General features: G+C 38.2%; 2 protein-coding genes, 1 non-coding gene and 1 pseudogene across 4 annotated transcripts; all 4 read right to left on the reverse strand.

Annotated features, from left to right (window-relative positions):
* Positions 1 to 5,553: 5,553 nt before the first annotated feature.
* LOC139033618 (U6 spliceosomal RNA) lies at positions 5,554 to 5,660 on the reverse strand. The gene has a single exon (XR_011486140.1). It is a non-coding gene; the product is annotated as a U6 spliceosomal RNA (small nuclear RNA).
* A 6,344-nt stretch (positions 5,661 to 12,004) lies between these two features.
* LOC139033606 (olfactory receptor 6C2-like) lies at positions 12,005 to 19,425 on the reverse strand. The gene is made up of 2 exons (XM_070463024.1): positions 18,498 to 19,425; positions 12,005 to 12,039 (listed from the first exon to the last, which is right to left on the reverse strand). Exons 1-2 carry the CDS (start codon positions 19,423 to 19,425, stop codon positions 12,005 to 12,007), a joined length of 963 nt encoding a protein of 320 aa, XP_070319125.1.
* A 16,367-nt stretch (positions 19,426 to 35,792) lies between these two features.
* Positions 35,793 to 37,869, reverse strand: LOC110124515 (olfactory receptor 6C2-like). 2 transcript variants are annotated; one of them, XM_070463017.1, is made up of 2 exons: positions 36,972 to 37,869; positions 35,793 to 35,859 (listed from the first exon to the last, which is right to left on the reverse strand). In XM_070463017.1, exons 1-2 carry the CDS (start codon positions 37,867 to 37,869, stop codon positions 35,825 to 35,827), a joined length of 933 nt encoding a protein of 310 aa, XP_070319118.1. In that variant the 3' UTR covers positions 35,793 to 35,824. The 2 variants fall into 2 exon arrangements, with proteins under 2 accessions (XP_070319118.1, XP_020728761.2); XM_020873102.2 differs by lacking the exon at positions 35,793 to 35,859 and having other exon boundaries at positions 36,931 to 37,869.
* A 29,381-nt stretch (positions 37,870 to 67,250) lies between these two features.
* LOC110151973 (olfactory receptor 6C2-like) lies at positions 67,251 to 68,184 on the reverse strand (annotated as a pseudogene).
* Positions 68,185 to 72,089: the final 3,905 nt, after the last annotated feature.

Raw genomic sequence — 72,089 nt, forward strand, 5'->3', positions numbered from 1 at the left:
ATAAACTCAATTAATTATTAAATAACATATTATTAAATTAATAGCCAATATTAATAAAACAAGGTGTAGCTTTATACTTATTGGGGAGTTATGCCCTTGGATTATAACATTTAGGAGACTTGCACTGGTACAAAAAAATAAGAAAGTAAGACAATTTGATATTAGTAATTTTAAGGTCTCTCTATCATATAAGTTGTAACAAATTAAAAAGAAGATGTCATAGTTTCATGTGTCAACTTGACAGAACTGATGAACACCCATATAGCTAGTAAAATATTTCAGAGTGTGTCTGTAAGGGTGTTTTTGGGAAGGATTAACATTTGAATCTGTAGACTGGCTAAAGAAGATGGCCCTCAACAAAGCAAGTGGGCATCCTCCAATCTACTGAACAAAAGACTGACTAGAACAAAAAGGCAGAGGAAAGGTGAATATGATCTCCACTTGAAACTAGGCAACATCTTATCTTGCTTTGGCACTGACAGTTCTGGTTCATGGGGCTTCAATCTTGGACTAGGATTTCCAAGATTGGCACCCTGGTTTTGTTTATTTGTATTTTTTGCCTTGCTGTGTGTCATGGAGGGATTGAAACTTCACCCCCTGCAGTGACAGTGCAAAATCTTAACCATTGGACAACTAGGCATGTCCAGGCTCCCTGGTTTTAAAGACTTCAAATTTGTTTCCCTTGTGGCTTAGTTGGCAACGAATCCACCTGCAATGCAGGAGACCTGGGTTTAATCCCTGTGTTGGAAAGATCCCCTGGAGAAGGGAAAGACTACCCACTCTAGTATTCTTGCCTGGAGAATTCCATGGACTATGGACTATATAGTCCATGGTGTCACAAGAGTTAGACATGACTGAGTGATATTCATATTCACTTTTTCAAACTTGAACTAGAACTTAAACCATGAATTTCCCTGGTTCTCCAGTTTGCAGATGGCAGATTGTTGGATTTCTCAGACTTCATGATCATGTGTTTCAATTACTATGATAAATCTCACCTTATATCTATCAATTCAGTTCAGTTGCTCAGTTGTGTCCAATTCTTTGCAAACCAATGTACTGCAGCACACCAGGATTTCCTGTCCATTGACTGTTCCAGCTTGCTCAAACTCAAGTCCATTGAGTCGGTGATGCCATCAACCATCTCATCCTCTGTCATCCCTTCTCCTCCCACCTTCAATCATTCCCAGTATCAGGGTCTTTTAAGTGAGTCAGTTCTTCACATCTGGTATTGGAGTTTCAGCTTCAACATCAGTCTTTCCAATGAATATTCAGGACTGATTTTCTTTAGGATGGACTGTTGGTTGATCTCCTTGCAGTCCAAGGGACTCTCAAGAGTCTTCTCCAACACCACAGTTCAAAAACATCAATTTTTTGGCATTCAGCTTTCTTTATAGTCCAACTCTCACATCCATACATGACTACTGGAAAAAACCATAGCTTTGACTAGATGGACCTTTGTTGGCAAAGTAATGTCTCTGCTTTTTAATATGCTGTTTAGGTTGGTCATAACTTTCCTTCCAAAGAGCAAGTGTCTTTTAATTTCATGGCTGCAGTCACCATCTGCAGTGATTTTGCAGCCCCCCAAAATAAAGTCTCTCACTGTTTCCATTGTTCCCCCATCTATTTGCCATGAAGTGATGGGGCCAGATGCCATGATCTTATTTTTTGAATGTTGAGTTTTAAGCCAACTTTTTCACTCTCCTCTTTCACTTTCATAAAGAGGTTCTTTAGTTCTTCTTCACTTTCTGCCATAAGGGTGGTATCATCTGCAATAACCTTTTATCTGAGGTTATTGATATTTCTCCTGGCAGTCTTGATTCTAGCTTGTGCTTCCTCCAGTCCAGCGTTTCTCATGATGTACTCTGAATATAAGTTAAATAAGCAGGGTGACAATATACAGCCTTGATGTACTCCTTTTCCTATTTGGAACAGTCTTTTGTTCCATGTCCAGTTCTAACTGTTGCTTCTTGACCTGCATACAGATTTCTCAGGAGGCAGGTCAGGTGGTCTGGTATTCCCATCTCTTTCAGAGTTTTCCACAGTTTGTTGTGATACACAGAGTCAAAGGCTTTTAGCATAGTCAATAAAGCAGAAGTAGATGTTTTTCTGGAACTCTCTTGCTTTTTCAATGACCCAACAGATGTTGGCAATTTGATCTCTGGTTCTTCTGCCTTTTCTAAATCCAGCTTGAGCATCTGGAAGTTCACAGTTCATGTACTGTTGAAGCCTGGCTTGGAGAATTTTGAGCATTACTTTGCTAGTGTGTGAGATGAGTGCAACTGTGTGGTAGTTTGAACATTCTTTGGCATTGCCTTTCTTTAGGATTGGAATGAAAACTGACCTTTTCCAGTCCTGTGGCCACTGATGAGTTTTCCAAATTTGCTGGCATATTGAGCGCAGCACTTTCACAGCATCATCTTTAGGATTTGAAAGAGCTCAACTGGAATTCCATCACCTCCACTATCTTTGTTTGTAGTGATGCTTCCTAAGGTCCACTTGACTTTGCATTCCAGGATGTCTGGCTCTAGGTGAGTGATCACACCATCGTGGTTATCTGGGTCATGAAGATATTTTTTGTATAGCTCTTCTGTGTATTCTTGCCACCTCTTCTTAATATCTTCTGCTTCTGTTAGGTCCATACCATTTCTGTCCTTTATTGTGCCCATCTTTGCATGAAATGTTTCCTTGGTATCTCTAATTTTCTTGAAGAGATCTCTAATCTTTCCCATTCTATTGTTTTCCTCTATTTCTTTGCACTGATCACTGAGGAAGGCTTTTTTAAAAAAATCTCTTCTTGCTATTCTTTGAAACTCTGCATTCAAATAGGTATATCTTTCCTTTTCTCCTTTGCCTTTTGCTTCTCTTCTTTTCTCAGCTATTTGTAAGGCCTCCTCAGACAACCATTTTTCCTTTTTGCATTTCTTTTTCTTGGGGATGGTCTTGATCACTGCCTCCTGTACAATGTCACAAACCTCCGTCCATAGTTCTTCAGGCACTCTGTCTATCAGATCTAATCCCTTGAATCTATTTGTCACTTCCACTGTATAATTGTAAGGGATTTGATTTAGGTCACACCTGAATGGTCTAGTTGTCACCCCCACTTTCTTCAATTTAAGTGAATTTGGCAATAAGGAGTTCATGACCTGGGCTATAGTCGGCTCCCGGTCTTGTTTTTGCTGACTGTATACAGCTTCTCCATCTTTGGCTGCAAAGAGTATAATCATCTGATTTCGGTGTTGACCATCTGGTGATTTCCATGTGTAGAGTCTTCTCTTGTGTTGTTGGAAGAGGGTGTTTGCTATGACCAGTGCATTCTCTTGGGAAAACTCTATTAGCCTTTGCCCTGCTTCATTTTGTACTCCAAGCCCAAATTTGCCTGTTACTCCAGGTGTTTCTTGCCTTCCTACTTTTGCATTCCAGTCCCCTATAATGAAAAGGACATCTTTTTTGGGTGTTCATTCTAGGAGGTCTGTAGGTCTTCATAGAACCATTCAACTTCAACTTCCTAAGCATTGGTTGGGGCATAGACTTGGATTACTGTGATACTGAATGGTTTGCCTTGGAAATGAACCGAGATCATCTATACTTATATCTAATTTATATCTCCTATTGTTATAGTTATGTACAGTTTACTGTTTATACAGATTACATATATCCTATTGATTCATTTTCTCCAGAAAACTCTGATTAATACAAATATTGTTACCAAGAAAGATTCCAGGGGAACAAAATTTTAAGGATGAGTTTGGTGAATTGATTCTGGGGTTTCTGGAATGGCTATCCAAGCTGATTAGATTTAAAGATGCTAATAATTTTATTTCCCATAATAAAGAGAGCCCTGATAATCTATGGCATGCATAGAGACATGTAATATATTACATGTAGAGACATGTAATATATCTATATCAGCTATTCTATAATAAATCTCATCCTGAATTATACCTATATCTAATTTGTGTCTCCTATTTGTTATGGCTATGTACAGTTTACTCTTCAGAAATAATTGAAAACTTCAAGGGAGCATTCCACCCAAAGATGGCACAATAAAGGATAAAAATGGTAGAGACCTAGTAGATGCTGAAGAGATCAAGAAGAGATGGAAAGAATACATGGAAGAACTGTATAAAAAAGATCTTAATGAACTGGATTATGATGTGGTTAGTCACCCAGAGCCAGACATTCTGGAGTGCGAAGTCAAGTGGGCCTTAAGAAGCAGAGTTGTTAATAAAGTTAGTGGATACAGTGAAATTCCAGCAGAACTATTCAAATCCCTAAAGGAGGATGCCATCAAGGTTTTGTCTATCTATCTCTGTTTCATTGACTATGCTAAAGCCTTTGACTGTGTGGATCATGACAAACTGTGGAAAGCTCTTAGAGAGATGGGAATACCAGACCATCTTACCTGTCTCCTGAGAAACCTGTATGCGGGTCAAGAAGCAACAGTTAGAACCCTGTATGGAACAACTGATTGGTTCAAGATTGAGAAAGGAGTACGACAGGGCTGTCTGCTGTCACCCTGTTTGTTTAACCTATATGCTGAGCACATCATGAGAAATGCCAGGCTGGATGAGTTACAAGCTGGAATCAAGATAGGCAGGAGAAACATCAACAACCTCAGATATGCAGATGATACCACTCTAATGGCAGAAAGTGAAGAGGAACTGAAGAGCCTCTTGATAAGGGTGAAGGAGGAGAGTGAAAGAGTTGGCTTAAAACTAAATATTAAAAAAACTAAGATCATGGCATTCGGCCCTATTAGTGCATCACAAACGGAAGGGGAAAAGATGGAAGTAGTGACAGACTTCCTCTTCTTGGGCTCCAAAATCACTGAGAATGGTGACTGCAGCCTTGAAATCAGAAGATGATTGCTTCTTGGCGGGAAAGCGATGACAAACCTAGACTGTGTTGAAAAGCAGAGACATTACTCTGCTGACAAAGGTCTGTATAGTCAAGGCTATGGTCTTCCCAGTGGTCATGTATGGTTGTGAGAGCTGGACTGTAAAGAAGGACAGAATGCCAAAGAATTGATGCCTTTGAACTGTGGTGCTGGAGAAGACTCCTGAAAGTCCCTTGGACAGCAAGGAGATCAAACCAGTCAATCTTAAGGGAGATAACCCTGAATATTCACTGGAAGGACTGATGCTGAAGCTGAAGCTCCAGGATTTTGGTCATCTGATGTGAACAGATGACTCATTGGGAAAAGTTCTGATGCTGGGAAAGATTGGGGGCAGAAGGAGAAGAGGGCATCAGAGGATGAGATGGCTGGACAGCATCACCGATGCAATGAACATGAACTTGGGCAAACTCCAGGAGATGGTGAGGGACAGGGAGGCCTGGTGTGCTGCAGTCCATGGGGTCGCAAAGAGTCAGACACGACTGGGTGACTGAACAACAGCAACTCTTTTCTTTTTTTTTTTAGTTGTTAGAGCTGAGATTTATTTTTTAAATATGCATATACACACAACATATGATAAATATACATATAATTGCCATAAGCTTTAGATTTTTATTACATTTTGTGATATGGTCAATGGGAGTTTACAAAAAAGAAAAAATATGGAACGCTTCATGAATTTGCGTGTCATCCTTGCGCAGGGGCCATGCTAATCTTCTCTGTATCGTTCCAATTTTAGTGTATGTGCTGCCGAAGTGAGCACAACAGCAACTCTTAATAAACCACCAAAAAGAAACAAGAAACTAAGTGACTCTGTATTCGATATTTTTGAACATGCTTTGAAAACAAAGGGGTATAATGACCCTTTGGTCATTTGGTGGTTGTTCCTAAGGTCACTAATAAAAGTAGTCAGGGAAAGGATGAATTAGGGGATTCAAATTCCCAGCTCAGGTACTGCATGTATGACCTAAAATGCTTCATTTTTCTCTGAAGGAGATCCTCATCTCCTATAGATTAAAGGCTGAAATTGCTGAAGGTTAACTGCAGAATCTGATCCAGCAAAAGTTGTCTCTCTACCCTCAGTGGCAGTGGCATCTCCAGCCCCAGAGGTAGTGGCCTCTCTACTCACTTTCATCTGAGGTCATAAAAGAAGTCTCAACAAATTTAATAAATTGACATCACATAAAGTATCTTCTCTGACTACAGTGAGATGAAGCTAGATATCAATAACAAAAGGAAAATGAAAAATTTACAAATATATGAATATTTTAAACAACACAAAATAGACAACCAATAAGCCACAGAAGAAATCACAAAGGAAATTAGAAAATACTTAGGGGGGAGGAGCCAAGACGGCGGAGGAATAGGACGGGGAGACCACTTTCTCCCCTAAAATTCACCGAAAGAACATTTGAACGCTGAGCAAATTTCACAAAACAACTTCTGATCGCTAGCAGAGGACATCGGGCGCCCAGAAAAGCAGCCCATTGTCTTTGAAGGGAGGTAGGACGAAATATAAAAGATAAAAAGGGAGTCAAAAGAGCTACGGACGGAGACCCATCCCGGGAAGGGAGTCTTAACAGAGGAAGTTTCCAATCACCAGGAAACCCTCGCACTTGCGGGACTGGGGGAAGTTTTCGGCAATCTAACTGGGAGGAAAAATTAAACAAGGCTCACAGATTACGTGCCTAAAAGCAACTCCCAGCAGAAAAGTACCCCAGATGCCCGTACCCGCCAGCAACAAGCGGGGACGGAATGGAGAGGAGCGGGGGCATTGCTTAGGGTAAGGACCGGCCCGAAGACCCTGAGAGCAATCGGAGGGAGCTTTTTTAAACTGTGGGATAGCAAGGGACAAAATTAACCGGCCCAAACACACTGCCGGCGGTTCGCAAAACAAAGGGACTGAGAAACTCCAGAGAAGAGCCGGCCCATCCCGCTGGAGGTAGGAGGCAGGGGGGAGGGGAAAAGGGCAAACTCAGCCCCTGAGAAGCCACCCCCTCCCACACTGCAAACAGGCCCCCGGTTCCTATCTAAAGACTTCCTGAGACCCGACTGGCGGCGCGCGCTGGGGCCGCGGAGGGAAAAAGCGCGCCGTACCCGGGGAGAGAGGGCGCCCAAGCCTCTGGCTGCCTGGGCCGCTCGCCGCGGAGGGAAAAGGCGCGCCGCACCCGGGGAGAGTGCGCCCAAGCCTCTGGCTGCCTGGGCCGCTCGCCGCGGAGGGAAAAGGCGCGCCACATCCGGGGAGAGTGTGCCCAAGCCTCTGGCTGCCTGGGCCGCTCGCCGCGGAGGGAAAAGGCGCGCTGCATCCGGGGAGAGTGCGCCCAAGCCTCTGGCTGCCTGAACCGCTCAGGCGGGGAAGGCACAAAACGCAGGCGCAACCGAATCCGCGCTTTTGTGGAGTACCCGAAAACTGGAACCGCACTCAACGCAGGGCCCGCTCCATATAGAGCAGCCGGGAGCCTGAGCAGTGTAGACGGGGAAAGCACAGACACCCGTGAGCGGGGCAAACCCAGTGTGGCCGGAACACGGTGAGCGCTATCCACACAGAGCGGTGTCTGTCTGCAGCGCCCCGCCCTCCCCGTAGCAGGACTGAACTGAACTAGAGAACCTAAATAAGAGATCACCTCCGCCCGCCTGTGTCAGGGCGGAAATTAGACACCGAAGAGACGGCAAATAGAAGCCAAATAAACAAAGGGAACCGCTTCAGAAAGGACCGGTGCAACAGATTAAAATCCCTGAAGGTAACACCGACTACACCGGAAGGGGCCTATAGATATTGAGAAGTGTAAGCTGGAAAGAGGAGCTATCTGAAATTGAACTGAACCTACACTGGCCGCAACTCCAGAGAAATTCCTAGATATATATGTATATATATTTTTTTAATTAAAAAAAATTTTTTTTCTTTCCTTTTTAAAATTTTTTATTTTTTCTCTTTTATTTTCTTTTAAAATTCCCTATTACTCCCCCATTACTCCTCAACTTTCATTTTCATATATTTTTACGATTTTTTTAATTAGGGAAAAAATTTTTTTTTCTTTTTTTTTCTTTTTCTTGTTTTTCTCTCCTATTTCCTTTTAAAGTCCTCTAATACTCCTCTATTATTCCTTAATTTTCATTTTCATTTCACTATAACCTTGCCAAAAAAAAAAAGAGAGAAACCCTATTTTTAAACTGAACTTCATATACATTTCTAAATTTTTTTTGTGTTTTTGTTTTTAAATATTGTATTTCAAAGAGTCTAACCTCTACACTAGATTTTTAATCTTTGTTTTTCAGTATGTGATATAAATTTTGGACATTTAAGAATCCAATATTCAGTTCCCATTTCTATTCAGGAGTGTGGTGATACTCTCCCACTTTTGACTCTCTGTTTTCTACCTCAGAACACCTCTATTTCCTCCTTTCCCCTTCTCTTCCCAATCTAACTCTGTGAATCTTTGTGGGTGTCTGGGCTACTTAGAACACTTTGGGAACAGATAACTTCGTAGATCTGTCTCTCTCCTCTTGAGTCCCCTTTTTCTCCTCCTGCTCACTTCTACCTCCTTCCTCCCTCTCCTATTCTTCATGTAACTCTGTGAACCTCTCTGGTTGTCCCTCATGGTGGAGAATCTTTTCACCATTAACCTAGAAGTTTTATTATCAGTGCTGTATAGTTGGAGAAGTCTTGAGACTATTGGAAGAATAAAACTGAAATCCAGAGGCAGGAGACTTAAGCCCAAAACCTGAGAAAACCAGAAAACTCCTGACTACACAGAACATTAAGGAATAAGAGACCATCCAAAAGCCTCCATACCTACACCAAAACCAACCACCACCCAAGAGCCAATAAGCTCCAGTACAAGACATACCACGCAAATTCTTTAGCAACGCAGGAACATAGACCTGAGTGTCAACATACAGGCTGTCCAAAGTCACACCTAACACATAGACCCATTGCAAAACTCATTACTGGACACTCCATTGCACTCCAGAGAGAAGAAATCCAATTCCACACACCAGAATGCTGACACAAGCTTCCCTAACCAGGAAACCTTGACAAACCAATCATCCAACCCCACCCACTGGGTGAAACCTCCACAATAAAAAGGAACCACAGACCACAAGAATACAGAAAGCCCACTCCAGACACAGCAATCTAAACAAGATGAAAAGGCAGAGAAATACCCAACAGGTAAAGGAACATGAAAAAAGTCCACCAAGTCAAACAAAAGAGGAGGAAATAGGGAATCTATCTGAAAAAGAATTTAGAATAATGATAATAAAAATGATCCAAAATCTTGAAAACAAAATGGAGTTACAAATAAATAGCCTGCAGACAAAGATTGAGAAGATGCAAGAAATGTTTAACAAGGACCTAGAAGAAATAAAAAAAGTCAATTAAAAATGAATAATGCAATAAATGAGATCAAAAACACTCTGGAGGGAACCATGAGTAGAATAACAGAGACAGAAGATAGGATAAGTGAGTTAGAAGATAAAATGGTGGAAATAAATGAAGCAGAGAGGAAAAAAGAAAAAAAGAATTAAAAGAAATGAGGACAACCTCAGGGACCTCTGGGACAATGTGAAATGCCCCAACATTTGAATCATAGGGTTCCCAGAAGAAGAAGACAAAAAGAAAGGCCATGAGAAGTTACTCGAGGAGATAATAGCTGAAAACTTCCCTAAAATGGGGAAGGAAATAGCCACTCAAGTCCACGAAACCCAGAGAGTCCAAAACAGGATAAACCCAAGGCGAAACACCCCAAGACACATATGAATCAAATTAACAAAGATCAAACACAAAGAACAAATATTAAAAGCAGCAAGGCAGAAACAACAAATAACACACAAAGGGATTCCCATAAGGATAACAGCTGATCTATCAATAGAAACCCTTCAGGCCAGAAGGGAATGGCAGGACATACTTCAAGTAATGAAAGAGAATAACCCACAACCTAGATTACTCTACCCAGCAAGGATCTCATTCAAATATGAAGGAGAAATCAAAAGCTTTACAGACAAGCAAAAGCTGAGAGAATTCAGCACCACCAAACCAGCTCTTCAACAAATGCTAAAGGATCTTCTCTAGAGAGGAAACACAGAAAGGTGGTGTAAACGTGAACCCCAAACAACAAAATAAATGGCAACGGGACCATACCTATCAATAATTACCTTAAATGTAAATGGGTTGAATGCCCCAACCAAAAGACAAAGGCTGGCTGAATGGATACAAGAGCAAGACCCTATATATGCTGTCTACAAGAGACCCACCTCAAAACAAGGGACACATACAGACTAAAAGTGAAGGGCTGGAAAAAAATATTCCATGCAAACAGAGACCAAAAGAAAGCAGGAGTCGCAATACTCATATCAGATAAAATAGACTTTCAAATAAAGGCTGTGAAAAGAGACAAAGATGGACACGACATAGTGATCAAAGGATCAATCCAAGAAGAAGATATAACAATTATAAATATATATGCACCCAACATAGGAGCACCGCAATATGTAAGGCAAACACTAACGAGTATGAAAGAGGAAATTAATAGTAACACAATAATAGTAGGAGACTTTAATACCCCACTCACAACTATGGATAGATCAACTAAACAGAAAATGAACAAGGAAACACAAACTTTGAAGGACACAATGGACCAGCTAGACTTAATTGACATCTATAGGACGTTTCACCCCAAAACAATCAACTTCACCTTTTTCTCAAGTGCACACGGAACCTTCTCCAGGATAGATCACATCCTGGGCCATAAATCTAGTCTTGGTAATTTCAAAAAAAATGAAATCATTCCAGTCATCTTTTCTGACCACAGTGCAGTAAGATTAGATCTCAATTACAGGAAAAAAATTATTAAAAATTCAAACATATGGAGGCTAAACAACACGCTTCTGAATAACCAACAAATCATAGAAGAAATCAAAAGAGAAATCAAAATATGCATATAAATGAATGAAAATGAAAACACAACAACCCAAAAACTATGGGACACTGTAAAAGCAATGCTAAGGGGAAGATTCATAGCATTACAGGCCTACCTCAAGAAACAAGAAAAAAGTCAAATAAATAACCAACTCTACACCTAAAGCAACTAGAGAAGGAAGAAATGAAGAACCCCAGGGTTAGTAGAAGGAAGGAAATCTTAAAAATTAGGGCAGAAATAAATGCAAAAGAAACTAAAGAGGCCATAGCAAAAATCAACAAAGCTAAAAGCTGGTTTTTTGAAAAAATAAACAAAATTGACAAACCATTAGCAAGACTCATTAAGAAACAAAGGGAGAAGAATCAAATTAACAAAATTAGAAACGAAAATGGAGAGATCACAACAGACAACACTGAAATACAAAGGATCATAAGAGACTACTACCAGCAGCTCTATGCCAATAAAATGGACAACTTGGAAGAAATGGACAAGTTCTTAGAGAAGTATAACTTTCCAAAATTGAACCAGGAAGAAATAGAAGATCTTGACAAACCCATCACAAGCAAGGAAATTGAAACTGTCATCAGAAATTTTCCAGCAAACAAAAGCCCAGGACCAGATGGCTTCACAGCTGAATTCTACCAAAAATTTACAGAAGAGCTAACACCTATCTTACTCAAACTCTTCCAGAAAATTGCAGAAGAAGGTAAACTTCCAAACTCATTCTATGAGGCCACCATCACCCTAATTCCAAAACCAGATAAAGATGCCACAAAAAAAGAAAACTACAGGCCAATATCACTGATGAACATAGATGCAAAAATCCTTAACAAAATTCTAGCAAACAGAATCCAACAACATATTAAAAAAAATCATACATCATGACCAAGTGGGCTTTATCCCAGGAATGCAAGGATTCTTTAATATCCGCAAATCAATCAATGTAATACACCACATTAACAAATTGAAAGATAAAAACCATATGGTTATCTCAATAGATGCAGAAAAAGCCTTTGACAAAATTCAACATCCATTTATGATTAAAACTCTCCAGAAAGCAGGAATAGAAGGAATATACCTCAACATAATAAAAGCTATATATGACAAACCCACAGCAAGCATCACCCTCAATGGTGAAAAATTGAAAGCATTTCCCCTGAAATCAGGAACAAGACAAGGGTGCCCACTCTCACCGACTACTATTCAACATAGTTTTGGAAGTGTTGGCCACAGCAATCAGGGCAGAAAAAGAAGTAAAAGGAATCCAGGTAGGAAAAGAAGAAGTGAAACTCTCTCTGTTTGCAGATGACATGATCCTCTACATAGAAAACCCTAAAGACTCTACCAGAAAATTACTAGAGCTAATCAACGAATACAGTAAAGTTGCAGGATATAAAATTAACACACAGAAATCTCTTGCATTCCTATACACTAACAATGAGAAAACAGAAAGAGAAATTAAGGAAACAATACCATTCACCATTGCAACAAAAAGAATAAAATACTTAGGAGTATATCTACCTAAAGAAACAAAAGACCTATACATAGAAAACTATAAAACACTGATGAAAGAAATCAAAGAGGACACAAACAGATGGAGAAATATACCGTGTTCATGGATTGGAAGAATCAATATTGTCAAAATGGTTATACTACCCAAAGCAATTTATAGATTCAATGCAATCCCTATCAAGCTACCAACGGTATTTTTCACAGAACTAGAACAAATAATTTCACAATTTGTATGGAATTCAAAAACCCTCGAAAAGCCAAAGTAACCTTGAGAAAGAAGAATGGAACTGGAGGAATCAACCTACCTGACTTCAGACTATACTACAAAGCCACAGTCATCAAGACAGTATGGTACTGGCACAAAGACAGAAATATAGATCAATGGATCAGAATAGAAAGCCCAGAGATAAATCCATGTACCTATGGACACCTTATCTTCGACAAAGGAGGCAAGGATATACAATGGAAAAAAGACAACCTCTTTAACAAGTGGTGCTGGGAAAACTGGTCAACCACCTGTAAAAGAATGAAACTAGAACACTTTCTAACACCATACACAAAAATAAACTCAAAATGGATTAAAGATCTATATGTAAGACCAGAAACTATAAAACTCCTAGAGGAGAACATAGGCAAAACACTCTCTGACATAAATCACAGCAGGATCCTCTATGACCCACATCCCAGAATTTTAGAAACAAAAGCAAAAATAAACAAATGGGACCTAATGAAACTTAAAAGCTTTTGCACAACAAAGGAAACTATAAGCAAGGTGAAAAGACAGCCCTCAGATTGGGAGAAAATAATAGCAAACGAAGCAACAGACAAAGGATTAATCTCAAAAATATACAAACAACTCCTCCAGCTCAACTCCAGAAAAATAAATGACCCAATCAAAAAATGGGTCAGAGAATTAAACAGACATTTCTCCAAGGAAGACATACAGATGGCAAAAAAACACATGAAAAGATGCTCAACATCAGTCATTATCAGAGAAATGCAAATCAAAACCACAATGAGGTACCACTACATGCCAGTCAGGATGGCTGCTATCCAAAAGTCTACAAGCAATAAATGCTGGAGAAGGTGTGGAGAAAAGGGAACCCTCTTACACTGTTGGTGGGAATGCAAATTAGTATAGCCACTATGGAAAACAGTGTGGAGATTTCTTAAAAATCTGGAAATAGAACTGGCATATGACCCAGCAGTCCCACTTCTGGGCATACACACTGAGGAAACCAGATCTGAAAGAGACACGTGCACCCCAATGTTCATTGCAGGATTGTTATAATAGCCAGGACATGGAAGCAACCTAGATGTCCATCAGCAGACGAATGGATGAGGAAGCTGTGGTACATATACACCATGGAATATTACTCAGTCATTAAAAAGAATTCATTTGAATCAGTTCTAATGAGATGGATGAAACTGGAGCCCATTATACAGAGACTGGAGCCCATTATACAGAGCGAAGTAAGCCAGAAAGATAAAGACCAACACAGTATACTAACACATATATATGGAATTTAGAAAGATGGTAACGATAACCCTATATGCAAAACAGAAAAAGAGACTCAGATGTATAGAACAGACTTGTGGACTCTGGGAGAAGGCAAGGGTGGGATGTTTCAAGAGAACAGCATCAAAACATGTATATTATCTAGGGTGAAACAGATCACCAGCCCAGGTTGGGTGCATGAGACAAGTGCTCGGGCCTGGTGCACTGGGAAGACCCAGAGGGATCGGGTGGAGAGGGAGGTGGGAGGGGGGACCAGGATGGGGAATACATGTAAATCCATGGCTAATTCATTTCAATGTTTGACAAAAACCACTGCAATGATGTAAAGTAATTAGCCTCCAACTAATAAAAATAAATGAAAAAAAAAAAAAAAAGAAAATACTTAGGTATTTAGGTAATACTTTAGGTAAACCAAAACATAACTTCCAAAACTGGCCCAAGAGGCAAGAAAGGCAGTGTTTAAAGGAAATTTAGGTAGGTAAATACCCATCAATAAAAAAGAAAGATCTGATCAGGAGCCTAACCTTAACAAACTGAGGCGCTAGACAAAGGAAAAACTAAACCTAAAGCATGGAGAACTAAGATAATATAGAAGTATAAGAAAATAATAAAGATTATAACAGAGAGAAATGAAATATAGAATAAAGTGTGGAGAAATGAGTTTATTCAACCTGTGCTTGGGTCCAAGTGGAGTGGAAAATGAAATAAACAAGCAATTACAAAAACTTAAGAACCAGTTAAAAGACTGTATGGCAAGTTAGCACAAGGAAATACCATAAAGTTCTGCAATCATTGGAATCAGTCACCCACCACTGATTTTTCAACCTTCTCCCTTTCTAAGTCTTGAATTAGAATTATAGTTTGTGCTTGGGGAAAACATAACCTTGAAATGAATGTATATATTTCTTCAATCAATTTTTAGTTCATTCCAATTTGACATAAAACTTAAGAGCGTCACTTAAGTTATGAGACCTTCCTAGAAAAACCCCACCCATGTGCTCTGTCTACATTTTGTCTGTAGAAAAAAATTAGTCAAAGAACAAATTGAATCAGAGCAGTGGATAGATGCAGAATGAGACAAAAGCAGTCAGCAAGATGAAACAGTGATGCTTTACCCGCTAAACCAAGCCAAGACCGTTAGTTCTCCCTGACGGACTGTAGGTAACAGTCTTGAACCATGCTCTTTGACCTGGTGTTCAGATCCTGAAACCCCCACCACGTGGAATTTAACTGTGTGCTGCTCACAAGCGCACTGACCTCACACGACTCCTTAGAACCAGAAGGTTGACAGTGCTAACTCCCCATTACCTCACCGCCATCCAATCAGAAGAAAGTCCGCAAGCTGATCATGCCTTGCTCTTTGAACCTTTACTGTAAAACTCCTCACTACCCTCTTCAGGCGGGGACACACACTTTTGAGGACAGTACTCCCCTTTACCTGAAAAAGCAATGAGCTATTTCTTTCTACTTCATCCAAAATTCTGTCTCTAAATTTTTTTTTAAAGCCATCTTTGCACTAATGTTTTTTTAATTTATTTTTTTATTGAAGGATAATTGCTTTATAGAATTTTGTTGTTTCTGTCAAACCTCAATGTGAGTCAGCCATAGGTATACATATATCCCCTCACTCCAGTGTACAGAGGATAAGTTTTGGTGTTAAGAAAGTGGTGATATACAACTGTCTTCACTCTTTCCTCTCTCAATTTGTATTGCTTTATTTCTATTATGAAGCATTCTTTTGTGTTTTAAACTTTCATAGCTTCAAAAGTGTGAAGTGTACATGTTCATACTGTAGTCACATTGCTAAATAATACATTTGTGTGTGAGTGTGTGCATGGGTGTGTTTGTGTGTGTATGCACTCAGTCATGTTCAGTTCTTTGTGACCCCAAGGACTGTAGCCTGCCAGGCTCCTCTGTCCATGGAATTTTTCAGGCAAGAATATTGGAGCAGGTTGCCATTTCCTATTCCAGGGGATCTACCTGATCCAGGGATTGAACATTCGTTTCTTGTGTCTCCTGCATTGGCAGGCAGATTCTTTACAACTGTGCTACCTGGGAAGCCCAAATAATACATTTTACATTTTTCAATTGAAACACCCTACTATATTTTTATAGTTATGTTGTCATTGTTAGAAAATGATTTATCACTATTGCTGAAGACTATTTTATGCATTAGTGTCTTAACTGATGTTTTTAAAAAATTTATACATGTATACTTTTAAAGAGTTTCCTTGAAATTACACTTCTATTATACTGGAGAGGCTGTGCCACATAGTGGAATAGACATATACAATGGAGGTGAATGCTACTGGGTGCAAATAATATTCTCCAGCAATTACTAGCAATACATAGTTTTGCTAGATCTATTCAAACATATTTTGTAGAAAAACACATGTAAATAAAAATAATAAAGATGGTTGCCAGTGGAGGAATGGGAATGAGAAATGGACATACAAGAGAAAAATAAAAAAAAAACAAAATAAAGGAATGGGAATATCTAAAGATAATTATTATACAGCAAGAACCAAGAGAAATGACTTTCAACTGTCTACACAGAAGAAAGAAATGGGACTCATTAAACTTCAATTTTGCCATTCCTGAAAAATTTACCTAGGAGACATGGTTTGAGAATTAGCAAACATATCTTATGTGAGAAAGTTTATTACTCTTATTGTATGATTAGCATTGCTTTCAGTGAACAATGTGAAAAGATTTTAACATTAAAAGATATGTGGGACACTGTTATGAATAAATTTTTTTTGATTTCACAAAATTACACTCATTCTCTCTATATGATTCTTATTCAAAGTTAGAATTTTTATAGAGGTTCTCTTTCTGAAAGTTTAGTCCTTCATGTTTTACATAGGATTTATTCAACTAATATTTCTTTAAAAAACAATACTGATCATACTTGTCTTCACAGGGATTCGTATGCACACTAAACAGATAACAGTAATACTTGAGACCAAATAGATGGGACACTCATGAATTTAGGGGAAGCACAGTGTCTGTGGAAACTAGATAGCAGAGATGCTTGCTGTCTCTGTATCTGCACCTCTGCAGTGTGTGTCCTGGCTGCTTCCATGCACAAGTGACTCTGCCTTTCTCCCTTGAAGGTTGGTTGGTCCTGTGACTTGCTTGACTAATAGAATGTGTGCTGTAGAAGAGATATGTGTCTGGGACTCCAGAGGCCTTGCCTGCTTCTACTCTCTCCCTTGGAGCCTCAAGATCTTACCATGTGAACAATTGTCAGCTGGAGGATAAAGCATCATCTGGAAGAGGGTTCATTTATCTTAGTAAGGCGTCATTCAGCTTGTAAAGTTGTGAGCGAGGCCCCACTTGACAACAAGACCTACTCATCTTTAGTGACATTCATATAAAGAAACCCAGCCAAGATCAGCTAATATCTGCTCAAACAGACAGAAACGTCCCACTGACTCAGAAGCTCAGGCTTTAAACCACTGATTTGGGGATGGTTTGTCATTGCATAATAACAGTGGCAGCACATGGCAGGTGCCCTATGAGGGGCTCCACACAGAAAACTAGGGAGGGACACAGGAAAGGAAGTCTCTGTAAGAGGTGATGCCTCGAGCATAGGTCTAAAAATGAAAGTCACAAACATTCCAGTCTGGACCACTGAAGTTTTTGGTGAGAAATGCAAAAGATAGTAAAGTATAAAATAAACAATTGTAGAACATCTTTCTTTGAGAAATATTAGTGAAGGCTACATCTTATGTTTTTTCAATGTTAAAGATAATCTTTGCCTTTATATTGAGTTCCTTGTCTGTAATACAAGGTTTCCTTGTACTTACAGATTTAATTTTCTTAATGTCTAAAGATTTTAATTTGCTGAGATTTGCTGGCTCCTGTTGGCTTAATTATCTATATTTAGGACTTGTATTGTATTATGTGTTTCAGCACTAGTCTTGTTTTATTATCAAATGGATGGTTTTATGATTTTAATTTTTCAGTAGATTTTAATAAAATCACTGACACCTCACTGGTGAATTAATGTAGAAGCTTCTTCACTTGAGAGAGAATCCAGTGAATCTAAACTCTAAATCTTTGGACTTTAAACTTTCTTTTATAAGGTAGATGTGGATCTCATGTTTTCCTCTCTAGCAATAAAACCCTTTCCTTTTTGCTCAAACTAATCTGTCTTCAGCAGTTAATTCCTGCTTGAGAAGAGCAAATGTAATCATTTATATATATTATATACATATATATATATACTTTTTGTATGTTTACATTTAAAGCAAGACAATGGATACTATGACTCCATTAATATTCCCATCAGTTCAAGAATTCAATTTTTTTTCCACACACGATTTAATAGTTATTTTTTTGATCGTAGCCAGACTACAGTTTAGGTAAGTCCCTTCTCCTAGAAGTATAATTTCATATTTTTTTGATATGAGATGTCATCTTGCAGAAATAGAAGTTGAAATGGTGCACCTTGTTTATTACAACTGGCATTGAAAAGATGGTTTTGGATTTGAGATTAAATAATAACAGTGGTATAAGAAAGTTAATATAAACAGGCAATAGACCAGGGTACATTAATTAAGTGATGAAGATTATGACATTAAGGACAAATGCTCTTTTTAAATTCATATTTTATGCTTAACTTCAACCTTCTTTTACTTCCTTGAAATCAATGACATTCTTTTGATTAAGTCAGTAAAAGCTTCTTTCACTTGCTTGTTCCTCAGGCTATATATAAATGGGTTTAACATGGGGGCAACTGAAGTAGTGAGCACTAACACACCCTTATTAATTGTCACTTCATCCTTTGCTGAAGGTTTGACATAGATGAAGATACAACTGCCATAGCTGATAGAAACCACAATCATGTGAGAAGAACAGGTAGAAAAGGCCTTCATCTTTTGCTGGGCAGAATGGAACTTTATAATGGTCTTGATGATGTATATATATGACAGAATTACACACAGAAATGTCCCAATATCAGTCAGCACAGCAAGGGCAACAACCATCTGTTCTATGAACCATGTGTCTGAACAAGAGATCTTTAGGATAGGGGAAGCATCACAGAGAAAATGGTCAATGACATTATAGTCACAGAATTCCAAATTTAAGCCCAGGCAAAGTGGTGGAAATATGACCAGCCAACCTGCTATCCAACAGCAAATAACAAGTCTTCCACAGACTCTACTGTTCATGATGGTTGCATAATGTAAAGGTTTGCAGATGGCCACATAGCGGTCATAGGACATGATGGCCAGGAGAAAAAATTCTGTTGCTGCAAAAAGGAAGATAAAAAATAGTTGACTGACACAGGCATTATAGGAAATAGTCTTGTCCCCAGTTGATAAGCTGTATAAGAATCTGGGAATGCAGACTGTGGTGAATAAGGTTTCTAAAAAGGAGAAGTGTTTGAGGAAAAAGTACATGGCAGTTTTAAGGCGAGAGTCTACTAAAGTGAGTGTAATGATGGTCAGATTCCCAGTTACACTCAATAAGTAGGAGACAAGCAGAAGTATAAAAATCAGAACCTGCATTGGAGGGTCATCTGTCAGTCCCAGGAGTATGAATGTAGGTAATGATGTATGGTTTCTCATTGCTGACTTCTACTTCTTCTCAAGCTCTTCACAAAGTCAAGTGACATTGGATGGAGAAAACTTGTATGAAATTAAGAGGCCATGGACAATGGGTAAAAAATAAAATCCAACCAATGAATATTCATTTTATTCTTTGACTTGACAATGACTGATCGTAACTCTGGGATTCTCAGGTCTTTTAATGTGCATTATGTTTATAAGTGTCTTCAATATCATGGTTTTCTGAAATAACTTTGTTCTACTGTCCATATTTTTAGATCTCCTTGCATGCTCTTGAATCTCTATTTTTCAATTCACCTAAACTCTGTCTTCGACTGTCTGAAATGCATTTAGTTAATAGAAATAGAAAGGATCATCTATGTGACATGATATTTTGTTTATTATAATATTATTTTTCTCCTATTAATTCTTTACTACTCCCAAGTTTGAATGAACTCACAAGCTGCTTCAAATTTGGTTCCTGTTAAATGCAAATAAATGGCAGGGCTTGACATTTTATACAGAGTCTACATGCCACATGTGCAGTGTGAATGTTTGTTGTTACTGCAATGACCAAAGAAGTTATTTCATTTTATACATTTTACTTTTGGTGTCAGAATTGTCATCCAAATAACACTGATACTTTCCCATTTTGCTATTTATCTTGAAGTTTCTATATAAATACACAATTTTCCCTCCATTTTAACTCTGATAGAAACAGTGTTTGAAATTCTGTTCATGTTCCCATAGACTATAAACTAGGAGACACTGGAACATATCCAGGAACATAAAACAAGAATGAGCACTGTCATCTTATTGGTAGTCTCACTGTTGCTAGTGATGAATAGTTAAGTATTGATTTTGTGCTGAAGGCTACTGTTTTGATTAATTTTTACTATAAAATATTTAAATCCTAAAAAAAAAAAAAAAAGAAATCAGTGTTTAATGAGTACTACATAAACAACTAGTCATATACATGTACAGTCAACAAAAACAAGACTGGGAGCTGACTGTGGCTCAGATCATGAACTCCTTATTGCCAAATTCAGACTTAAATTGAAGAAAGTGGGGAAAACCATTAGACCATTCAGGTATGACCTAAATCAAATCCCTTATGACTATACAGTGGAAGTGAGAAATAGATTTAAGGGACTAGATCTGATAGAGTGTCTGATGAACTATGGGTGGAGGTTCATGCTATTGTACAGGAGACAGAAATCAAAACCACCCCCAAGAAAGAAATGCAAAAAAGCAAAATAGCTGTCTGAGGAGGCCTTACAAAGAGCTGTGATAAGAAGAGAAGCAAAAGGCATAGGAGAAAAGGAAAGATATAGCCATTTGAATGCAGAGTTCCAAAGAAAAGAAAGGAGAGATAAGAAAGCCTTCCTCAGTGATCAGTGCAAAGAAATAGAGGAAAACAATAGAATGGGAAAGACTAGAGATCTCTTCAAGAAAATTAGAGATACCAAGGGAAAATTTCATGCAAAGATGGGCTCAATAAAGGACAGAAATAGTAGGGACCTAACAGAAGCAGAAGATATTAAGAAGAGGTGGCAAGAATACACAGAAGAACTATACAAAAAAGATCTTCACAACCCAGATAATCACGATGTGTGTGATCACTCACCTAGAGCCAGACATCCTGGAATGTGAAGTCAAGTGGGCCTTAGGAAGCATCACTACAAACAAAGCTAGTGGAGGTGATGGAATTCCAGTTGAGCTATTTCAGTCCTAAAAGATGATGCTGTGAAAGTGCTGCACTCAATATGCCAGCAAATTTGGAAAACTCAGCAGTGGCCAAAGAACTGGAAAAGGTCAGTTTTCATCCCAATCCCAAAGAAAGGCAATGCCAAAGAATATTCAAACTTCTGAACAACTTCACTCATCTCACATGCTAGTAAAGTAATGCTAAAAATTCTCCAAGATAGGTTTCAGCAATATGTGAACTGTGAACTTCCAGATGTTCAAGCTGGATTTAGAAAAGGCAAAGGAACCAGAGGTCAAATTGCCAACATCTGCTGGATTGTCAAAAAAGCAAGAGAGTTCCAGAAAAACATCTATTTCTGCTTTATTGACTATGCCAAAGCCTTTGACTGTGTGGATCACAATAAACTCTGGAAAATTCTGAAGGAGATGGGAATACCAGACCACCTGACCTGCCTCTTGAGAAACCTATATGCAGGTCAGGAAGCAACAGTTAGAACTGGACATGGAACAACAGACTGGTTCCAAATAGGAAAAGGAGTACATCAAGCTGTATATTGTCACCCTGCTTATTTAACTTATATGCAGAATACATCATGAGAAACACTGGGCTGGAAGAAGCACAAGCTGGAATCAAGACTGCCGGGAGAAATATCAATAACCTCAGATATGCAGATGACACCACCCTTATGGCAGAAAGTGAAGAAGAACTAAAAAGTCTCTTGATAAAAGTGAAAGGAAGATGGCGGAGGAATAGGATGGGGAGACCACTTTCTCCCCTACAAATTCATCGAAAGAACATTTGAACGCTGAGCAAACTTCACAAAACAACTTCTGATCGCTAGCAGAGGACATCAGGCGCCCAGAAAAGCAGCCCATCGTCTTCGAAAGGAGAGAGAGAAGAAATCCAGTTCTATGCACCAGAACACCCATGCAAGCTTACCTAACCAGGAAACCTTGACAAACCAATCATCCAACCCCACCCACTGTGAGAAACCTCCACAATAAAAAGGAACCACAGACCACAAGAATACAGAAAGCCTACTCCAGACACAGCAATCTAAACAAGATGAAAAGGCAGAGAAATACCCAGCAGATAAAACAATATGAAAAATGCCCACCGAGTCAGACAAAAGAGGAGGAGATAGGGAATCTACCTGAAAAAGAATTTAGAATAATGATAATAAAAATGATCCAAAATCTTGAAAACAAAATAGAGCTACAGATAAATAGCCTGGAGACAAAGATTGAGAAGATGCAAGAAATGTTTAATAAGGACCTAGAAGAAATAAAAAGTCAATTAAAAATGAATAATGCAATAAATGAGATAAGAAACACTCTGGAGGGAACCAACAGTAGAATAACGGAGACAGAAGATAGGATAAGTGAGGCAGAAGATAGAATGGTGGAAATAAATGAAGCAGGGAGGAAAAAAGAAAAAAGAATTAAAAGAAATGAGGACAACCTCAGGGACCTCTGGGACAATGTGAAACGCCCCAACATTCGAATCATGGGGTTCCCAGAAGAAGAAGACAAAAAGAAAGGCCATGAGAAGTTACTCGAGGAGATAATAGCTGAAAACTTCCCTAAAATGGGGAAGGAAATAGCCACCCAAGTCCACGAAACCCAGAGAGTCCAAAACAGGATAAACCCAAGGCAAAACACCCCAAGACACATATTAATCAAATTAACAAAGATCAAACACAAAGAACAAATATTAAAAGCAGCAAGGCAGAAACAACAAATAACACACAAAGGGATTCCCATAAGGATAACAGCTGATCTATCAATAGAAACCCTACAGGCCAGAAGGGAATGGCAGGACATACTTCAAGTAATGAAAGAGAATAACCCACAACCTAGATTACTCTACCCAGCAAGGATCTCATTCAAATATGAAGGAGAAATCAAAAGCTTTACAGACAAGCAAAAGCTGAGAGAATTCAGCACCACCAAACCAGCTCTTCAACAAATGCTAAAGGATCTTCTCTAGACAGGAAACACAGAAAGGTTGTATAAACGTGAACCCCAAACAACAAAGTAAATGGCAACGGGACCACACCTATCAATAATTACCTTAAATGTAAATGGGTTGAATGCCCCAACCAAAAGACAAAGGCTGGCTGAATGGATACAAAAGCAAGACCCCTATATATGCTGTCTACAAGAGACCCACCTCAAAACAAGGGACACATACAGAGTGAAAATAAAGGGCTAGAAAAAAACATTTCATGCAAACAGAGACAAAAGAAAACAGGAGTCACAATATTCATATCAGGTAAAACAGACTTTAAAATAAAGGCTGTGAAAAGAGATAAAGAAGGACACTACATAATGATCAAAGGATCAATCCAAGAAGAAGATAAAACAATTATAAATATATATGCACCCAACATAGGAGCACCACAATATGTAAAGCAAATGCTAACAAGTATGAAAGGGGAAATTAACAGTAACACAATAATAGTGGGAGACATTAATACTCCACTCAGAACTATGGATAGATCAATTAAACAGAAAATTAACAAGGAAACACAAACTTTAAATGACACAATGGACCAGCTAGACCTAATTGATATCTATAGGACATTACACCGCAAAATAATCAACTTCACCTTTTTCTCAAGTGCACATGGAACCTTCTCCAGAATAGATCACATCCTGGGCCATAAATCTAGTCCTTAGTAAATTCAAAAAAATTGAAATCATTCCAGTCATCTTTTCTGACCACAGTGCAGTAAGATTAGACCTCAGTTATAGGAAAAAATTTATTAAAAATTCAAAAATATGGCAGCTAAATAACATGCGTCTGAATAACCAACAAATTATAGAAGAAATCAAAAAAGAAATCAAAATATGCATATAAATGAATGAAAATGAAAACACAGCAACCCAAAACCTATGGGACTCTGTAAAAGCAGAGCTAAGGGGAAGATTCATAGCATTACAGGCTTACGTCAAGAAACAAGAAAAAAGTCAAATAAATAACCTAACTCTACATCTAATGCAACTAGAGAAGGAAGAAATGAAGAACCCCAGGGTTTGTAGAAGGAAAGAAATCTTAAAAATTAGGGCAGAAATAAATGCAAAAGAAACTAAAGAGGCCATAGCAAAAATCAACAAAGCTAAAAGCTGTTTTTTTGAAAAAAATAAACAAAATGGAAAAACCATTAGCAAGACTCATTAAGAATAAAAGGAAGAACCAAATTAACAAAATTAGAAACGAAAATGGAGAGATCACAACAGACAACACTGAAATACAAAAGATCATAAGAGACTACTATCAGCAGCTCTATGCCAATAAAATGGACAACTTGGAAGAAATGGACAAATTCCTAGAAAAGTATAGCTTTCCAAAACTGAACCAGGAAAAAATAGAAGATCTTAACAGACCCATCACAGGCAAGGAAATCGAAACTATAATCAGAAATTTTCCAGCAAACAAAAGCCCAGGACCAGATGGCTTCACAGCTGAATTCTACCAAAAATTTACAGAAGAGCTAACACCTATTTTACTCAAACTCTTCCAGAAAATTGCAGAAGAAGGTAAACTTCCAAACTCATTCTATGAGGCCACCATCACCCTAATTCCAAAACCAGATAAAGATGCCACAAAAAAAGAAAACTACAGGCCAATATCACTGATGAACATAGATGCAAAAATCCTTAACAAAATTCTAGCAAACAGAATCCAACAACATATTAAAAAAAATCATACATCATGACCAAGTGGGCTTTATCCCAGGAATGCAAGGATTCTCTAATGTTCACAAATCAATCAATGTAATACACCACATTAACAAATTGAAAGATAAAAACCACATGATTATTTCAATAGATGCAGAAAAGCCTTTGACAAAATTCAACATCCATTTATGATTAAAGCTCTCCAGAAAGCAGGAATAGAAAGAACATACCGCAACATAATAAACACTATATGTGACAAACCTACAGCAAGCATTACCCTCAATGGTGGAAAATTGAAAGCATTTCCTCTGAAATCAGGAACAAGACAAGGGTGCCCACTCTCTCCCCTACTATTCAACATAGTTTTGGAAGTTTTGGCCACAGCAATCAGAGCAGAAAAAGAAGTAAAAGGAATCCAGGTAGGAAAAGAAGAAGTGAAACTCTCTCTGTTTGCAGATGACATGATCCTCTACATAGAAAACCCTAAAGACTCTACCAGAAAATTACTAGAGCTAATCAACGAATACAGTAAAGTTGCAGGATATAAAATTAACACACAGAAATCTCTTCCATTCCTATACACTAACAATGAGAAAACAGAAAGAGAAATTAAGGAAACAATACCATTCACCATTGCAACAAAAAGAATAAAATATTTAGGAGTATATCTACCTAAAGAAACAAAAGACCTATACATAGAAAACTATAAAACACTGATGAAAGAAATCAAAGAGGACACAAACAGATGGAGAAATATACCGTGTTCATGGATTGGAAGAATCAATATTGTCAAAATGGCTATACTACCCAAAGCAATCTATAGATTCAATGCAATCCCTATCAAGCTACCAACGGTATTCTTCACAGAACTAGAACAAATAATTTCACAATTTGTATGGAAATACAAAAAGCCTCGAATAGCCAAAGCAATCTTGAGAAAGAAGAATGGACCTGGAGGAATCAACCTGCCTGACTTCAGACTATACTACAAAGCCACAGTCATCAAGACAGTATGGTACTGGCACAAAGACAGAAATATAGATCAATGGAACAGAATAGAAAGCCCAGAGATAAATCCATGTACCTATGGACACCTTATCTTCAACAAAGGAGGCAAAGATATACAATGGAAAAAAGACAACCTCTTTAACAAGTGGTGCTGGGAAAACTGGTCAACCACTTGTAAAAGAATGAAACTAGAACACCTTCTAACACCACACACAAAAATAAACTCAAAATGTATTAAAGATCTAAATGTAAGACCAGAAACTATAAAACTCCTAGAGGAGAACATAGGCAAAACACTCTCCGACATAAATCACAGCAGGATCCTCTATGACCCACCTCCCAGAATATTGGAAATAAAAGCAAAAATAAACAAATGGGGCCTAATTAAACTTAAAAGCTTTTGCACAACAAAGGAAACTATAAGCAAGGTGAAAAGGCAGCCCTCGGATTGGGAGAAAATAATAGTAAAAGAAGCAAAAGACAAAGGGTTAATCTCAAAAATATACAAGCAACTCCTGCAGCTCAATTCCAGAAAAATAAATGACCCAATCAAAAAATGGGCCAAAGAACTAAGCAGACATTTCTCCAAAAAAGACATACAGATGGCTAGCAAACACATGAAAAGATGCTCAACATCAGTCATTATCAGAGAAATGCAAATCAAAACCACAATGAGGTACCATTACATGCCAGTCAGGATGGCTGCTATCCAAAAGTCTACAAGCAATAAATGCTGGAGAAGGTGTGGAGAAAAGGGAACCCTCTTACACTGTTGGTGGGAATGCAAACTAGTATAGCCACTATGGAAAACAGTGTGGAGATTTCTTAAAAAACTGGAAATAGAACTGCCATATGACCCAGCAATCCCACTTCTGGGCATACACACCGAGGAAACCAGATCTGAAAGAGACACGTGCACCCCAATGTTCATCGCAGCACTGTTTATAATAGCCAGGACATGGAAGCAACCTAGATGCCCATCAGCAGACGAATGGATAAGGAAGCTGTGGTACACATACACCATGGAATATTACTCAGTCTTTAAAAAGAATACATTTGAATCAGTTCTAATGAGATGGATGAAACTGGAGCCCATTATACAGAGTGAAGTAAGCCAGAAAGATAAAGACCAATACAGTATACTAACGCATGTATATGGAATTTAGAAAGATGGTAACAATAACCCTATATGCAAAACAGAAAAAGAGACACAGATGTACAGAACAGACTTTTGGACTCTGTGGGAGAAGGCGAGGGTGGGATGTTTTGAGAGAACAGCATCGAAACATGTATATTATCAAGTGTGAAACAGATCACCAGCCCAGGTTGGATGCATGAGACAAGTGCTCGGGGCTGGTGCACTGGGAAGACCCAGAGGGATGGGTGTGGAGGGAGTTGGAAGGGGGGATCGGGATGGGGAATACATGTAAATCCATGGCTGATTCATGTCAATGTATGACAGAAATCACAATATTGTAAAGTAATTAGCCTCCAACTAAAAAATATATGGTAAAGAAAAAGAAAGTGAAAGAGGACAGTGAAAAAGTTGGCTTAAAGCTCAACATTCAGAAAACTAAGATCATGGCATCCAGTCCCATCACTTCATGGCAAATAGATGGGGAAACAGTGGAAACAGTAGCTGACTTTATTTTGGGGGGCTCCAAAATCACTGTGGATGGTGATTGCAGCCATGAAATTAAAAGATGCTTGCTCTTCTTGGAAGGAAAGTTATGACAAATCTAGACAGCATGTTAAAAAGCAGAGACATTACTTTGCCAACAAAGGTTCATCTAGTCAAGGCTATGGTTTTTCCAGTAGTCATGTGTGGATGTGAGAGTTGGAGTATAAAGAAAGCTGAGTGCCAAAGAATTGATGCTTTTGAACTGTGGTGTTGGAGAAGACTCTTGAGAGCTCCTTGGACTGCAAAGAGATCCAATCAGTCCATCCTAAAGGAGATCAGACCTGGGTGTTCATTGGAAGGACTGATGTTGAAGCTGAAATTCCAATACTTGGCAACCTGATGCAAAGAGCTGACTCATTTGAAAGGACCCAGTTGCTGGGAAAGATTGAGGGCAAGAGGAGAAGGGGACGACAGAGCATGAGATGGCTAGATGGCATCACCAGCTCAATGGATATGGGTTTGGGTAGACTCCAGGAATTGGTGATGGACAGGGAGACCTGGTGTGGTGCGGTTCATTGGGTCACAAAGAGACACGAGTGAGCAACTGAACTGAACTGAACTGAACTGAACATAAACAAGTTACCTGCTGCTGTATGGGGTAAAGTAATTATTAGAAGCAACGAAACAAACCAATCTGAGGAATTTAACCTCAATTGCTTGTACTTTCATGGTCACGAAGGGCAAGGGGAGACAGGACGAGACAGGAGTTCAAGACTAAGGACACGTGGCAATTCCTTTTCAATTATTTAACTTGAATTGAATCCTGCAACAGAGAAATGACATTAGAGGAAAAACTGGGAAAATCCGAATAAAATCTGTATTTAATTTAATCAATTTATTTTAATTTTACTAATTATCTTTTCCAATGAATCTTTATCTTCTGAGACCCTCTCCTCTGTGTGCCTCTGTGGACTCGCCTCCCACAGTGGGGTCACCCGGTGCTCCATGCAGGCTGAGTCCATGGGTGCTGGGAACTCTTGGCGGGAGGCAGTGTTCTGCTCTGCCGCTGACTCGCAGGCAGGGGACGCACAGAGAGCGCAGGGGGACGCAAGACAGCGATGGAGGAGGCACCCTCGCTGCCTGCCTGGCCTGGTCATGACTGAGACCCATCCTTCAATCTGTATTTTAGTTATTAGTCTTTGCACACAGTATAAATTTTTAGTGGTAATAATTATACTGTGATTATGCAGGATGCTTCCAATAGGGAGAGCTGGGTGAAGGATATCTGGAAACTGGCTCCACTGTTCTGTCAACACTTCTGTAAGTACAGTAGTTTTTCATAATTAAAAAATTTACCAAATAGAAATAAAAAATAAAGAAAACTGAAAAAGTGAACAGCAGTTGCAGAACACTTTTTATCTTTCTGGCAGTATGTTGGGGGCAGTTCTTCACATGCATCATTTATCTGGCACAATATCTACCAATCCTTTGGGCTTCTTCAGCAGTAATTTTGTGGTGTTGTTCATTTCATGCCATCTATGAATATATAAGATATCCATTGAAATTAATGTTGACCATTAAATTATGGCTTAATGTTAATCAGAAATGCATGAACTGCATGGATTTTGTCTATACCTTATAAGGCAAAATTATATTATCAATTAATAGGACCTGAAGTGCTTGCAGTTTTTGACCCATTGATAACACACTCCTGTGACGAGGATTTTCATGTTTAGAAAGGAATGTTACCAATAAAGCAACTCTTCAGAGTGCTCCCACCAAAGGAGGACATTCACTTTCCACAAACCAAAATGACATCTCTCTACAAGTTTAAGTGAAGTCTGTCTCCTGATACAGCTCTGTTCATTACCAGCTTCCCACCCCAGCTTTTCCCTTCATTAAACGGATACTGATACATGCAATTTAGCATGTTTTGGCTTAGTGTACTTCCTACAAAAACATTTCTTGAAACTTCATTGTGTAAGTTATCTGCTTCTCTTTTTCCCCTCCAGCCCAGTATTCTTCTCTGTTACAACTAAATATGTGAATGTAATTTTATTGAGACTGGGTTATGTCTTGTTCATCGAGATTTCACAGCAGTTAGCCCCATTCAACATTTATCAAGAGCTCAATACATACGTTATTGTAAAATTCATAAATTTTTATGTACCCTTCTAACTCAGACCAAGGAGTCTGTTTTTTCATATAGTGAAATTTCCATTCTCTTTGATGATACATTCTCTAATTATGTAATTCCACGTGAGGTTCCCCATTTTTTTTCTAACAAAGGGTCGATTAGATTCTTTTGTATTTTCGCTTGAGTTATAAATGACCTAAAAATGCACATACTTAATACACAACATATATAATCTCAGTTTTCCATTCTCTTTCATTTTAAAAATGAGGTCGTTAAAATATAAAAATCATTCTTTGCTACTTGTCAGCATAATAAAACACTTTCTGTTATATTTAGTCCTGGACTAAAAGAAAAAGTTATTGAGAAATTTTTGCTTTGACCAGAAAGTACTATATATTTGGCCTTCTTTCTGATAACTTACATAGCAGCTAAGTCAAATATTTCTTATCTTTCAGTCATTGTCAGGATACTTTGTCACTTTGCTATGTTGCGGAATCAAAAGACATTTGCCTTAGAAGCTTCAATTAAATGGTTACTTGGAGTTTCACCTGGTTGTTTTAGAAAGTTCTTTTCTAATCACTAAGGAAGCTGGATATCAGCTCCCACTTGGTGACCAGTCCCACAGTTCAGCCTAAACTAGGTTTCCATTACAGGACGTACTGGGCGTGTTTTGCCTAAAAGTCGACCTCCTCGCCTCACTACCAGGCTAAAGGTCACGAAGGGGCCACCAGAGCTTTTCTGGCGGTGGGACAGGGATGAACTGACCCTGCAGCCCAGGTAGACCCCTCAGTCCTGTCAGCACGACTCCAGGCTGTCTGACTCCCTGCCAACTACCACAGTCAGCCTGTGATTACTGAGGACAGAGGCTAATCTTTTCTTCCAAAAATGCCACTGTTTTCTTCTGCTACTCATAGTCAGCCTTTTAAACAACACTCTCATGAAATTAATTGATGCTAATATTGGTACAGATATTAAAAAACTGGGTTTCCATTAATATGTCTAAGACTACTAGAGAATTTGGTCAGCAACTGATGAAACATAAGCAAATAAATCACTCAATGGGAATACAATTCGTATAATTTATATACAGTTTTTGTTTAAAGTAAGAGTGAGTGTCCTTCTAAAATTCCCCTGCCTTTAGATGAAATTCATCATATTGATACATGAAAACAGCTAATCAATGACTCTCCTAGAATTACTACTCATATTGAGAAGCCACACTTCATAAGGGGTGGTTGAAAACTTTCATAAAATATTAAAATGACAAATCATTTCAGTTATTTTTGTAGAAATGCTTTCCTCAGAGGAAACTATTGTTCTAGTGTTCAGAAAAGGGAAAGAAAATGATTAAAAAAATACCTCTCTGATAGTCGTAACCTCAGATGTTCATTGAATCCGAAAGTTGCAAAGGGTGAAAAAAGTCATCCAGGAAGATCTTATGGTGGGGAGAGAGGTGGGAAAAAATGTGGGTGGTCTCTGATCATTCTTAGGAGCACAGACTCCTATTCACAGAGGGCTCTGAAGTTGGAGAGTTTTCACTAAGTCATCCTCCATCCACACAAGATGATTTTCTCAACAGAAAACCTGCCTCCCAATGAGCCCTGGAAGTCTACTCTGGAACTGCAAAGCTAACAGTAGTTTAAATGGCTAGGTAGGGATCTCCCTCTGTTGTTGGGAAAGTTGATATTCTGTTATTTCTGGCAGAGGACATGTTTCTAAACTGACAGAATTTACCTTTAAAAAAAATTGACCTAATTTTAATTAAGTGAAACAAAGAAACATATCCTTGTGGTCCTATCTTAAACATTACTAATGAATCTCTCGTGTGATAGGTTTTGGGGACTGAGGCGGGAGCACAGACCTGGGGAAAATGTCCTCAGAGAGGTGCCTGTAAATAACATTGCATTGGAAGAGTCCAGGTATGCAATGGTTAGTATCAGATTACAAGACAAAAGGAAGCCTCCTGTTATTTTATTTCAATATTATGCTAGGAATTTATAAGATGATAAAGACAATTTTTTCAATTTGTTAATCCTGTAAAAGTGTGATTGATGGTTAGTGTCAGTATAAGTAGAGAACGGCAACCCGCTCCACTTTCTTACCTGGAAAATTCTATGGACAGAGGAGCCTGGCAGGCTACAGTCCCTGGGGTCACTAAGAGTCGGACACGACTGAGTGACTGACACTTTCACTTTCAAGTATTCAGATAATAATAGAGAAAAAATCTTTTATCAAAAGAAAAGGAAATGTGATAACTTATTGTTGATAGTTTTAAAATTACTTCCCGGAGCTTTATAATTCTTTTGTTTTTACATTTCATGGGATTTTATGCGAGACAGCAAAAGAGACACAGATGTATTGAACAGTCTTTTGGACTCTGTGGGAGAGGGCGAGGGTGGGATGATATGGGAGAATGGCATTGAAACATGTGTATTATCATATGTGAAACGAATCACCAGTCCAGGTTTGATGCATGATACAGGGTGCTCGGGGCTGGTGCACTGGGATGACCCTGAGGGATGGGATGGGGAGGGAGGTGGGAGGGGGGTCAGGATGGGGAACACATGTACACCTGTGGTGGATTCATGTTAATGTATGGCAAAACCAATACAATATTGTAAAGTAAAAAAAAAAAAAAAAGATAACAGATTGGAAAAAAAATAAATTGAAGTAGAGTTGATTTACAATATTGTGTTAATTTCTGCCTTACAGCAATTCAGTTTTACATACACATACATTCTTTTTATATTTTCTATTACAGTTTATCACAGGAGATTGAATATATTTCCTGCATTATACTGTAGGGCCTTGTTGTTTATCCATTGTACATATACTAGTTTCCATCTGCAAATCTCACATTCCCACTCCATCTGTCCTCCACTATACCATCTTTTGGCAGCCCTAGTCTGTTCTCCATCCCTGTGAGCCTGTTTCTGGTTTTGTAGATAAGTTCATTTGTGACATAGTTTAGGTTCCACATATAAGTAACATCAAATGGTATTTGTCTTTTTCTGACTTACTTCACTTAGTATGATAATCTCTAGTTGCATCCATGTTGCTGCAAATGGCATTATTTCATTCTTTTTATGGCTGAGTAATATTTCATTGTATATATGTACCACATCTTCTTTATCCATTCATTTTTGATGGACGTTTATGCTGCTTATCATGGTCCATTGTATTTCTTTACTTATTTATGGCATTGTTCTGGCTCATTAAAATTTTCAATACATATTTTTGCATATGTTTACATATATTTTATCTTTATTCATGTTCATATATCTTATATTTAGTTTGCTTTATAAGCACATTTAATAATGCTTTCTTTATGAGATGATTCTAATATATCTATGTGTTATTTTCTTCAAATATCACTTTTATGGGTTCATTGAACTTCTTAATATATACATTTACTTTGTCTCCAATATTTGGAACTGCTCACTCCAATATTCTGGCCTAGATAATTCCATGGGTCCATCTTTAATTATCAACATACAGAGATTTCTAATATTTTTAATGACTAAATTTATATAATTTTAATCTCTCTTTAATAATTAGTACCACTTAATAATTAGTAAGTTTATAAACATTTATATTCCTTCTATTTATGATAAAATTATTGCTTTAAAGTTTCTATATAAATATTTTTGGACATATAATTGCTTATATACATGAAATTCTTAGTTTTAGGTTGAAACATTTTTACAATTTATGGCTTTGATATATATTTTTTACCAGATGTATTAAAAATATTTGTAGTCTCAATGTGGGAAAATAAATCATTAGAATGAATGTGATTTGGTGGATAACCTTCATAGATTATTTTAGAAAAAAACTCAGCAGTTTTCTTTGTACCAGAAAGAATTCTTTCAACTACAGAAAAATCAGTAGACAGTTCAGTTCACAATTTTGTTTTCCTTAGTCTAAGGGGACATCTGTAGAGGGTCCTGGGAAGAATTTCCTCCAAACATGATTATAGGAATCAGAAAATGACAAATGAAAAACCAACTCCACTGCAGCAGCGACAACCCTCTCCACTACTGAGAGGGTGAGAGAGACCTTAAGAGAAAATCTAAGGGTGTGCACTTAGACACAATTCCAAATAAACTGGTCCAAACCTCATTGAATTCTCTTTCTTCTTTGTACACTACAATGCTATCACTTTTTTTTTTTTTTTTTACAATTTCTAAAACACACTTGTTAATTTATTCTGTCAAAACTTATTGAGAACTTATTCTATATTCTGTACCCTATGTCTCTTCAGGTAATGGTGGCTTTGTCCAAAAACGAAAGGCAACTTTTACGTGAATGCAGGGCAGACTACAACTTGTGATGACTCAGCCAAATAGCACTGTCCAACTTCAGGGACAATGTCTTATATTTATGGCACATGAAAGAATTTAGCCGAACGACAGGCATTTCATACAGGTGGCCTTACCTAGAATTCAGTAGCCATAGGCGAACACTCCTGTGGCTTGAGTATGAATTACACATATAGACGTTTGGGAGCTGCAAATAAGTCTTAATTTTTTTTTTTTTCAGGGAAGATTGGGATGAGATTCAAGATTTATGGAATTTTTGTGTTGGCAAAATTTTCTATTAAATGGCAAAGCAATTGAGTTTCCCATTTGTTATAACACACTGAAGTGGTTCTAACTTTAGTTGTTAGTGTGAGCTCTGGGCTTCCCTGATAGCTAAGACAGTAAAGAATCCACTTGCAATGCCGGAGATCTGAGTTCAAGTCTCAAGATCCTGTGGAGAAGGGAATGGCTGCCCACTCCAGTACTCTTGCCTGGAGAATCCCATGGACAGAGGAGCCCGGCAGGGTCACATGAAAGGCAGACGTGACTGAGTAACTAGGCACGCATACTTAGGAGCTCCAGGTAGACAAAATACACAGGCTTCCCCAAATTCTTGTCTTTTCAAAGTCTATTTTGAAGTGAATTCACTGGCAAAAGGGAAGTTATAGGGGGATGGGCTAATTGGATTCTTTTAGCTGGTCAAGTTCAAGAGTTACTCCTGGAAGACATCTGGGAATATGAAGAGAATAACAGCTGCTGAGAAAACCGCCTCTTATTATTTCTTCCCAAATAATACAAAAATGGCAAAGTGAATTCTACACAAACATTTTCTGCAAAAGGTCAGATGGTAAACATTTTCACCTTTTTGGGCCCTGAAGGTTTCTGTTAAATACTCAGCTCTGCTATTAAAAGGAGCCGTAGATATTATGCAAATAGTGAGAATACACGATCTTCTTTTATAAGAACCAGTGTGGATAGATTCTACTCTCAGGACTTAAGTTTCTGTCTCTTCCTCCAGAATGTGGGCCTTACTCCGAAGTAGCTTTCCCAGTGTTCAGCTAGAATCCTGTCATCGAGGAGATATTTGTTCACAAGGGCTGTTTACTTTGGCTGGGCCAAAACTCCAAGCCCAGTGACTGCTTGGCCTCTACTATCTCTGTCGAATGCTCAGCGTCATCACTGGCGAACATGGACTACGCTTTCCCTACATGTATTTAGTCAGTTGCTCAGCCAAGGACTCAAGGGGAACTCGTGTCCAGGTTCCAGTTCAATGCAGCCCTGACTGGAGGCTACTAACCACTTCAACTGACCTGATCTTTGCCAACTAAACTCAGAGAGACAGTCATGTTGAGCTTAGTCTCTGTCTCATAGTGTGGACTGAACTAGTGCTAATTGTAGATTCCATTTACATAATTTCCTTTTTCTAGAGGGAAATTCGAGCTGCTTGTCAAAAATTTTCTCATATACTTGATTCAGTTTCATGATTATTTAAGAAAGAAAATATGGTTTCAAACTCCTTTTCTGACAGAGATGGAAGCAAAAGTACTAATTTTTGTTTTATTATTTTTGTTTTTATGTGTGCATGTGTGTATGAGTGCTAATGAGAGGGTAACAGGCAGGAAGGCCAGGGGTCTCCAAACGGAGGAAATAGGCTGCAAGTGTCAGACATTTTTATCTCTCTTAAGTGGCAGGAGGAAACAAACTAGAGATATATTTTTTCCTTCTCTATACAAATTTAAAAGGAGGTTTCTCTTAAAATGCTGTGTTGCCATGACACCTGGTTTCACCTGAAGCTAACTATTCTCAAACCTTGAGTTAACCAATACATTTTTCTTATGGAAATGTTTGTCTTAAGCTATGTTAATGTGCTATGCATTTACCCCAGACTCTGTAAGTTCCGCCAAATGGCTCAGAAACTACTTGACAGACCAGTATGTTATACTCAGATATTGTTCCCCTAATCTATGTAAACGAAACTATTTGTTTGGTAATCTGCCCTTCTACAAGATTCAAGTCAATTGTTTTATGGCCTGGGATGAATTATCTGGTGCCAAGATTATCACAAAATGCAATTTATGGATGAGGGGCCTGGTGCCATTCTGAGTTTTAAGACATTCCTTTCTTTTCATTAACAGACTGCCAGTGACTATATAACATCCAGCTGAAGACTAGCAGGGGGGTACTCTTTCTGCCCCCTTCTGATGCCTATGTCAGAAGCTTTCTCTGTCTCCTTTATACTTTAATAAAACTTTATTACACAAAAGCTCTGAGTGATCCAGCCTCGTCTCTGGCCCTGGATTGAATTCGTCTCCTCCGGAGGCCAAGAATCCTGGCGTCTTATCATTCAGCAACAACCTTTCACTAACATGCTATTGTTATACAGGTGTGGTCTAAAATTTTCACCTGTTTCTTGAAGTAAACTCTCTTGTATCTTTTGTGGATCATTTTTGTTTTCAGATGCTAGATATTTATTTTCATGTTTGGCTTACAATATGATTTAATTGACAAGCTTATTCTGAGTTCTTTTATTTTAATGTTTTTCTTGTTAATACTTTAAACAAAGATGAACTATTCCTATATGTCACATGTTTCTTTCAGTATATTTATTGAGTGTGAGTGTGAAAATTGCTCAGTTGTGTCTGACTCTTTGTGATTCTATGGACAGTAGCCCAACAGGTTCCTCTTTCATGGAATGTTCCAGACAAGAATACTGGAGTGGGTTGCCATTTCCTTCTTCAGAGTATATTTATGATACATATGCAAATTAAAGGAGTCCAGCAAAACTATTGTTCTGAAATTTTCCCAGGAATCATAGATACTATATTTAACATGGTATACAATTCTTTTTTGAATAATACTAGAAAAACTTAGTGAGAGATGAAGGAAGTTTATTGTTTCTGAGAAAGAAAATTTTCACGTTCTTTTAATGACTTAAATCATTTTGGTTGAGATTAAAGAGAGGGATAAATGATTTGTTCTAAGTAGTTTCACAATAAGGATTTCCAGAGAAAAAATGTGTAAGCAAGCAATACATTATTTTTATCTAATGGTTTAAATCCAGTATGCTCTTAATTGTGTAAGAAAAATGCAGTTTTCTTGATTATGTCACTGACAGCTTGTTTCACCTGCTTGTTCCTCAAAGTATAAATAAAAGGGTTCAACAGTGGGGCAACAGATGTAGTGAGCACAGACACCCCTTTGTTAATGTCCACCTCTTCTTTGGCTGAAGGCTTGATGTAGATAAAAATACAGCTGCCATAGGTAATGGAAACAACAATCATATGAGAAGCACAAGTGGAAAAGGCTTTTCTTCTCTGTGATGCAGAGGGAAATCTTAGAATTGTCCTGATGATATACACGTAAGAAAGAACAACCCCTATCAATGTAAAGATGACTGTCACCACTGCACAGATTATAACCACCTGTTCAATGAACCATGTATCTGAGCATGAGATCTTCAAAACAGGAGCTGCATCACAGCTAAAATGATCAATGGCATTGGAGTCACAGAATTCTAGCTGGAGGCCCATACTGACTGGTGTGATGACGATCATCAACCCAGAGATCCAGCAGCAGAGCACAAGGATGGTGCAGACTCTACCATTCATGATGGTCATGTAATGAAGGGGTTTACAGATGGCCATGTACCGGTCATAGGACATGGCTCCGAGGAGAAAAAACTCTGTGGCTCCAAAAAGTCCAATGAAAAATATTTGACTAGCACAGGCGTTATAAGTAATGGTTTTGTCCCCACTTGATATGCTATACAGGAATCTGGGAACACAGACTGTTGTGAATGAGATTTCTAAGAAGGAGAAGTTTCTAAGAAAAAAATACATGGGTGTTTTAAGATGAGAATCCAGGAGTGTTAGAATGATAATAGTCAGATTTCCAGTAATGCTCAGCACATAACTAAGAAACAAGAAGACAAAAATCGGAACTTGCAGCTGTGGGTCCTCTGTAAGTCCCAACAAGATGAATGTTGTTATGACTGTGTGATTTCTCATTACCACCTTTGATGTTTTAGGTAATCTACATGTAAAAAGTCAAACAGAGGGTATCCAAATAGATAAAAGAAAATAATTTTAAAAAATACATGGAATGGAAAACAGAAACAAGAGACAAGATGAATATAATCAAAAGCTGATTCTTGGAGAGGATTAATAACATTGATAAACCTGTCATTGAGACTGATCTTGAAAGAAAAAAAAAGATGGAATTTATCAGAAATGTGAGGCATGGCATCATTATAAATTATACAGCTATTAAAAGATAAAAATGTCATGTTTTGAAAAAATCTGCTAAATGGATTCAGCACCTTGAATGAATGAGCGAATTCTATGAAAAATACAATCTACTAAAGTTAGTGCAAGATTAAATACCTAGCCTATATAGTTCTATTTTTAACATTAAAGTAAACAAGTGAAAAGTGAAAGTGTTAGTCACTCAATTGTGTCAACTCTTTGCAATCCCATGGACTGTAGCCCACCAGTCTTCTCTGTTCATGAAAGTCTCCAGGCAAGAATACTGGAGTGAGTAGCCATTTCCTTCTCCAGGGGATATTTCCAGCCCAGGGATTGATCCCAGATCTATTGCTTTGCAGGCAGATTCTTTAATATCTGAGGCACCAGGGAAGTCCAAAGTAACCAAATACATATTTAAATTATTTTACAAAGAGAACTGCAGCCTCAGATGGTTTAATTGTAGATTCCTACCAAACATTTAAAAACAAACAGGAAAATACCATACTATAAAAATCCTTTGAAACATTTGTTGAAAGCAAAATTCATAACATAATCTGATGGATGGAACTGACACTGTACATAGACAGGATGTGATAACCATAATGAAAAGGAGAAGAGTAAAGGGTAACAATTTTTTCTGTTACATTCTACGTCCAGTGGTAAAATATTATATCAAAGTGGTTTGTGAAATGTTCAATGTATAGATTATAATTTACAGACCACACACAAGCTTTTAAGAAATGATATGGTAAAAAACATTCTATAAATTAAAATGGAACACTAAAACTATTCAACTGAAGGCAGGAAAGTAGAAACAAAAGAATGAACAGCAATGGAAACAAAGAACAATCAACTAACAAAATGATAGAAGTCCAAACATAAATGATGATACACTGCCTATAAGTGATCAAAACATATCATGATTTTCAAAAGAGATTATAAGAACAATTAAAAAAATTACTTTTCTGGATGCTATATACAAGCACTCCACTTCAAATATAATAACATAGATGGATTAAAAATAAAAGAATAGAAAAATTATATCATATAAAGCACAATCAAGAGAATGCTGGATTGCATATTGCCATCAAAGAAAATTAATGAGCATACAAAAGAAAATTACATACTGATAATTGAGTCAAATAACCAAGAACATAGATTCTAACTATTTATGTATCTAATAATGCATCAAGATATATGAAGGATAAACTGGCACAAGGGCTTCCAAAGTGGCACCAGAGGTAAAGATACTGCCTGACAATGCAGGAGACTTTGGAGATGCAGGTTTGCTCCCTGGGTCGGGAGGATCCCCTGGAGGAGCGCACAGCAACGCACTCCTGTATTCTTGCCTGGAGAACCCCCGTGGACAGAGGAGCCTGGTGCTACAGTTCATTGGGTCACAAAGAGTCAGACACCACTGAAGCGACAGCGCAGCACAAACTGCCATAAATGAAAGATGAAATAGATAAATTAGCAATTATAGTTGGAGATTCTCTTACTAATTAGTTGATAGAATTGACCGAAAATCCACAAACATATACAAGAAGTAAACAGCATCATCAGTCAATTTCATATAACAGACATAAAAATGAACACAACAAAAAATGAACTTGAAATAGATCATAGACCTAACAAAAAATTCTCTTCCTTTAGAAAGACATTTTTTAAAAAGTGAAAATGAAAGCCACGTAGACTTGTCCAAGGAAAAGTCTAATTTCAAACCCTCTAAGTCTGATCTAGATGTCCAAAAAAATCAAATGTTGAAGTCAGAGTACCGTAGGATGCACTCTTCGTGTAGATATAAATTTGGGGATTATCAAGCCTAAGTGAAGTCACATTATTTATGAGGACCTCCTAGAGAGAGGGTGAAATGAAAGAAAGGATTGCCTAGAGAAGACACTGTTCAGTCACTAAGTCATGTCTGACTCTCTGTGACCCCATGGACTGTAGCACGCCAGGCTCCTTTGTCCTCCATCATCTTCTGGAGTTTGCTGAAATTAACGTCCACTGAGATGGTGATGCTATTTAACCATCTCATTGTCTGCCACCCTCTTCTCCTTTTGCCTTCAATCTTTCTCATCATCAGGGTCTTTTCCAATGAGTCATCTCTTTGCATCAGGTGGCCAAATTATTGGAGCTTCAACTTCAGCATCAGTCCTTCCAATGAATATTCAGGGTTTATTTCCTTTAGGATTGACTGGTTTGATCTCCTTGCAGTCCAAGGGATTCTGAAGTGTTCTCCAGCACCACAATTCAAATATGACATATCAGCTCTGTCCCTAAGAATTTACTTTGAGGAGAAAAATATATATATTTCACAGAAAAACTTGACAATTGGATATATATAAACATGGAATGCTACACAGCATTATATATCTTGATTTCAGTAGTGGTTATGAGTATATATATATATATATTTCATAACCCACTAGAATGTTACACATGTAGGTTTTATATACAATGCATATAATGTATGCAAAAATTCTCAAAGATAGAACCCAGCATTTATAAAACTCTACTACAAATCAATAAGACAAAACCAAGCCTAATAAAAATTAGACAAGTTTTCTCACAAAAGAGGACATCTAAATACCAGTGAACATATGAAATGTAATCTGTTTAGGGTTTAGGGAAAAGGAAATTAAATTCACAACTAGTGTACAACCATGAAGATAACTAACATTAAATGGATGGACCATACCAACTATCTTTAAGAATGCATTATAAATAGAACATTAATATCTTGGTGTGTACATTTTTAAAGACACTATTAAAGCTTTTTGAATATGTTTATTAAGTTGAATGTCCAGATATCTATGAAACAGGATATTATTATTATGGGTATTTGCCCAATAGAAATGCATACATATGTATTCCAAATAAATGAATGTTTAAGAAAATTCAAAGTGGCATTATTTTCAATAATCCAAAAACTCAAAACACCAAAATGACCTCCAATAATAAAATAAAATTTTAAATTGTAATTATATTCATAAAATGGAAGAGTAAAATAATGATGATGATAATATTACTGCTACATGCAATAGCATAGAGAGCTCTAACAAAGTTCTGAGCGAAGAGGCAAGACAGAAAAATTCCATTCACAGAGATTTCAAAGGTAAGTGCAGCAAATCTATGGAGCTAGAGACCAGGACATTATGGGGAAGGAAGTGGCAACCCACTCCAGTACTCTTGCCGGGGAAATTCCGTGGACCGGGGAGCCTGGCAGGCTATGGCGCTGCAAAGAGCAGAACCCAACTGAGGGCCTGAGCACACATTGTTAGAAGCAGATACGAGAACTCACTGTCCTGTGTTAAGGTAAACACTGAGATTTGCAAACGTGGAAAACAATGCCGATCCTCACCTTTTTCATTTTGGAAATAAAGAATTTACATTAAAAAAGAAGAAATCAGGACAGTAACTCTATTCAGGTAGCAGCATGAAGGTCTAGATATATCTACAGCTTATAAGGTACTCTTAATGCTCTATTTCTATCCACAGCAGTGGGCCCATGCCATTTGTCAACTTTTCTGTAATGTTAAACTATGGTAAACCTTTATAATTTTTAGAAAATCAGGGTGAAATCTGATATTTGGCCACATCACCTGACACTGTAGTATTCTGTAACACTGTTTTATTTATGCAATTTTCCCCAATGTTTAATTCAGAAAACCTTAAAAAAAATACATCTGGACTATTGTAGTGTGATTTGGTACAGGGTATATTCACAGAGATCGGGTTAACATCCACTCAGTCACTGAATTTCAAAGATCATACCATTTAAATGAAGCTAAAGGGAATGGCTACCCACTCCAGTATGCTTGCCTGGGAAATCCCATGGACAGAGGAGCCTGGTGGGCTACAGTCCATGGGGTCACAAAGACTTGGACAGGACTGAGCGAACACACACACCATTTAAATGAAGCTTTAAAATAATAAATTCTCCTGGTCAGCATATATGTGTGTGTATATATATATATGTACATAAAACACTGAAAGTGTTAAGAGTGTTAGTTGCTCAGTCGTGTCCAACTCTTTGTGACCAGGTTCCTCTATCCATGGGATTCTCCAGGCAAGAATACTGGAGTGGGTTGCCATTCCCTTCTCCAGGGGATTTTCCCAAACCAGAGATCGAACCAGTATCTCCTGCATTGGCAGGCAGATTCTTTACCACTGAGCCACCACGGAAGCCTAGGGTCTTCCTTAGATCTACAGAATTTGTCATCCGGTGGGCTCAGGCCCCTGGCCAGCATTTTTTCCCCTCCAGAGCCACATTTTGCTCCACTGTTAATTCCTTGTAAAAGGTCATCGAGCAAGAAAGAAACAGAGATGCTTTAACCTATTTTGGACAGGAGAATTTTCAGACTCATGTCACTGATTTCTAAAGCATGGCGAGTTTTATGAAGAAGGAAAAGAAAGTTCAGAGAGGGAGAGTGAATTCCTCAAGGTCATACAAACGACTAGCGGGCATCTTTCTATGAAATAGAGTAAATAGACTCTTTCCTAAAACCAAGCCACATTCTATGCCCTCGGGCCAAATAACCAGATCTTTTCCATCGCAGGAGTAGCATTCCTTTCTCCAGAAAAGGAATTTTTAAAAATTTCTCCCAAATTTCGAATAGAAAAAAACACCGAATTGAAAAGTATGCAAGTACTTACACTTTAGTCTGTCATTCAGGCTTCAGATTTTTTTTCTTCCCCACATAGTCTCACAATTAAGTCAGTTATTAGTAGTGACATGGATGTAGTCTAGTGATTCTTTTTCACTTAACACTCACTCAAAGATAGCAATGGAAATGCATGAACAAGTTATATCCATTTTTATATCCCTGTGCCTAACATTTACTATGAATGAAAAAAAAAATCAGTCTAAATTTAAAAATCACCTATTTCCACAAAATATAGATAGAAGGAAAGACTAGTAAACAGGCCAAGGAAAACAAAAATTCTCTTTCATTCTTGCAAAGTTGATGGCCTGACCCAACAATGTAACACAAAGTGGTTCCCTGAAGTTTTACCACAGATATGATTGAGGATGCTTTTTGTATATGGTCAACATGTAACAGGTAAGATTAACTATGCTAAAAAAAAAAAGTGTCCTTGGTGACCACGCTCCAAAGTCACTGATGAATGTAAAATATTCATATAGGGAAAAACAAAGCAAAACAAAAGGCAATTAATGCACCTAGGAATTGGGACAGTGTCCTTGGAGACTGGAAGATGCATTAATAGCAAGGTCAGAATGTGTCTTGAAAATACCAAATCTTTGCCAAAATGATGAACCAAGTAACATTTTGTTCATGTTAAGCACGTTTTGTAATTGCTAATAATGTGTCATAATTTTCAAATATTTATCAGTAATGTTTGAACATAATATTACTACCCTTTCACTGTTCTTGAAGTAATTCCTTATGCTTTCCTAAGATATTTGCATATATTCAGGATATTAAGTCTGTGCAAATCTCATATGTAATAAATTCTATTTCACAGTTTGTTATTTAACATTTAATGCAACTTGTGGTGACGGTATACAGAAAATTTGGTTAAATCGCAGTAAAATCTATTTACCTTTTTTTGGGTTTGTTTCTGAATCTATTATTATGTGAAAGGCTTTAATAGCCCTAATCATGTCATATACTTACTTATATTTTCTCCCAATTATTTTATTATTTTATTTACTTTAATCTCTGCATCCAACATCCAGAAGGTAATAAGAAGGAGGTGTTGAAAAATATGTAGAAAGATCGTACAGTGAAATAGGAGGGACAAAGAGCCGGTGAGCATGGTATCATGGAAGTCGACTGTAAAGTGTTTCCTGTGCCATGAGGTTTTGATACAGTGACTATTAATTTTTTTCCTTCTTTATATGTGACTGATTTGGCATTGCAATTCTTTTATAGAGCTTCCCTTTTTCATGATGCATTCATATTCACATCACTATCCATACCATTATCTATATTTGCAGTGGTGTCACTATATATCCTTTCTCAGAGTGCTCTGATTCTTCGTTTCTATGGTAATTTTTCTTTTTAGTACTCACTCTTGTACAAATTTGGCATTTAAGAAGGCTTCTGTGTCATTTTGGAATTTCCTCCTTAATTTTAGAGCATAGTAATGCTTAAAAATGTTTGAATCTTTCAAAAGACAAAGCTGGAATATAACACATTAAGAAACTATTATTTTACACTGTTGCTTCTAATTTTTCTACTGAATTATTTTCCTATCATATTTAATTCTCCCTTACTTTCTGTTTTTACTACAGTGATATTCTCAACATCAATATAAGTTTGTCCAATGCTAAAATCTGCACAAAAAGAAATTAGAATTACTCAGTCAATACCACCAATGATAACATCCAAACTCTATGCAGTTACAAATGTGTTTGTAATCCTTTTACAGAGAGTCAATGATAAGAATGTGATGCTTTTAAGTTACACATTAAATTATTTTTGTTTTTTTGCTTTTCACCTTTGTGATTTTTTATTCACTCTGAAATACTGTAGTTTCTTTTGCTTTTACTTATATTCAATTTTATTGTTTATATGTTACTTTAAACTTTAATGCATATAAAACAATGGTATGGTTGAAAAATAAAATTTTATTTAAAAAGTATTCTTAAAAAGCTTCATAAGATCATTTCTCGACAATTTTTTTTGCATGTATGGTATAAAAATATCAATCTTTCAATCATATATTTATTTACTCAAAAACATGTTGAGCGTTTGGATCCTAGATATAGCTTGAAGCATTCAATATCTGGCTAGCTAGATAGCTGTCATCTACATATCATCTAATGATTTATTTACTTAGTTGGAAGTACAGCATAACAGTTAACAAACTACATTTTAGAATCAAAGATCTTATTACAGCCCTGTCTCCATAAATTCTGAACTTTGTCATAGTGTGAGCAAGACAAATAATGTCTCTAAGTCTCAATTTTTTCAAAAGTAAAAAAGAAAAGTTCATAATTATGTGTACCTTGCTTTATATGGTGATTAAATAATATAAATACAATTAACAAAATAATTCATGCATAGTAAATATTCAACACACAATGGGCATTATAATAATTAGTAATACTTCAAAATGCTTAAATGTAGGTGCACATCCCAGAAGGTGCTAGTGGTAAAGAACCCACCTGCCAATGCAGGAGACATAAGACATGTGGGTTGGATCCCTAGGTTGGGAAGATTCCCTGGAGGAAGGCATGGCAACCCACTCCAGTATTCTTGTCTGGAGAATCCCACAGAGAGTTCCCTGGTGGGCTATGGTCCATAGGGTCGCAAAGAGTCAGACACTACTGAAGTGACTTAGTACGCAAATGTCACTTTAATATGAAATTTAAAATTTCAGAATTTAACTATTAGGTCTTAATTCACTATGCTGGCATAATTTTATTTTGATGAAGTTAATAGTTAAAAATTAATGAATTATTTTTGAAGCCTGAACCAAGGGCTTATCTAATTTATTTAACAATGGACAAATATTTGATTAGTTATATATGACTGGAAGTTTGTAAATGAGAGTGAAAAAAAAAACTGTTATGGATTTTGCAGGCCAATTTCCAAAACTGAGTTGACTTTATAATAATAGTTTTTGCAGCACAGTTTTAGGACATATCTTCAACCTCATGCAATTGGAATATTTGTGCACATTGATTTTTTAATATGTCATATATTGGATATAAAAGTACTTATGTAGTTTCTTATTTTTATACCTTTTTATTACTAGAAGTTGTTTGAAATCACTAAAGGTAAATGAAGAATCATACAAGGCACATAGAGTTTATTTTTATGGGACTGACAGATAATTCTCCATTATGGATAGTAATTTTTTTGTTTCTGTTTCTACATTATATGTTGAATGTGATTGGAGACTTAACCATCATTGCCCTCACTCTGTTGGATTCCCATTTTAAGACCCCAATGTATATCTTCCTCATAATTTTCCTTTCCTGGAAATTTCATTCACAAGTGCTTGCATCCCCAGATTCCTAATCACCACTACAACCAGAGAAAAGATGATTTTTTATATTGGTTGTATGTCTCAGTTATTTTTTTACATATTCTTGGGTGTTACAGAATTTTCCCTTCTGGCGGTTCCCTTCTATGACCACTATGTTGCCATTTGCAAGCCTTTGCGTTATACATCTATCAGCAGCAGCACAATATATCATCAGCTGGTACTCAGTTCTTGGGCAACTGGCTTCCTGGTCATTTCCCCTCCACTGATTTTGGGTCTTCACCTGGATTTCTGTGATTCAAATATCATTGACCATTTCATTTGTGATATTTCTCCTATCCTACAACTTTCTTTCTTGGATACACATTTACTAGAAATGGTGGTGCTTATTAGGTGAACCTAAGGATCACATTGCTATTGGTATTTCTTTTTTACTCTCACATCATCAAGACAATTATAAAATTCCCCTCTAGCTCAAGAACAAAAAATTCATTTTTACTTGCTCTTCACATAAGATTGTTGTATGCACCAGTTGTGGTAGTTGTATATTCATCTATTAGGTTGGTGCAAAAGTAATTGTGTTTTGCATTGTTGAACTTTGCTGTTTGATATTGGAATACATTCTTAAATAAATGTGGTTATGTTATACATCATTTTAATGTACATTTCTCACTTTTTTTTTTTTGCTAATGACATTACTTGCTGTGTATTTTATATTTATTTTAGACTAGGGAAATGATGTTAGACAAAAAGCACATTTGAGAAATTTTTATTCAAGTTCAAAATGGGTCATAAAGCAGTGGAGACAACTTGCAACATCAACAACACATTTGGCCCAGGAACTGCTAATGAACATACAATGAAGTGGTAGTTCAAGATGTTCTGCAAAGGAGATGAGAGTCTTGAAGATGGAAAACGTGGTGGCCAGCCAGTGGAAGTTGACAATGACCAACTGAGAGAATCATCAAAGCTGATCCTCTTACAACTACATGAGAAGTTGCTGAAGAACTCAATGTCAACCATTCTATGGTCATTTGGCATTTGAAGCAAATTGGAAAGGTGAAAAAGCTTGGTAAATGGGTGCCTCATGAGCTGACTGAAATTCAAAATATTATTGTTTTGATGTGTCATCTTCTCTTATTCTATGGAACAAACAATAATGAATGATTTCTTGATCAGATTGTAACATGCGGCAAAAAGTGGATTATATATGGCCACTGGCAATGACCAATTCAGTGACTGGACTGAGAAGAACCTCCAAAGCACTTCCCAAAGCCAAACTTGCACCAAAAAAGGTCATGGTCACTGTTTGGTGGTCTGCTGCCCATCTGATCCACTACAGCTTTCTGAATCCCAGCGAAACCATTACATCTGAGAAGTATGCTCAGCAAATCGATGAGATGCAGATGAAAACCAGTTTTCAACAGAATGGGCCCAATTCTCCACAACAATGCCAGACTGCAGATCGCAAAACCACTTCAAAAATGTAATGAATTGGGCTATGAAGTTTTGCTTCATCTGCCATATTCACCTGACCTCTTGCCAACCAACTACCACTTCTTCAAGCATCTGACAACTTTTTGCAGGGAAAATGCTTCCACAACCAGTAGGAGGCAGAAAATGCTTTCCAAGAGTTTGTCAAATCCCAAAGCATGAATTTTTATGCTACAGGAATAAACAAACTTATTTCTCATTGGCAAAAATGTGTTGATTGTAATGGTTCCTATTTTGATTAATAAAGATGTGTTTGAGCCTAGTTATAATGATTTAAAATTCATGGTCCAAAACTGCAATTACTTTTTTTTTTTTTTTTAAACCAACCTAATATGTGAAGCCCTCAGAAATGAAAGGATCATTTTAAGCAAGGGAGTAGCTGTGCTTAATACTTCAATTGCCCTTTGCTGAACCTACTTTATTTTTTAATAATCTGAGGATTATTAAGTTAAATAAACCATCAGTGATGTATTTAGAAATATATTTTCTGCTTCAGAGAAGTAATACTATTTATTGAAATAATAAACTGAAAGTATAAAATGAACATTTAACAAAAGCTATTTTGACTCTTCTATTTTAAAAACTGATCTCTAATATTCAATTTGTTAGATTACTTTAGCTAACCTGAGCTTAGAAACACTTTCCATTTTACTAATATACATCTAAACTTACCTTTTTGTTATTCAGTACGAAATGTTTTTGTGTTAGAAACATATAATTGCAAAATTTAATTTCTCTAATAGCATATTAGAAGAAAATGAATGAAGGGATTTGGTTGTATTATAGAATATAAATTTTTAGAATACTCTGATTGTTAAATACATATGAACAAAGCTAGTGGAGGTGATGGAATTTCAGTTGAGCTCTTTCAAATCCTAAAAGATGATGCTGTGAAAGTGCTGCATTCAATGTGCCAGCAAATTTGGAAAACTCAGCAGTGGCCGCAGAACTGGAAAAAGTCAATTTTCATTCCAATCCCAAAGAAAGGCAATGCCAAAAAATGCTCAAACTACTGCACAATTGCACTTATCTCACATGCATTCAAAGTAATGCTCAAAATTCTCTAAGCCAGGCTTCAACAGTATGTGAACCGTGAACTTCCAGATGTTCAAGCTGGATTTAGAAAAGGCAGAGGAACCAGAGATCAAATTGCCAACATCCGTTGGGTCATAGAAAAAGCAAGAGTTCCAGAAAAACATCTACTTTTGTTTTATTGACTATGCCAAAACCTTTGACTGTGGACCACAACAAACTGTGGAAAATTCTGAAAGAGATGGGAATACCAGACCACCTGACCTGCTTCTTGAGAAATCTGTATGCAGGTCAAGAGCAACAGTTTGAACTGGACATGGAAAAACAGACTGGTTCCAAATCAGAAAGGGAGTATGTCAAGACTGTATATTGTCACCCTGCTTATTTAACTTATATTCAGAGTACCTCATGCAAAGTGCCAAGCTGGATGGATGAAGCACAAGTTGGAATCAAGATTGCTGGGAGAAATATCAATAACCTCAGATATGCAGATGACACCATCTTTATGGAAGAAAGTGAAGAGGAACTAAAAAGCTTCTTGATGAAAGTGAAAGAGAAGAGTGAAAAAGTTAGCTTAAAACTCAACATTCAGAAAACTAAGATCATGGCATCCTGTCCCATCACATCATGGCAAGATGGGGAAACAATGGAAACAGTGAGAGATTTTATTTTTGGGGGCCCCAAAATCACTGCAGATGGTGACTGCAGCCATGAAATTAAAAGACACTTGCTCCTTGGAAGAAAAGCTATGACCAACCTAGACAGCATATTAAAAATCAGAGACATTACTTTGCCAACAAAGGTCCATCTAGTCAAACTGTTTTTTCCAGTAGTCATGTATGGATGTGAGAGTTTGACTATAAAGAAAGCTGAGCGCTGAAGAATTGATGCTTTTGAACTGTGGTGTTGGAGAAGACTCTTGAGAGTCCCTTGGACTGCAAGGAGATCCAACCAGTCCATCCTAAAGGAAATCAGTCCTGAATATTCATTGGAAGGACTGATGCTGAAGCTGAAACTGCAATACTTTGGCCACCTGATACAAAGAACTGACTCATTGGAAAAGACCCTGGTGCTGGGAAAGACTGAAGGCAGGAGGAGAAGGGGGCAGAGAACAAGTTCATTGGATGGCATCACCGATGCGATGGACATGAGTTTGAGCAAGCTCAGGAGTTGGTGATGGACAGGGAAGCCTGGTGTGCTGCAGTCCATGGGTTGCAAAGAGTCAGACACGACTGAGCAACTGAACTGAACTGACTAAGATTCATTTAAAAGCCATATTTTAAAAAATTCTTAAATTGAATTTTGTCACTATTAAATAAGCTTTAGATGCTCTAAGAGACCTTTTTCTTTAAAAGTGTAATGTACATAATTATTTTGTAAAGTGATTCTTTGAAACATCAATTATAAACATGTTGAAAAAGAACACTTTCCAGTTTTTAAAATGAAAGATTGTGGATTAATAATTTCAGTTGTGTAGCAAAGTGATCTATATATATTTGTTTGTTTCTTTCCCCTTATAGATTATTTCTGTTTATTTTCCCTTATGCATGCATGCTAAGTTGCTTCAGTCATGTCCAACTCTTTGTGACCCCATGGACTATAACCCACCAGGCTCCTCTGTTCATGGGATTCTCTAGGCAAGAATACTGGAGTGGGTTGCCATGCCCTCCTCCAAGGGATCTTCCTGATCCAGGGATTGAACCCACCTCTCTTAATGTCTCCTGCATTGGCAGATGAGTTCTTTACCACTAGTGCCACCCTTACAGATTATTTCAAAATATTGAGATTATATATATATGTATATATTTCTTAAAAAAATTTATTTTACTTTACAACATTGTATTGGTTTTGCCATACATTGACTTGAATCGCCATAAGTGTACATGTGTTCCCCATCCTGAATCCCCCTCCCACCTCCCTCCCCATCCCATCCCTCTGGGTCATCACAGTGCACCAGCCCCGAGCATCCTGTATCACGCATAGAACCTGGGTTGGTGATTCATTTCACATATGATAATTTACATGTTTCAATGCCATTCTCCCATATCATCCTGCCCTCGCCCTCTCCCACAGAGTCCAAAAGACTGTTCAATACATCTGTGTCTCTCTTGCTGTCTCGCATACAGGGTTATCATTACCATCTTTCTAAATTCCATATATATGTGTTAGTATACTGTATTGGTGTTTTTCTTTCTGGCTTACTTCACTCTGTAATAGGCTCCAGTTTCATCCACCTCATTAGAACTGATTCAAATATATTATTTTAATGGCTGAGTAATATTCCATTGTGTATGTGTACCACGGCTTTCTCATCCATTAATCTGCTGATGGGCATCTAGGTTGCTTCCATGTCCTTACTATTGTCAACAGTGCCGCGATGAACATTGGGGTACACATGTCTCTTTCAATTCTGGTTTCCTCAGTGTGTATGCCCAGCAGTGGGATTGCTGGGTCATATGGCAGTTCTATTTCCAGTTTTTTAAGGAATTTCCACACTGTTCTCCATAGTGGCTGTACTAGTTTGCATTCCCACCAACAGTGTAAGAGGGTTCCCTTTTCTCCACACCCTCTCCAGCATTTATTGCTTATAGACTTTTGGATAGCAGCCATTCTGACTGGCGTGAAATGGTACCTCATTGTGGTTTTGATTTGCGTTTCTCTGATAATAAGTGATGCTGAGCATCTTTTCATGTGTTTGCTAGCCATCTGTATGTCTTTTTCGGAGAAATGTCTGTTTAGTTCTTTGGCCCACTTTTTGATTGGGTCTTTTATTTTTCTGGAATTGAGCTGCAGGAGTTGCTTGTATATTTTTGAGATTAATTCTTTGTCCATTGCTTCATTTGCTATTATTTTCTCCCATTCTGAAGGCTGTCTTTTCACCTTGCTTATAGTTTCCTTTGTTGTGCAGAAGCTTTTAATTTTAATTAGGTCCCATTTGTTTATTTTTGCTTTTATTTCCAATATTCTGGGAGGTGGGTCATAGAGGATCTGCTGTGGTTTATGTCGGATTATGAGTGTTAAGTGGTTTATGAGTGTTTTGCCTATGTTTTCCTCTAGGAGTTTTATAGTTTCTGGTTTTACATTTAAATCTTTAATCCATTTTGAGTTTATTTTTGTGTATGGTGTTAGAAAGTGTTCTAGTTTCATTCTTTTACAAGTGGTTGACCAGTTTTCCCAGCACCACTTGTTAAAGAGATTGTTTTTTCTCCATTGTACGTTCTTGCCTCCTTTGTCAGAGATAAGGTGTCTATAGGTGTGAGGATTTATCTCTGGGCTTTCTATTCTATTCCATTGATCTATATTTCTGTCTTTGTGCCAGTACCACACCATCTTGATGACCGTGGCTTTGTAGTAGAGACTGAAGTCAGGCAAGTTGATTCCTCCAGTTCCATTCTTCTTTCTCAAGATTGCTTTGGCTATTCGAGGTTTTTTGTATTTCCATACAAATTGTGAAATTATTTGTTCTAGTTCTGTGAAAAATACCATTGGTAGCTTGATAGGGATTGCATTGAATCTATAGATTGCTTTGGGTAGTATAGTCATTTTCACTATATTGATTCTTCCAATCCATGAACATGGTATATTTCTCCATCTGTTTGTGTCCTCTTTGATTTCTTTCATCAGTGTTTTATAGTTTTCTATATATGGGTCTTTTGTTTCTTTAGGTAGATTTATTCCTAAGTATTTTATTATTTTCGTTGCAATGGTGAATGGAATTATTTCCTTAATTTCTCTTTCTGTTTTCTCATTGTTAGTGTATAGGAATGCAAGAGATTTCTGTGTGTTAATTTTATATCCTGCAACTTTACTATATTCATTGATTAGCTCTGGTAATTTTCTGGTGGAGTCTTTAGGGTTTTCTATGTAGAGGATCATGTCATCTGCAAACAGTGAGAGTTTCACTTCTTTTCCCCCAATCTGGATTCATTTTATTTCTTTTTCTGCTCTGAATGCTGTGGTCAAAGCTTCCAAAACTATATTGAATAGCCGTGGTGAGAGTGGGCACACTTGTCTTGTTCCTGATTTTAGGGGAAATGCTTTCAACTTTTCACCATTGAGGATAATGTTTGCTGAGGGTTTGTCATATATAGCTTTTATTATGTTGAGGTATTTTCCTTCTATTCCTGCTTTCTGGAGGGTTTTTATCATAAATGGATGTTGAATTTTATCAAAGGCTTTCTCTGTGTCTGTTGAGATAATCATATGGTTTTTATTTTTCAATTTGTTAATGTGGTGTATTACACTGATTGATTTGTGGATATTGAAGAATCCTTGCATCCCTGGGATAAAGCCCACTTGGTCATGATATATGATCTTTTTAAAATGTTGTTGGATTCTGTTTGTTAGAATTTTGTTAAGGACTTTTGCATCTATGTTCATCACTGATATTGGCCTGTAGTTTTCTTTTTTTGTGGACATCTTTGTCAGGTTTTGGTATTAAGGTGATGGTGGCCTCATAGAATGAGGTTGGAAATTTACCTTCCTCTGCAATTTTCTGGAAGAGTTTGAATAGGATAGGAGTTAGTTCTTCTCTGAATTTTTGGTAGGATTCAGCTGTGAAGCCATCTGGTCCTGGGCTTTGTTTGTTGGAAGATTTCTGATTACAGTTTCAATTTCCGTGCTTGTGATGGGTCTGTTGAGATTTTCTATTTCTTCCTGGTTCAATTTTGGAAAGTTGTACTTTTCTAAGAATTTGTCCATTTCTTCCAAGTTGTCCATTTTATTTGCATGTAGTTGCTGATAGTAGTCTCTTATGATCCTTTGTATTTCTGTGTTGTCTGTTGTGATCTCTCCATTTTCATTTCTAATTTTGTTGATTTGATTTTTCTCCCTTTGTTTCTTGATGAGTCTGGCTAATGGTTTGTCAATTTTATTTACCTTCTCAAAGAACCAGCTTTTGGTTTTGTTGATTTTTGCTATGGTCTCTTTTGCTTCTTTTGCATTTATTTCTGCCCAAAATTTTAAGATTTCTTTCCTTCTACTAACCCTGGGGTTCATAGTTTCTTCCTTTTCAAGTTGCTTTAGGTGTAGAGTTAGGTTATTTATTTGACTTTTTTCTTGTTTCTTGAGGTAAGCTTGTATTGCTATGAACCTTCCCCTTAGCACTGCTTTTACAGTGTCCCATAGGTTTTGGGTTGTTGTGTTTTCATTTTCATTTGTTTCTATGCATATTTTGATTTATTTTTTTATTTCTTCTGTGATTTGTTGGTTATTCAGCAGCGTGTTGTTCAGCCTCCATATGTTGGAATTTTTAAGTTTTTCTCCTGTAATTGACATCTAATCTTACTGCATTGCAAGCATTAGAAAAGATGCTTGGAATGATTTCATGTTTTTTTTTTTTTTTTGAATTTACCAAGGCTAGATTATGGCCCAGGATATGATCTATCCTGAAGAAGGTTCTGTGTGCTTGAGAAAAAGATGAAATTCATTGTTTGGGGGTGAAATGTCCTATAGATATCAATTAGGTCTAACTGGTCTATTGTATCATTTAAAGTTTGTGTTTCCTTGTTAATTTTCTGTTTAGTTGATCTATCCATAGGTGTGAGTGGAGTATTAAAATCTCCCACTATTATTGTGTTATTGTTAATTTCCCCTTTCATACTTGTTAGCATTTGTCTTACATATTGTGGTGCTCCTATGTTGGGTGCATATATATTTATGATTGTTATATCTTCTTCTTGGATTGATCCTTTGATCACTATGTAGTGTCCATCTTTGTCTCTTTTCACAGCCTTTGTTTTAAAGTCTATTTTATCTGATATGAATATTGCTACTCCTGCTTTCTTTTGGTCTCTATTTGCATGGAATATCTTTTTCCAGCCCTTCACTTTCAGTCTGTATGTGTCCCTTGTTTTGAGGTGGGTCTCTTGTAGACAACATATATATGGGTCTTGTTTTTGTATCCATTCAGCCAGTCTTTGTCTTTTGGTTGGGGCATTCAACCCATTTACATTTAAGGTAATTATTGATAAGTATGATCCCATTGCCATTTACTTTATTGTTTTGGGTTCAAGTTTATACACCCTTTCTGTGTTTCCTGTCTAGAGAAGATCCTTTAGCATTTGTTGGAGAGCTGGTTTGGTGGTGCTGAATTCTCTCAGCTTTTGCTTGTCTGTAAAGCTTTTGATTTCTCCTTCATATTTGAATGAAATCCTTGCTGGGTATAGTAATCTGGGTTGTAGGTTATTTTTTTTTTTCATTACTTGAAGTATGTCCTGCCATTCCCTTCTGGCCTGAAGAGTTTCTATTGAAAGATCAGCTGTTATCCTTATGGGAATCCCCTTGTGTGTTATTTGTTGTTTCTGCCTTGCTGCTTTTAATATTCGTTCTTTGTGTTTGATCTTATTAATTTGATTAATATGTGTGTTGGGGTGTTTCGCCTTGGGTTTATCCCATTTGGAACTCTCTGGATTTCTTGGACTTGGGTGATTATTTCCTTCCCCATTTTAGGGACGTTTTCAACTATTATCTCCTCAAGTATCATCTCATGGTCTTTCTTTTTGTCTTCTTCTGGGACTCCTATGATTTGAATGTTGGGGCATTTAACATTGTCCCAGAGGTCTCTGAGGTTGTCCTCATTTCTTTTAATTCTTTTTTCTTTTTTCCTCTCTGTTTCATTTATTTCTACCATTCTATCTTCTACCTCACTTATCCTATCTTCTGCCTCCATTATTCTACTGCAGAGTGTTTTTGATCTCATTTATTGCATTATTCATTATATATTGACTCTTTTTTATTTCTTCTAGGTTCTTGCATCTTCTTGATCCTTGTCTCCAGGCTATTTATCTGTAACTCCAATTTGCTTTCAAGATTTTGGATCATTTTCCTTATTATTATTTGGAATTCTTTATCAGGTAGATTCCCTATCTCTTCCTCTTTTGTCTGGTTTGGTGGGCATTTATCATGTTCCTATACCTGCTGAGTATTTCTCTGCCTTTTCATCTTGTTTATATTGCTGTGTTTGGGGTGGCCTTTCTGTATTCTGGCAGTTTGTGGTTCCTCTTTATTGTGGAGGTTCCTCACTGTGGGTGGGGTTGGACGGGTGGCTTGTCAAGGTTTTCTGGTTAGGGAAGCTTGTGTCGGTGTTCTGGTGGGTGGAGCTGGATTTCTTCTCTCTGGAGTGCAATGAAGTGTCCAGTAATAAGTTTTGAGATGTCAGTGGGTTTGGTGTGACTTTGGTCAGCCTGTATATTGAGGCTCAGGTTTATGTTCCTGTGTTGCTGGAGAATTTGAGTCGTATGTCTTGCTCTGAAGCTTGTTGGCCCTTGTGTGGTGCTTGGTTTTAGTGTAGGTATGGAGGCATTTAATGAGCTCCTATTGACTAATCTTCCCTGGATTCAGGAGTTCTCTGGTATTCTCAGGATTTGGACTTAAGCCTCCTCCCTCTGGTTTTCAGTCTTATTCTTACAGTACCTCAAGACTTCTCCATCTATACAGCACTGATGATAAAACATCTAGGTTAATGATGAAAGCTTCTCCACAGTGAGGGACACCGGAGAGGTACACAGAGTTACATGGAGAAGAGAAGAGGGAGGAGGGAGTTAGGTGACCAGGAGGGGAAGAGGGGGAATCAAAAGGGGAGAGAGCAAGCTAGGCAGTAATCTTCCCCATGTGCTCTCCACAGTCTGGATTCCTCAGAGATGTTCATGGAGTTGCATAGAGAAGAGAAGAGGGAGGAAGGAGACAGAGGTGGCCAGGAGGATAAAAGGGGGAATCAAAAGGAGAGAGACAGATCCAGCCAGTAATCAGTTCCCTAAGTGTTCTCCACAGCCTGGAACACACAAAGAGATTCACTGAGTTGGGTAGAGAAGAAAAGGGGGTGGGGGGAGATAGAGGCGACCTGGTGGAGAAAAAGGAGAGTCAAAAGGGGGAGAGAGCAATCAGGCCAGTGATCCCGCTCCCAAGTAAAAATGGGTACTGAAGATTGGGTTCTTAAAGGTACAAAGTTGATAACAAATACCAAAAAGCAAAGATTAAAAATCTTGAGTAGAGGTTAGATTCCCCAAAATACAATATTAAACAAAACAAAACAAAGCAAAGGCAACCAACCAACCAACAAACAAAAAAACCCCCAAGTCACAGAAATTATAAAAAATATATATATGAAGTTTGCTTTAAAAATAGGGTCTTTCTTCTTTTTTTTTTTTTTGCAAGGTAATAGTAGGTTATAAAAATGAAAATTAAAGGAGTAATGGGGACTTAAAAATAAAAAAAAAAAAAAAATTTTAAAAATTTTTTTTAATTTAAAAAATGATAGTAGTAAAAATATATCTAAGACTTTCTCTGGAGCTGTTGTGGACAGTGTGGGGTCAGTTCATCTTCAGATAGTTCCTTGGTCCGGCTTGTACTTCTCAAGGTCTATAGGCCCCTTCCTATGTAGTCGGTGCTAACTACAGGGTTTTAATCTATTGCACCTGTCACTTCCAAAGTGGTTCCCTCTGTTTATTTTAGCTTCTGTTTGCTGGTCTCTTCTGTGTCTAACTTCCGCCCTGCCACAAGGGGTGCGGTGGTGGTCTTTTTTTTTTTTTTTTTAGGCTCGCTTGTTCAGTCGTGCTTTGGGGAGGGAGGAACACTGCGAACAAATATCACTGGCGTGTGCTCACAGTGATTCAGCCACACTGGGTTTGCCCCTGCTCACGGCGTGTGTGCTTTCCCAGTCTACACTGCTCAGACTCCAGGTTGCTCTGCCGGGAACTGTCTGATGCGGGCCCTGGTTTACATGCACTTCCCAGGTCTAAGCCGCTCAGGTTCAGGTTCTCGGGTACTCCACAAAGGCGCAGACTTGGTTGGGCCTGCGTTTTGCGCCCGTCCCAGGCCCGAGCAGCTCAGGTGACCAGGTGCTTGGCGCGCGTATTCGCCCCCAGTTGGAGGCTGCGGCTTCCCCCTCCCCCGTCCCAGCCGCTGGGTTTTCTGGGTGTACAACGGGCGCGCCTTCTCAGGTGTGCCGTGTGTCTATTCTGGGGAGCTGGTCTCTGGCTGCGACCCTCCTGGCGGATGTCAACCGTCCAGAGTCCCAAGAAGTCTTGGTTAGCAGAGAAGTCTGCTTGCAGTTTGGTATAGGATGCCTCTCTGGGGCCGCGATTGCCCCCTTCCGGCTCTGGCTGCCCTCGCCTGCCTGTCTCCAGCGGGGGTGGGCCGGTCCGCAGCTGGCTAGCTCTGCTCAGTCCTTTGTTCTGTGAGGGTGCCTGGCCGTGTCTTGCTGCTAAGCTGCTAAGTCGCTTCAGTTGTGTCCGACTCTGTGCGATCCCATAGATGGCAGCCCACCAGGCTCCCCCGTCCCTGAGATTCTCCAGGCAAGAACACTGGAGTGGGCTGCCATTTCCTTCTCCAGCGCATGAAAGTGAAAAGTGAAGGTGAAGTCGCTCAGTCCTGTCCGACTCTTCGCGATCCCATGGACTGCAGCCCACCAGGCTCCTCTGTCCGTGGGATTTTCCAGGCAAGGGTACTGGAGTGGGTTGCCATTGCCTTCTCCGGTCTTAGGTTAGGGTTTTCTCGGGGTCACGGATAGCTATCCCACAGCCTGGGTTGCTGTCTCACGCTAGTTCGCTCAGATTGCCCTCAGGGCATTCAGGCCGTCCTTACCCTAAGCAAGCAGCCCGCTCCTCCCTGTCCCTCCCCCGCTTGCTAGTGGGGGATGCGAGCGTCTGGGCTGCTGCTCCGCTGGGAGTTGCTGTTAGGCACATAATCTGTGGGGTTTAATTATTTATTTATTTTTCCTCCTGGTTATTTTGCCCTCTGAGATTCCAAGGCTTGCCACAGACCTGCCGGAGAGAGTGTTTCCTGGTGTTTGGAAACTTCTCTCTTTTTTAAGACTCCCTTTCCGGGACAGATCTCCGTTCCTATCTCTTTTTTCTCTCTTTTTATCTTCTGTATTTTGTCCTACCTCCTTTCGAAGTCAATGGGCTGCCTTTCTGGGTGCCTGATGTCCTCTGCCAGCATTCAGAAGTTGTTCTGTGAAATTTGCTCAGCGTTCAAATGTTCTTTCGATGAGTTTGTGGGGGAGAAAGTGTTCTCCCCATCCTATTCCTCCACCATCATAGGACCACCTCGAGATAATATATAGTATTCATTCTCTATGCTATACAGTAGTTAATTATCTATTTTATTTGTAGTGGTGTATATATGTTAATGAAAACTCTTAATTTATCCCTTCCTTTCTTTTCTCTTTGGTAACTGTGTTTGCTTTCTATGTGTGTGTGTCTATTTCTGTTATGTTAGTAAGTTTGTTTGTATACTTTTTAAAGAAAATTTTATGTATAAGCAATATTATATATTTGTCTTTATCTGTCTGGCTTACTTCGCTTACTATGATAATTTCCAGATCCATTCATGTTACTACAAATGACATTACTTCATTCTTTTTTATAGTTCAGTAATATTCCATTATATATATGTACCACTCATTCTTTATTCATTCATCTTTCAACAGACAATTATGTTGCTTCCAGGTCTTATTGTAAATAGTGTTGTGATGAATATTGTGGTATATGTATGCATCTTTTCCAAGTATGGTTTTCTTTCCATATAGGCCCGGGGGTGAAAATGTAGGATCATATAGTAGCTTTATTTTTAGCTATTTAAAGAAACTTCATACTATTTCCCCAAATTATATTCCCACCAACTGTGTAGAAGAGTCCCTTTTTCCCCCACATCCTCTCCACATTTATTATTTGTATTGTTATTGATGATGGCCATTCTGATCGATGTGAGGTGATATCTCATTGTAGTTTTGATTTGCATTTCTTTAATAGTTAGTGGTGTTGATATCTTTTCATGTACCTGTTTGGGTCATCTGTATGTCTTTTTTAAAGAAGTATTTCCTTGGATCTTCTGCCTATATTTTTACTAGTTTCTTTTTTTTTCTCTTTTTTTGATTTTGAGCTATATGAGGCACTGCATACATTGTCACATCATTTGCAAATATTTTCTCTTATTCCTTAAGTTGGATTTTCCTTTCGCTTATGTTGCCTTTGCTCTGCAAAAGCAAGTTTAATTAGGTCCCATTAATTTGTTTCTGCTTTTATTTCCATTACTCTAGGAAACAGATCTAAAAAAACCTGGCTGTGATTTATGTCAAAGACTATTCTGCCTATGTTTCCCTCTAGGAGTTTTATAGTATCCAGTCTTACATTTAGGTCTTTAATCCATTTTGAGTTTTATTTTTGTGTGTGGTGTTAGAGAATGTTCTAATTTCATTCTTTTACATGTAGCTGTCCAGTTTTCCCAGTACCACTTATTGAAGAGACAGTTGTTTCTCCATTTTGCCTCCTTTGTTACAGATTAGTGTCAGTAGTTGTATGGATTAATGCCATAATTTTACTTGAGTTCTTTAATGTTTTCATAACTGCACCATCAATTTGTTTTATTTCCACACCAAATTTATTTCTCTGCTTTCAGTGAAACTCTGGATCAATCCATGGGACTGATTTGCATGTGGAAACAATATGTAGAACTCAGCAAAGGATGCAGTGTTAAACTTCTCAGTATATTGAATAATTTTTAAAGTAATGTGTGTGCTTAGTCACTCATTCCTGTTCTACTCTTTGTGACCCCATGGGCTGTAACCCGCCAGGCTCCTCTGTCCATGGGGATTTTCCAGGCAAGAATACTGAAGTGGGTTGCCATGCCCTCCTCCAGGGGATCTTTCCAACCCAGGGATCAAACCCAGGTCTCCCACATTGCAGGCAGATTCTTTACCAGCTGAGCTACCTGGGAAACCCTCCTTTCACTGTGTCTCTTTGCAAATTCCTCCCACATTCTCTATTTTGCCTTCTGTTTATAGGCTACCTTACTGATCTTTCCCCCTCACATTTCCATTTATCCTCATTCTTCCTCTGTCTCTCTTTCTCTGCATCCTCCTCACTTCCTTGTCAGCAGCTTTGCCTATCCCCCCTTTGGAATCTTCACTTCTGCAAAGCCCCAGATCCCTGCGTTGGGGAGGTGACTTGCTCTTGGGAGTTCTTTAGTCCTAAATCCCAGCCTTCTGAAAAGTGTATTCTCAGGAGACAAGGAAGCCTGGCGAGCTGCAGTTTCAAGGGGTGGCAAAGAGTCAGACACAACTTAGCGACTGAACATCAGGGGGATATTGGGCCTTTTATCAAGGCGGTGGGGTAGGGGGGTGGCGGTGTCTCAGGAAGACAGCGCGGTCTGCAGAGTCCCAGGGCCCAGGAGAGAAGCCAGGCCCCTGTGGGCCAAAAGCGATGAGGCGCAAAGTCTTTGAATCTATCTCAAAAGTCCATCTGAACAGCGCGGGGTGGGAGGGGTGGTCAGTGAAGGATTCTACAAGAAAACACAGCGGGCAGGTCTAATGGCCTGAAGGTCCAAAATCCATGGGCGGGGTAGGCCTCAGAAACATTTTGATCAAAAACAAGCCGCGGACCCCGACCCTAAAGCAAAGTGGTCGAGCTTCTGGAACTCTCATCTGGACGCAGGAACTTACCACAGGTAGAAGGCGCGGATGCAGGAATTGTAACTCAGCAGCAACCTCAAGACTCCAGGAGTATAAGTCTGTGGACTCACAGATGCCTGAGTAAACATAGACTCTCCTAGCCTCTTCAGGGTTAAATGATGGAAGCTTATCACAAAGACAGAGCAGGCTTAAAGGGGTTTCAGTTGAACACATCTGGAACAAACTAGAAATCATAAGGTAAAAAAAGGAATGCTTTAAAACTCATAGAATAAGATGAAAAATATGTGATGTAAAATGAATAAATATATAAAGGAGGACAAAACAATTTTTCTTACAGTCATCTGTGAACTAACTAGAGTAAATGTAATGAGGGGGTTAGAAAATCTCAATAGATGTGAAAATGAGTAATTATATGCTCCATGGAATAGGATATATATCAGTTCAGTTCAGTTGCTCAGTCGTGTCTGACTCTTTGTGACCCCATAAATTGCAGCACACCAGGCCTCCCTGTCCATCACCAACTCTCTCATGTCCATTGAGTCGGTGATGCCATCCAACCATCTCATCCTCTGTCGTCCCCTTCTCCTCCTGCCCACAATCCCTCCCAGCATCAGGGTCTTTTCCAATGAGTCAACTCTTTGCATGAGGTGGCCAAAGTATTGGAGTTTCAGCTTCAGCATCAGTCCTTCCAATGAACACCCAGGACTGATCTCCTTTAGGATGGACTGGTTGGATCTCCTTGCAGTCCAAGGGACTCTCAAGAGTCTTCTCCAATGCCACAGTTCAAAAGCATCAATTTTTCGGTGCTCAGCTTTCTTCACAGTCCAACTCTCACATCCGTACATGACCATTGGAAAAACCATAGCCTTGACTAGATGGACCTTTGTTGGCAAAGTAATGTCTCTGCTTTTTAATATGCTATTTAGGTTGGTCATAACTTTCCTTCCAAGGAGTAAGTGTCTTTTAATTTCATGGCTGCAATCACCATCTGCAGTGATTTTGGAGCCCCAAAAATAAAGTCTGACAGAGTTTTCACTGATTGCCCATCCATTTGCCATGAAGAGATGGGACCAGATGCCATGATCTTAGTTTTCTGAATGTTGAGCTTTAAGCCAAATTTTTCACTCTCTTCTTTCACTTTCCTCAAGAGGCTTTTTAGTTCCTCTTCACTTTCTGCCATAAGGGTGGTGTCATCTGCATATATGAGGTTATTGATATTTCTCCTGGCAATCTTGATTCCAGCTTGTGCTTCCTCCAGCCCAGCGTTTCTCATGATGTACTCTGCATATAAGTTAAATAAGCAGGGTGACAATATACAGCCTTAACGTACTCCTTTTCCTATTTGGAACCAGTCTGTTGTTCCATGTCCAGTTCTAACTGTTGCTTCCTGACCTGCATATAGGTTTCTCAAGAGGCAGATCAGGTGGTCTGGTATTCCCATCTCCTTCAGAATTTTCCAGAGTTTGTTGTGATCCACACAGTCAAAGGCTTTGGCTATAGTCAATAAAGCAGAAATAGATGTTTTTCTGGAACTCTCTTGCTTTTTTGATGATCCAGCAGATGTTGGCAATTTGATCTCTGGTTCCTCTGCCTTTTCTAAAACCAGCTTGAACATCTGGAAGTTCACAGTTCACATATTGCTGAAGCCTGGCTTGGAGAATTTTGAGCATTACTTTACTAGTGTGTGAGATGAGTGCAATTGTGTGGTAGTTTGAGCATTCTTTGGGATTGCCTTTCTTAGGGATTGGAATGAAAACGGACCTTTTCCAGTCCTGTGGCCACTGCTGAGTTTTCCAAATTTGCTGGTATATTGAGTGCAGAACTTTCACAGCACCATCTTTCAGGATTTGAAATAGCTCAACTGGAATTCCATCACCTCCACTAACTTTGTTTGTAGTGATGCTTTCTAAGGCCCACTTGACTTCACATTCCAGGATGTCTGGCTCTAGGTGAGTGATCACACCATCATGATTATCTGGGTTGTGAAGATCTTTTTTGTACAGTTCTTCTGTGTATTCTTGCCACCTCTTCTTAATATCTTCTGCTTCTGTTAGGTCCATACCATTTCTGTCCTTTATTGAACCCATCTTTGCATGAAATGTTCCCTTGGTATCTCTAATTTTCTTGAAATGCATACAGTGGACTATTATTCAGGCTAAAAAGGAAATCCTGTCACAAGCACAGTATAAAGGAACCTTGAGGACATTATGCTAAGTGAAGTAAACAAAACCACAGCTACTGTATAATTCTTCTTATATGAGGTATCTAAAAAATTCAAATTCATGGAAACAGTAAGTAGAATGGGTACCAGGGCCTGGGGAAAGGGAGAAAAGGGCAGTTGTTGCTTAATGGGAGTAGAGTTTCAAATTTGAAAAACATAAAGTTCTGGAGATTTTTTCACAATAGAGTGATTATACTTAATGGTACTGAACAATACGTTTATTAACGGTCAAAATGCTAACTTGATATTATGTGTTTTTTACCTCAATAAGGAAATAAATATATAGTTTTTTTTTTTTTTTATACTGGGCTTTTACACAAGTTCATTTAGAAAAGGTCAAAGTATTTAAAACTGGAACAAATGTTGAAAATGGAACTTCTTGGTAATAAATCTATATTGTTAGCTAAGTAATTTGTCAAAACATTAAAATGAGCTCACTTTCATGAAACTATATAAAAAAAGAATGAACAGTAAAACTAATGTTTAAACTGCAACTTGAAACATTGTGAGTAATGAGAATTAAAGGGTTTTATTTCTTTCTATGAAAAGTTTCCACAGCACTTTAGTTATGAATCAAATTTCAGTTTAAAATTCAAGTAAATAACACCTACGTTATTTATTTATATATCATTATTGACCAAAGTTAGAGTCACTGTAAACTTTTTTTCTTGTAAAATTTTGTGCTTTATTGTTTTCTGGGGGATTTATTGAACTATAGCTCATTAAAATCTAATTTGAAAAGCAGCATTATGATCCTTTACTACCTGGGATCCACTAGCATACTAAGAGTAAAATAGACAGGGAATTGTAGAATACAATATTTGAAATTACAGGAAAGTGTCTTGTCTATGGAAGGTAGATAGCAAACACAACTGATCTCCCCTCTATCCACAGTCACTGCAATGTGTTCTTTAATTCCTTCCATCAATAAATAATTCTATTTGTCTCCTTTGAGTCTTGGCTGGTCCTGTGACTAGTTCGGTGAATAGAATGTGGAGGAAGGGATATTGAGCCTAAGAATCTGGAGCCTTGCATGTTTCCATTCTCTTCCTTGGAGTTCAATGTTCTTACATGAGAACAAACGTTGTCTAGAAGATAAAGCACCATCTAGAAGAAAGCTCAATGATTTACGGTAATAGTAATTAAACTGTTAGAGTTGTGGATAATGCCTAACTAGACTGCAAGACCCAGTCATTCATAGAGATAATCCTATGAACAAACCCAGCCAAGATCAACTGATGTCTGTTCAAACTGGCAGAAACATCAAGTTGATCCAGAAACTCGAGTTTTAAACCACTGATTTGGGGATGATTTGCTATTGCATGATAACTAACTGTAGAGAGTGACAGGTGCACATGAGGGTTCCACAGAGAGGGCTAGGGAGGGATACAGGGAAGGAAATCTTTGTAAGAGGTGATGCCTTGAACACAGGTTGCGAAATGAAAGTCAAAAACATTCCAGTCTGGACCATTGAGGTTTATGGTGAAAAATGCGAAAGATAGTAAGGTATAAAATAAACAAATGTAGAACATCTTTCTTAGAAATATTAGTGAGGTCAGATCTTCTGTTTTTTCGATGTTACAGATAATCTTTGAGGGGACAATATGCCTTTTTATTGAACTCCTTGTCTATAACCCAGGGTTTCCTTGCATTTTGCTAGTTTAACTTTCTCAATGTCTAGGAGAAATTTTCTGCGATTTGCTGGCTTCTGCTGGCTTAATTTAGCCATATTTAGAACTTTTATTGTATTATGTATTTCAGCACTAGTTGTGCTGTATGAACACATCGTTGCTGGTAACTCACTAGGTCACGTCCGACTCTTTGCAACCCATGGACTGCAATGTGTCAGGCTTCCCAGTCCTGCACAGGGAGGCCTGGCATGTTGCAGTCCATGGGTTGCAAAGAGTCAGACATGACTGGGTGACCGAACAACAACCACCACCACCACAACAAAGGAAACGAGGTGCAAAGTCTAGCTCCTGCCATGTAAGGGGCAGAAAAGTGAACAGTTACAGACATTCAAAGTTGCGAGGCATTAAAGTAAAAGAAAATTAACAATGTTCAGGCCTGCTCTGCTGCTGCCGCCGCCAAGTTGCTTCAGTCGTGTCCGACTCTGTGCGACCCCATAGACGGCAGCCCACCAGGCTCCCGGGTCCACAGGATCCTTCAGGCAAGAACACTGGAGTGGGCTGCCATTTCCTTCTCCAATGCATGAAAGTGAAAAGTGAAAGTGAAGTCGCTCAGTCGTGTCCGACTCTTCGTGACCTCATGGACTGCAGCCTACCAGGCTCCTCTGTCCATGGGATTCTCCAGGCAAGAGTACCAGAGTGGGGTGCCATTGCCTTCTCCTCAGGCTTGCTCTTTATATTCTTCTCAGGAAACAAAGAAAGAAAAACTCATTCTGCTTTTTTCCTTTTCACTGCAACACTTTCAATGAATATTCAGGGTTGATTTCCTTTAGAATTGACTGGTTGGATCTCCTTGCAGCCCAAGGGACTCTCAGGAGTTTCCCCCATCACCACAGTTCGAAAGCATCAATTCTTCGGCGCTCAACCTTTTTTATTGTCTGTCTCTCACATCTGTACATGACTAGTGGAAAAACCATAGCTTTGACTATATGGATCTTTGTAGGCAAAGTAATGTCTCTGCTTTTTAATATGCTCTCTAGGTTCGTCATTGCTTTTCTTCCAAGGAGCATGTGTCTTTTAATTCCATGGCTGCAGTCACTGCTTGCAGTTATTTTTGGAGCACAAGCAAATACAATTTATCACTGTTTCCTTTATTTCTCCATTTCCTTGCTACGAAGTGGGTGGGATCAGTTGCCATGAACTTAGTTTTTTGAATGTTGAATTTTAAACCAGTTTTTTAAAAATTCTTCTCTTTCATCCTCATCAAGAGGTTCTTCACATCTTTAGTTCCTCTTTGCTTTCTGCCATAAGGGTGGTGTCATCTGCATATCTGAGGTTATTGATATTTCTCTTGGCAGTCTTGATTCCATCTTGTGAGTCATCCAGCCTGGCATTTTGCCTGATGTACACTGCACAGAAGTTAAATAAGGAGGGTGACAATATACAGCTAGATATACTCTTTTCCTAATTTGAACCACATGGGTGGTTTTATTATCTCAGCAGATTTTCAGATCACTGCCACCTGGGTGATAAGTTAACGTAGAGGCTGTGCTCTTCACTTTAGAGATAATCCAATGAATCTAAACCTATATATTAGGGCTTTAAAGTTCCTTTTCCAAAGTCGATGTGGATCTCCAGGGATCTAAACTCATGTTTTTTCCTCTCCAGGGTTAAAATTCATTTGGTTTTTTCTTGCTCAAACTAATTAATCATTATCTTGAATATTTAATCCCTGCTTCAGGAGAGTAACTGTAATGATATAAACACTTTTTGGATATTTGCATTGAAAAAACAATGGATACTATTATACCATTATTTCCCTATGAGTTCAAGAATTCAATATTTCCACGTAAGATTTAACAGTTCTTTGATTGATCAGAGCCAGGTTAGAGTTTAGGTAAGGACCTTTTAGGGATTCCCAAGTGGTGCTAATAGTAAATAACCCACCTGCATTAGCAGAGACAGAGACATGGGTTTGATTCCTGGGTCATGAGGTCCCCTGGAGGTGGGCATGGCAACCCACTCCAGTATTTTTGCCTGGAGAATCCCATGGACAGAGGAGTCTGGTGGAATACAGTCCATAGGGTCACAAAGAAGCAGACATGACTGAAGTGACTTAGCACACACACACAAGGACTTTTTCATGGAAATCTAATTTCATATTCTCTTAATATGAGATATAATGTAGGAAGAAGTTTATTTTCAACAGTAATTGACATGGCTCAGTTTATTTTAATAGACATTGAAATTATGATTTGGGAGCTGAAATTCCATAATAACAGTGGCATAAGTCTGTTAATATGAACAGACAATGTACAATAGTTAACAAATGAAAATTGTGGCCTTCAGGCCCACTATTCTTTTAAATTTATATTTTGCTCTTAGTTTTAACATACCTTTACTTTCTTGAGATCAGTGAAATTCTTTTGATTAAGTCTGCAAAAGCTTGTTTCACTTGTTTGTTCCTCAGGCTATAAATAAATGGGTTTAACATGGGGGCAACTGAAGTCGTAAGCACTAACACACACTTATTGACACTTCATCTTTTGCTGAGGGTTTGACATAGATGAAAATACAACTGCCATAGGTGATAGAAACCACAATCACGTGAGTAGAGCAGGTAGAAAAGGCCTTCAGTTTTTGCTGGGAGGAAGGGAAATTTAGGATGGCATTGATGATGTATATGTAGGACATAACGACACACAGAAAAGTCACAGTGTTAATCAACACAGCAAGGGTAACAACCATCTGTTCTATGAACCATGTGTCTGAACAAGAGATCTTCAGCACAGGAGAAGCATCACAGAGAAAATGATCAATGACATTAGAATCACAGAATTCCAGGTTTAAGCCCAGGCAGAGGGGTGGAAATATGACCAGCCAACCTGCTACCCAACAACAGGTGACAAGCCAAACACAGACTCTACTGTTCATGATGGTTGCATAATGTAAGGGTTTGCAGATGGCCACATAGCGATCATAGGACATGATGGCCAGGAGAAAAAATTCTGTTCCTCCAAAAAGGAAGATAAAAAATAGTTGACTAACACAAGCATTGTAGGAAATAGTCTTGTCCCCAGTTGATAAGCTGTGTAAGAATCTGGGAATGCAGACCGTGGTGAATAAGGTTTCTAAAAAGGAGAAGTGTTTGAGGAAAAAGTACATGGCAGTTTTAAGGTGAGAATCTATTAAAGTGAGTATAATGATGATCAGGTTCCCAGTGACACTCAGTAAGTAGGAGACAACCAGAAATGTAAAAATCAGAACCTGCATTGGAGGGTCATCTGTCAGTCCAGGAGTATGAATATAGATAATGATGTATGGTTTCTCATCATTGACTTGTACTTCTCAAACTCCTCACAAAGTCACTACACTGAATTGAAAAAACTTGTATGAAATTATGAGGCTATGGCCATTGGGTAAAAAAAATCCAATCAATGCAATGAATAGTCATGTTCTTCTTTAACTTGATAATGACCAGTCAAAACTGTGGTGTTCTCAGCTCTTTTGATGTACATATAGAAATCCTCAAGATCATATTTTTCTGAAATAAGTGTACTACAGTCCATACTTTTATGCTCCATTCAGGCATTCAGATCTCTATTTTTCAGTTCATCTAAACTCTGTCCTATATTCTATGAAATGTATTTGCCTATAGAATTTGAAAGCATTGTCTATGTGATATGATTTTGGGAGTATTATAATGTTCTTTTGTCCTAATAATTCTTCATTATTCCCAAGTTTGAATGAACTCACAAGCTGTTTGAAGTGTGGCTTCCTGTTAAATGCAAATAAATGACTAAGTTTGACATTTATACAGAGCATATCAGCCACACATGCAGTATTTCAATGTTTGCTGATACTGCAATGACTAAAACGTTATCTTATTTTATTTTACTTTGGTACGAGAATCGTCATCCAAATAACATCATTACTTACCAGTTTTCCTATTTATCTTAAAGCTTCTAATCAGTACCTGACTTTTCTTCCATTTTCACTCTGATAGAAGAGTGTTCGATTAGAACTACATAAACAACCACCTGTAGTATTGGGTAAAGAAATTATTATAAGCAGAAAATAAAGAAGACCTGAAGAGTTTAACCTCAATTGTTTGTGCTTCCAAGGTCACAAAAGACAAGGGGATACAGTATGTGACATAGGTTGGAGGAGACCAAGGACACATGACCATTTCTTAGCAAATAGTAACTTGAATTGCATCCTGCAACATAAAAATGTCATTAGTGCAAAAACTAGGAAAATCCAAATAAACTCTGTATTTAATTAACTTTATTTTAATATTATTTCTTTTCCAGCTATTCTTTTGCTCCTCTGTGACCGTCCAAGGGCTTCCCTCATAGCTCAGTTGGTAAACAACCTGCCTGCAAGGCAGGCTAGTTTCCTGGGTCGGGAAGATCCCCTGGGGAAGGAAAGGGCAACCCAGTCCAGTATTCTTGCTTGGAAAATCGCATGGACAGAGGAGCCACAGAGAGAGAGAGAGAGAGAGAGAGAGAGAGAGAGAGAGAGAGAGAGAGAGAGAGAGAGAGAGAGAGAGAGAGAGAGAGAGAGACCCTCCAAGCCAGAGCCACAAGCGCTCTCCTCCCAGCGCCCCGGGGGATTGGCGGTGCGGGTGGCTGCACTGCGCATGCTCAGTCTGAGGTGCCCGAGAGCGAGTCCGGAGCCAGTGCGCGACCTGGCCGGCAGGGGGAGCCGAGAGAGCGCGAGGGACCGGCTGTGGCGGTGGTGCCACCGGGCATTCCTGTCCCCTGACCTGGCCGCGCCCTGGATCCGTCCTGTCCTGAAAGCTCTGTTTCAGTTATTAGTATTTGTATACGGTGTTAATTCCTTAGTGTTAATAATTCCACTGTGATGATTAGGAATTTACATTTTGGGAGAGCTGGTTGAAGGTTATTTGGGTTCACTATTTTTTCTACACTTGTATGAGTACAAAATTATATTATAATTAAAAGTTTACCAAATTTTAGAAATAAAAAAGAAAGAAAGCCAAAACGGTATAAACGGCAGTTGCTGAGCACTTCCGTATGGCGGCATGCTCGGGCAAATGTTCACATGCATCATTCGTATGGTATACATGTCTTCTCCAGTCCCTTCTGCTTCTTCAGCTGTACTTTTGTGGTGATATCCATTTTATCATATTTGTGAGTATATAGGATATCATTTGAAATTAAAGTTGGCAGTTACATTTAGGGTTTAATGTTAATCAGCAATACCTGAATTGCGTGGATTCTGTGTATACACAAAAGCCAACATTATGGCTTCAGCTAACAGCGCGGCAGTTTCTGACCCACTGAGAGTTCACTCACGTGGTGAAGATGTCCGTGTCTAGAAAGGAGTGCTACCCGCGGAACAGCTCTTCAGAGTGCTTCCAGGGTGGGGCATTCACTTTCCACAAACCGAAAGGATACCTCTGCCTTTGAGAGGAGTCTGTTTCCTGATACGACTCTGTTCATTACCAGCTTCCCACTCCTGTTTTTCCCTTCACTAGCCTGATACTGATACTTGTAGGGTTATCAAGTTTCAGCTTCGTGTCAGTTGCTATGAAACACTTTCTTGAAACTTCATCTTGTAAGTTCTTGGCTTCTATTTTTGGTCCCTCTTGCCCACTATGCTTATCTCTTTCTTACCAGTAAATACGTGAATGTAATGTTTGAGACTGGGTAATGTCTTGTTTATTGAGATACCACAGCAGATAGCCTGATTCAGAGTTTATCAAGAGCTCAATAAATATGTTTATTGTAAAATTCATGAATTATATACGTACTCTTCGGACTCAGAAGAAGTCAGTTTTCTCATGTAGTGAAATTTTCATCCCCATTTATGGACATTCTTTAATGAAAGTATGTAATCGTGCATGGGGTCAATTAGACTCTTTTGTGTTTTGACCTTTTTGAGCTATAAATGATATAAAAATGCCTACTCTTAATGTATATATGCCATATGTAATCTCTCTTGTCCATTTTCCTTCACTTTAAAAATGAGGGCTTTTAAATATTAAAATCATTCTTTGCTTCCTGGCAGTACAATAAAATGCTACCTGTCATTTTTAGTCCTAGACTAAAAAAAAAGTCATTACAATTCTTTTGCTTTGACCAAATGTATTATATACTTGGTCTTCTCTCTCTCTCATTACTTACATAGCAGCTAAGTCAAATATTCCTTATCCTTCAGTTATTGTCAGGATACTTTGTCACTTTCTTCCATTGCTGAATCAAAAGGCATTTGCCCTTAGAGGCTTCACTTAAATGGATGTTTGGAGTTTCACTTGGTTCCTATAAAATATTCCATTCCTAATCTTTATGAAAGGCAGATATCAGCTCCCACTTGGTACCTAGCCCCACTGTTTAGCTCAAAGTGCATATAGAAAAACAGAATAAGGGAATTAGGGAATGTTTTGCCTAAAAGTTAGCCTCCTACCTCAATACCAGGTTGAAGGTCACACAGAGAAGCACAGAGTTTCCAGTGGTGGGACAGGAGTGAGTTGTCTCGGCAGCCCAGGCACCTCCCCTCAGTCTTGTCAGAATGACTCCAGGTATCTGACTTTCCCAAGCACCTCAGGAAGCCTGTGTGTCCTGAGGAAAAAGACTAATTTTTTTTTTTTGTCCAAAAATGCCACTTTTTTCTTCATTCATATTTCTATTCAGTCATTCATTCATATCATATTAACAAGGCTCATGAAATTAACTGATATAGATAAAGATGTTAAAATTGAGTTTTCATTAAAATGTGAAAGACTTCTACAGGAAGGGGTCACTGAGCTATAAAGCATAAGCAAATAAGTCACTCAATAGTGATATAGGTCACCTATTTTATACACAGTTTTTATTTCAAATGAGGATGAAGTTATGGCAGAGAACACATGGGAGTGTCCCTCTAATGTCCACTGCATTTAGATGACCTCCATCATATTGATACATGAAGGCAGCTAATCAATGATGGTCCTGTACTTGCCACTCATACTGTAAAGCCACACTTCATAAGTGGTTGTTGAAACCTTTCATATAATTTTAAAGTGACAAATCATATCAGTTATGTTGGTATACATACATTGCTCAGAAGAAAGCATCATTCTAGAGTTCAGAAAATGGACAGAAAAATAAAAAAATACTTCTCTGATAATTGTAACCTCAGATGTTTGCTGAACCCCAAAGTTGCAAAGAGTGAAAAAAGTCCTCCAGGAAGGTCTTATAATGGAGAGAGGAAGGTGGACTCTGACTGTTCT

Source organism: Odocoileus virginianus, unplaced genomic scaffold (genome assembly GCF_023699985.2).
Source record: "Odocoileus virginianus isolate 20LAN1187 ecotype Illinois unplaced genomic scaffold, Ovbor_1.2 Unplaced_Scaffold_21, whole genome shotgun sequence".
Taxonomy (NCBI): domain Eukaryota; kingdom Metazoa; phylum Chordata; class Mammalia; order Artiodactyla; family Cervidae; genus Odocoileus; species Odocoileus virginianus.

Coding starts and splice junctions, on each gene's coding strand:
- LOC110124515 (XM_020873102.2), bottom strand. CDS start 37,869: ATGAGAAATCACACAGTCATAACAACATTCATCTTGTTGGGACTTACA.
- LOC139033606 (XM_070463024.1), bottom strand. CDS start 19,425: ATGAGAAACCATACATCATTACCTACATTCATACTCCTGGGACTGACA. Junction 12,040..18,497: donor CAAAAGAATGTCATTGATTT/CAAGGAAGTAAA, acceptor TTGCTGTGGCCA/ACACTTCCAAAACTATGTTG.